The following is a 72,089-nucleotide window of genomic DNA, read 5'->3' on the forward strand; positions in this document are numbered from 1 at the left end:
ACAAAGTAGGAAAGTAAAGCAAACATTACAAACATTTTGAGAGTATGACCCAGCAAGATACAGAAAATGTAAAACAAACGTTGCCATACCTAAGGAACGTGGCCCAAGCAAGGAGCAAGAAAAGTAAAGGGTACATGGAGGAGAAACCCTAATACAATATTCTAGGGAAAAGGCTAGAAGAGAGGGAAAGAGAAAACCGCTTAAGGAGGCTAAGCTTCCCAATATACTGAACATTGCCCTTTTGTGGGCTTGCATCTTCTTGCTTGCACCCTTTCCCTTGCTGCTTGCCTTTTAGGAGGTTGCACGCTTGCTCCAAGTGTCCATATTCCAAGCATGTACATGCAATGACAAAGGAAGCAAATGAGTAGACAAGCAAAGAAACAACTAGAAGGAAAGCATGCTAAAAGACAAACTATCAAAAAGAGCCAAACAGGGACAAACAAACATGTTATCAAACAAAAGAGGGTGTCCTAGGAGGACAAATGTAGGTTTGGATTAGGTGTCCATAGTTCCATGAGATTGGAGTATAGATGACACACAGACTCATGCATGAACATGTAGGCAAGTGTGCAGAAATGCAAAGAAACAAGGAAAGTCAAACGGGTGGCATAAAGTAAGCAAGGCTAGCATAACATCATCGAACAAAGTGCAGAAAGGTGTGTACCGAGCACACGAATATCATAGAGATGTGTCTCACAAGTGGTCACATCCAAACAAGCCACAAGAGGGACGGATGCAACCACACAAGCAAGTGACCCCAAAGACTGACATGCACAAGCTCGAGGAGGGCACAAAGCATGACAAAGCCTAGATCTAGACAAGCAAATATGGAGATAAATCATAGAAGCAAGCAATCACATGCATGCATAAAAGAAATGATCTAAACTCTTTCATATAGGCCTAAGCGTATGGATGTAGGCCTAGACCACAATATCTAGATCTACACCCTACCTAAAGGGTCAAAACACAAGAAAAAAGGGGTAACAAGAGACAAAAAGACTATAGAAGCACATGGCATAGCTACCAACATGTAGATCTAGACGCATAAACATGGCATAGAGCACGCAAAGATATAAATCTAAGCATAAACATGGCAAGGAGCACATAAAGACATAGATCTAGGCATAAACAAGGCAAAAATCATGGAAACAAATAGATCTAAGCAAAAACATGGTAAAAAGCACCCAGACATCTAGATTTAAGCATAAACAAGGTCTTTAGACATATCATAGCTTAAGAAAACTAGGCCAACATAATCAAAGCAATAAAACATGCTAGAAAGCAAAGAGACATGCTAGGAAGTAAGATAAAGCAAGAGATATACTATAGAAAGCAATAAAACATATTACTAAGCAAGATAAAGCAAAGGGTGTAAATAGTAGCTAAAAAGCTACATCTACGCCTCAAAACCTCAAATCCAAGGTCCTAAGACCAGGGAGGAGAAAAAGAGTGCAAGAACATTACCTCTTGATTGTTGAGAGAAGACAGAAATCAAAAGTTTTTTTATGTATTTAAGAGAGGATTTAAAGAGGAAAAGAGAAAGAATCTGCCCAGAAAAGTGCTTCAAAATGCCCAAAATCCATCTCTTTTGAAATTTGGGGGATTGGGGGTTAAATAGATGTTTGGCATGCTTCCAGAGGCTTGGCGCACCTTTAAGGTGCATTGGGTCAGGCTGGCAGCCCTTTAGTGGCAGTCGGGTCAAAACTACTAAAGTTAGCAGTTTTGTCATTTTCTTATAGCTTTTCGATTATGATTTTGACTGCATATTTGAAAGTATTCCTAAACTCTGATTGAGCTGATCTTGGTTTCTCTAGAAATATCTAGATGTCTAGTTTTCATCCCATTAAAAAAAATTGAAAATCCAACGGTTGGATCAACAGTTATGGCCTCAGGAAGTAAGCTAACGCTCCCAACAAAATTTTCAAGATATCTCAACTGTTTTAACTCCGATTTCGACCCGTGAATGGTCATTGGAAAGGGAATTCAATAATCTTTGCAATGACGCTGGTGTCAACCCAGTTTGACAGTTGGATCAAAATTAGGGGTTTTGGTGCCTCTAAGAGTTAACCTTGTGTCAAACTTGGTTGAAGTTGACAAAAATCTCCGAATAGCTCAGGTTTAATATAGAAACATGAAAAATGCTGTTTTGGAATGATTTTGACTTTCAGTCAACCTAGGGTTGACTAGGGGCATTTTGGTTATTTTGACAAAAAATGGCACTTTAGGTGCTTCGATGCCAAAACGGGTTGTATCATATCAATCTAGATGTTTCCGTGGCACCATAGTGAAAAGTTAATATTTTTTGGGAGTTTCTGGGTATTCACATGCAAATGAAAGGCGGACAAAACACGATATCTACACATATCCTCTGGGAATTAAACATGCAGGCATATCATGCAAAACTTGTACATATATCCCGAGGGAATTGAATATGTAGGCACAATAGAAGAGGTAGAGATAGAGATAGAGACCAAGGTCACCCAGAAGTAAGAGCCTCACTAGAGGTAGAGATAGAGATAGAGAAGACAAGTTTTATCCAGATGTGCAAGCCATCTAGAGAAGTTTGATGCAAAAGCCCGAGACAGACACCATAAATATATATCCTTTTAAGCTCGTAAGAGCACCTTGTTTGTTTGGTTGATGGTTGCGGCCGTTGGCCTTGTTTGTTTTTGTTGTTAAGTGACTCTAGGATAGTGAGTCACTTGTCTTTTGCTTGCAATTAGCAAAACAGGTTAATATAAAAAACTCATTTTTCTCTCTTCTCCCATCTCTTTCTTTCCTCTCTTCTCTGTCTCTATCTTTCCAGCAACCACCACATCAGAAAGAGGAGCTCAGCCACCCACCACCCCACCACCATACACACCCTAGCAATCACCAAAAAAAAAAAAAAAAAAAAAATCAATAACCCCTCCAACACCATACACACACCACCACCACCTCCAACACATAAAAACCCACAAATCCACCACCACTAAACCCATAAATCCACCATGAACCACCACCAACAACCAAAGCAACCCCAAAACCCATTAAACCCACACCACCATCAACAAAACCAAACCAACACCATCAACCCACTACCATCAATCACCAAAACCATCTCAAAAATAGGGAAAAAAACCCACCGATGAACAAATCCACCATCACCATCGATCTACATGGACTCAGACCCAATCCATGGACCAAATCCACGGACCCAAGACACGAACCCAAACCATAGTACCTCAACGGACCCACCATGCTAAACCATCGCTGATCTACATATAGCAAGGTTTGAGAGAGCTGGTTTGAGAGAGGGAGAAAGGTTGAAAGTTATGAAAGTTCAAATCGTGTAAAACACCCTTGAACGTTGAAAGTTCAAATCGTGTAAAACACCCTTGAACGTTTAGACCCCCAATTTACAAATTAACCAATTCAAGCTTTATGTCAAACAACTAGTGTGCGGAAAATGAACAAAAGTTATAAAACAGAATTGGAAAACTATCTAAGCCAAATTAAAATCACAACCCACAGCAGATAATAAAAGGTAAAGATAAAAGGGAAGGAAGATACAAACACAAGGACAACACGCGATGTGTTATCGAAGAGGAAACCGAAACCCTCGGCGTAAAACCTCTCCACCACCCTCCAAGCGGTAAACAATCCACTAGAAAATGTAGTTGAGATATATGGATAGCAATAGACCCTCCAAGCCTAATCTACCCAGTGCACCTAAGTCCTCCAAGTTTCTTGCTCCAACGAGGTTGCGCCGAACCTTTTTCTTTTCTAGCTTCCCAGATTCCGCTACTTGACCATAGTATCAACCAATGTCGATTGGTTCCTTCCTAACTACTTCCCAGAACACTAAACAGCCCTCTCACAGTAATGAATATGGTGAGAACAAGGTTTTGGTAAAATGCCTCTCAAGGATTTGACAATGGAGAGGAAGAGAGTTGAGGAATTTGAAGAGATTCTTATGTAAAGATTGTAGATGAATCAATCTTATTTTACTCTAGGGTTTCTCTCTCAAAATTCTCTCTGGAAGCTCTCTTTCGATTGTGGGTATAAGAGGTATATTTATACTAGGGTGAGAGAGGAATGTGAAACGTCAGATTTTTCAAAACAGGGCTGGCTCGCGGCTTGGTCTCGCGACTTGACTGAGTCGCAAGACCCAGTCGCGAGATAACCGAATGGCCAGTTGTCATATTTTGTCCTGTAGTGCTCCAGCTAGCATGACAGTTCAACTTCTGGCATGCTTGGCACGTGTGCTGCATCTAGCGGCTTGCAGCCGCGAGTCTCTGTTTTCTTGCATACTCTTAAGCATTCAACACTCTATCTTACTCACTACCCTTACAACAAACCCACCTAAATACAGGGTTACTAAATGCTGAAATACAAACAAATTTGGCATGAAATAAAGCCAACAAAACAGTTGATTAAATTCAACCTTACAAGTTAAGACTAGTGGCTAAAGAGAAAGAGAGAGATGATAGAGACTGAGGAAATAGAATAAGGTTTATTTATTTATTTGGAGAGAGGGAGCGAGAATAAAATATTAATTTTTGTTTTGCATCCTCAGCTATAGTGGGTTCTATATTTAAGAACCCACTGTTCACAGTTGGTAAATTTTTTTAGAAATGCACATTGGGATGGAGCTGGCATTTGGCTTGTTGGTGGGTAAAATAGCAATTTGGGGGGTTTTTACACCCTCCAATGCTAATGCTCTCACAAAGTTTTGAGCCACACATAATATGATGATACAGTATATCATCCTTTTTTGTCCACTTTTGCTAGGTACAAATTGATGCTTTTAATACTTTTTTTTTAATATAAAAAATGGTTATTATTATTATTGAGTAAATATTTGGGCTTGAGATTGATATATAAGACATAGCTAAAATATGGATTTATAGTTTTTATTGGACTATTTTAATTAATTTTTCTATTTTGTAATAATTTAATATATTTGTTTATATTTTAAATAATTATGACGTTATTATGGTTTGACCTCAGTCAAACTTTAAAAACATTTAACCTCTTTCTTTTACGGTTTATTGAATAGTCTGGGTTTGAAAACCATGATCTTATATTCACTAATTTGTTCACAAGTACAATAATATATTTGAGCTCAACTTGTATAATATTGAAGGTTAAATAAGATTTAAGTTTGATTGCAAAGTATATTGTTATATAGATAAATTGTAAAATACACTCTTAAAATTTGAGGTTATTTGGATTTTATAATATGAAATTTGAGAAATTAAATTTTATACCCTAAAATTTGGTTTCATTAACAAAATCCTACACTTCATTAAATTTGGTCGTAAAGTGACATGTTGGCCTGCTAAGAGGCTGTTTGGACAAGAAAATTTCATCACTCAATTTCCGTCATTCAATTTCCATCATTCATCACTCATCACTCATAACTCATCACTCATCACTCATTACTCAATTTTTCACATCCGTTTGGCATCATCACCCAATTTCCATCACTCAATATTTTTCACACTGTTTGCGGGCCCCATACCTGTCACAATGCAGCTTTTTGTTTTTTTTTTTCAGTACCCAGATCACCGAACCAATGAAAGAAGGAAGAAAAAAAAAGTTTAGATCACCTGAACCCAGTGAAAGAAGAAAGGAAAAAAAAAAAAAAAAAGAAACCCAGATCACCAAACCTAATGAAAGAAGAAGAAGAAAAAAAAAGGGAAGAACAGGGAAGACCAAACCTAGGAGAAGGGGAAAAAAAAAAGGAAGAACAGGGGAGACTGAACCCAGGAGAAGAAAGGAAAAAAAAAAAAAAAGAACAGGTGAGACCGAACCTAGGAGAAGGAAAAAAAAAGGGAAGAACAGGGGAGACTGAACCTAGGAGAAGAAAGGGAAGAAAAAAAAGAAAAAAAAAGGAAAAGGTGTGACAGAGTTATGATTAGTGGATCCCTTATGTATGTTTAATTATAAAAATGCCATTGAATTATGAATTATAGAAACTGAAAACAGCCAAAATGTGTTTTCAGTTTTTATAACTCATAACTCAAAAATCAAAGAATTGAGTGATGGAAACAGAGTTATCGTTTGCCAAGCAACCTTTTTTTTATGGGTCTCACCATTTTTAAATTATGAGTTATGAAAATAGGCTTTCCAAACTGCCAGTAATATCACGACCTGACCAGCTAGACCCAGCCCAACAAAAAGCTCATAGATGGTGAAGTAGCAAATACCAAAACTGCCCTTATCCTGGTCAGCACACCGCTCAGGATCCTCTCATAATACACCAAACTATAAGGGCGTATAAGTAAAACGCCCCAAACCTCTCAACCCCGACACCTTTAGTCTGCTAAAAAAACACTCAAACCCTAAAAAATCTCACTCTCAGTGAGATAGAGTTTCAGAGCGAAAGAAAGAGAGAAAGAAAGAAAGTTTTTAGATTTCTAGAGAGAGAGAGAGAGAGAGAGATGGATGCGATAAGGAAGCAACTCGATGTGTTAATGGGAGCGAATCGAAACGGCGACGTTCGTGAGGTGAATCGCAAGTACTATGATCGCGACGTTTGTCGTCTCTATCTCGTCGGACTTTGCCCTCACGAGCTCTTTCAGTTAACGGTATTGATTAATTTTGTTAATCTAATTAGTTTGCTTTTGTCTATGGATTTAGAACCAAATTCAAAACCCTAATCGTTTAATAGTCTGTGAGCTTTAGGAGTTTGGATTTTATTTCTGTTATTTTTAGTTTCTTTATTAAATTAGAACAAGAATTGAAATGGTGAAATCCTAACTGTTGAAAATTGTGCGAGCTTAAGGTAGTTGTTGTGGATGGAATGATTGTTTTGATGCTGAGAAATTAGAGGAAAGGGGAATGAATTTGTTGTTTCTGGAGTACAATTGATCTGTTTGATTGCTGAGAATATTTAACATTTGATCTGTTGAGAAATCTGAGGAAAAAAGAAAAAAAAATGTGGTTCTTAAAAAGATTTACATAAGCTGTATTGTGAGCTAAAATGAACAGGCCTACATGTACGAGAAGAAACCAGTCAAACCACATGAATTGATCATTACATTTTTTGTTGTTGATAATTCGATGTGTGTTTTTTATTTTATTTTATTTTATTTTTTTATATTTTTATTTTTATAAAATTCGATAGTTGGGGAGGGGGGACTTGAACCCTGAATGTCTTCGATGGGAATACAAGGAAGCCCCAGTAGGGCTACAAGGCTCTTGGCATGAATAGATCATTATATGCATTATGGTACTAGAACTTTGAACTTGGCCAAATGAGTGAAAGCAAGAGTGGCTCTTGCCTCTTTATCTAGTGAATAGTAGCAACATAGGATGACTCAAACTTCCTGCCACCAAGGTAGTCAAAGGCGAAAGGTGCCCCTAAGGTGCCAAAGCCTTGTATTGCCTGAGGCGACGAGGCGCCAAAAAGGCACTAGCCTGAGTGAAGCAAGGCGCCAAATTTTAAATATAGGTTTTTTACATATAGGGTTCCAATCTAATGTATTTGATGTATAAGAATACTATATAAATAAATCTAAATCTATTCCTAGTGGATAGGAGCTGGTCTATAAAACCAGTTTTTGGGTTTGAATCCTAACAGAGCCTATGTTTGTGTCAAACGATTAATACATGCATTATGCATCATACTCATAAATCATGATTAAAAATTAGTCTCCATCCAAATATCAACTAAGTCTGAATGTCAAACCAAAATATTGTTCATAACTTCATATTAGAAAGATAGGGGAGTGTTGCTGTGAGATAGTGAGTCTGAGAGAGAAGGGTAAAGGAAAAAAAGAAGCAGAGAAAAAACAGAGAGGAGAGAGTTGCTGGAGACAGTCAGAGTCCGAGAGAGAAGGGTAAAGGGGAAAAAAAAGTAGAGAAAAAACAGAGAGGGAGAGTTGTTGGAGTTAGTGAGAGAGAACTTAGGAAAAAAAAAAAAAAGAGAAAAGGAAGAAAGAGAGTGTAAAAAAAAAATAAAAAAATAAAAGAATAAAAATATTACCTAAGAAGAAAGAGCAATGCTTTGCTTTGAAAATTGCTAAATAGGGTTGTTGAAGAGTGGGTCCTGAAGATTCTTTGGATCTTTTGTCTTATGCTTTTTTTTTTAATATTAATTTATTTGAACTAGTGGGTGATAGCTCATCCCCACTAAGGATAACAAGTTTAAAACCAACCTTGCAGCCCTTTAAATTTACAAAACATGCCATTAGTGGCTTTAAAAGCCAAAATTTACCGAGGGTCTCTCCTCTTGCCTAATAAAAAATATCTAGGTGAGTGCCTAGGCTCCAGAGGTGGCACCTTGCCTTAGTGCCTTTGAGGTGCTTTTATGGCGCTTCGCCTTGCCCAGGCGCCTAGGTGAGCGCCTAGAACGCCTTTGACTACACTATTGCCACATTGATCATGAATGAGATTGGCAAGAAAGCATCTTGACTCTGTAGCTGTAGCCTTATAAGAAGAATTTCCACCCCAATTTGAGCTTGTTTTCAATGAAGGCACCAAATAGAAGTAAGTTTTACTTTATTTTTTTTTTTTATAAAAATGGGGGGTGGGGTTGGTTTTGGCTGATTCATATTATTTCTTGTTGGTAGTGGATCTCATGGATTAGTTGGTTTCTTTTGTTTCAAGTAAGACAATTTTGAATTTGAAATTTTGCATACATTTTGGTAACTTTTAGATTGGATTTTAAAAAATAGGTAAATATTCATTTAATACAACTCTGTTGGAGATAGTTCTACTTATATGGTTGAGTTTTTATCATGGTGTTGCTTATCAAAATATATATACATATATATTCATTGTGTTAATGATTTAGGTTTTAATCTTGATTTATGATGACTGGGTATGGTTTTATTTGGGACTTGGTTTATTCATGAATTTATTTAGAGGGAATTCTTCTCCATTTCTATTTCCCTCTTTATCTTTATGGGAACATGGTTGGTTTATGGGTTCTTTCACCTGTTGTTTAAGTAAAATATCCCATGGTTATTAAGCTGTGAATGCATACACTCTTTTATCAAGGAGTATTTTGTTCTGGCTATCTATGCCATCATTGTCTATTTAGATAATTATTTTAAGGGCAAATTACAATTTACCTACCTGTGGTTTGGCCAAAATTTAAGTTGCACTTACCTGTGGTTTGAAATTTGATGCCTTACTTACTGAGGTTAGCTCAATTAGAGTTTCATAACCCACCTCTGTTAAAAACATGGTTAAATATGTATTTTTGCTCCACTTTTATGTCTCTCTCCATAAACACAAAAAACATAAAAATACAAGATCAAAAAGAATCCAGCGGAACACTTGCATCATGAGATTTTAAATCACAGGTAGGCAACTTAAATTTCAATCAAACCACAGGTGAGTGAGTTGTAATTTGCCCTTATTTAATCTCTTCTAATTCTCTAAATCTGTCATTTTCTTTTTGTTTTCAGAAAATGGATATGGGTCCTTGCCCAAAGGTTCACTCATTGCAGCTGAGAAAAGAGTATCCTTATTACTCATGGGAAATCTATTCATTTTTGTCTTTTTTCCCCAATTAAAATATCGGACATATAACTGGTGGCAAGATGCTGGAAATGGAAATCTATCATCCATTATGTAGTTTTAATCCACTAGCATGATCTTGGGTCAATATGGGTTTTCATCATTTTAATAAAAAAGAATTGTTTTCATCTTTGATTTATTTTATAGAAGAATCTGTTTATTCACCTTTTTTTTTTTTTCCTTTTCTGTCAATTACTTGTTATTGATTGCATTACGAGTGGGTGGGCATGCATAGTTATAGATGAGTTTGGGGGAGGAGTACGTATGTTGAAAATAAATAATTGAATATGAATATTCTTTTGTTTAATTTTCTTTTACACCCAAAATTTCCATGTCTTAACCCTGTAAATGGATGTGCTGGTATGAAATATCCTGTTGCCAATTAGCTGTTACTCAAATAGCACACATTTTGGATGCACGTGTAATTTACTGATAGTAAAAATGGAAAAAAAAGAAGTATCTAATAAAGTGTGAATGGGTTGATACTGAAACATCTAATCTTGCACATTTTGTTTTTATTTTTGATAGGTAAAAATAATTTTGTTGAAATGAGACTACGTCGTGAAAGTACACGAAGTAGCCTAAAGAGTTACAATTTGAAAAATATCTACGTATGGATCCGACTCTAAAGGAAAATCTTGCACATTGTTTGACTTTTTAACTGATTAAGTATTATGTTCGTAATGTAATGAACTATGGGTACATGGTTTGTGTTTATAAGCCTAACGCCAAAAAAATCTGTGAACTTTTTAATCCTAGTATACTGCCAAAATTGGATGGAGTGCTCAAACAAACATAGATTTTATAGAAATGTTTACAACACCCATTAGTTGTTTTTTTAGATCGATGGCAGAAAATTTGTAAGTGAGGGATTTTAATTTGATGACCTAGTTTATTTTTTCTTGACGCATCTCACAATTCTCAGGGTTGGAATCCCATTATTTCGTTTATGAACAGTAAAATTCAGCATGATAAAGAGTCATGTAACATTTTGGAGCTTTCAATTCCATACTGGACTTCCCATTCCCTTATATATATATTTTTTATTTTGTTTTTGATCAGTAAAGTTCAGCTGGTGAAGTCCCCCATATTTTCAATTTCAGCCCTTTCTTGAAGCAGGCTGGAATCCTCAACCTACATACTGCCACAATATGGATAATATTGAAAAAAAGATAAAAAAATATTGGGACATTAATAATTGTAACATATTAAAGAGTAGCTAATTGCAGAATGAGTCATCTAGTTCATGTTGAAGTCATAGAGTTTGCATATTTAAGGTTTTTAGCTATGGACCATTTTAAGTCTGCCAAGTAAATTACTTTCATGTGTCTAACTTCCCTTCATGTGGGATGAGCCCCTGGTGATTTGGCATTGTTGCATTTTTAGGGCTTAAGCCTCAAAAGTCTCATATTTTATGGTCAAACTTCATCTCTAGTTCTGCTTAACTCTTTGTAGATATGAAGAAGCAAAAGCAAAAGCGATTGATAACTATGAGAGAGACCTGGAGGATGTTATAGATAGGCTCATTCTTGAGTGTGACAGGAAAATTACTAGAGCTCTTAGACGCCTTGAAGCTGAAGATGCAAAGGCTGCTATTGCAATTTCTGTCTCTGAGGTTACACAGGTGATAGTTGACCCCTAATATATTGTTATTTATCTTTCGGTGAATTTAGATGTATGATTTTCTTTTGTGGGGTTTGCAGACACCTGAGGTACTTGAGCTATCTAAGCAGATCAAGGAGAAGTTGAAAGAAGCTGATCAATATGGTAATGTATATAATAGTTTGTCTAGGAATCTTGTCTTAGAGAGAGAGAGATATAGTAAATGCTATTATTGGATGCTTAATATCTTGGGTTTGCTAGGAATTAGGATTTTCTTTAAACGGTTCCTGAATGTTGATATTGCAAGTAGTACCTTCTGCCAGGCTGATCCAATGCTGATTATCAGGATAATTTAATCACTTAATGTGTATAAGTCTATAAGATTTAGTCAAATAAGATCAATGGTGGAGTGTGGGGTGATTGCAGTCCCATATAGGTCTTATAGAATTTGTAATGTTGGAGGGCTTGGGAAATATATAGCAACCATGGTAGTCAAAGGAGAGTTGGGTGCTCGCCTAGGCAACTGGGTGAGGAGAGGCACCACTAAGGAGCCTCTAAGGTGCGAGGCGCCTTTAGAGCCTAGGCGAGCAACTTAAATTGAGAGCCTCGGTAATTTTTATTTTTCTTTTTGTTTTTGTTTTTTAATCTAATTTTTTATATATTTCATTTATAGAAGCTTGTTGTAAAACCTATTGGTAGATTAATTATTTATAGAAGTTTGTTGTATAACCTATTGTTAGATTATTAATTTATAAAAGCTTGTTAAGAAATCTATCTTTAGATTAATTTATTAACAAAAAGCTTGTTGTAAAATTTATTTTTAGATGAATTAATTTATGAAAGCTTCTTATAAAACCTATTGTTAGAATAATTAATAGAGCCTAAAGCCCTAAACTGTGTTAAGTCTATTTTGAAATTAATTATTCGACCTAATTTCTTCACTCAACATATGTAAAAAACACGATAATAATATTTCAATACATGAGGTACATATGATTTAAGTTATCTATGTATAATAACTATTTTTATTATTTGGCGCCTTGCTTTAATCGGGCTAGCACTTTTTTGTCACCTCATGCCTTAAGCAATATAAGGCCTTAGCACCTCAAGGTTGCCTTTCACCTTTGGCTTACTTGATAACAGTAGGCCATAACATTGAGTTTTATGTACCAAATAAATGGTTTATATCAATAGGGTTAACATCCTATGGCAACAATTTAGATTTGGTTTATAAAAGCTTGTTAAAAAATCTATTTTTAGATTAATTAATTTCCAAAAAAGCACATTGAGTTTATTGGAAAAGCACAAAAAAAGCACACCTAAAGCACATTTCTTTGAGTGTGCCTTGCTGTAGAGGCAAAGAGGGCTAGAGCCTTGGTGCTTTTTACCAACACTGAGCACAGTAACTAAGGGTTAGAAGAAGTTGGAATCTTGTCAGTTGTTAAGTTGTGGAATGTACTAATTCATGTGGTCCTTTGTATAGAGTTAGTACACTTTGGCATAATTAACTTTTGCAGATTTCTCATTTTTCCATCTTGTATTTTTGTTTGTATATCAATTCTGATTCTATTAATTATTGACGTCGAGTTTGAGGTAGCTGGTTCGGTCCCTTATGGACACGTGAGTTATATATACTTGTTAAAAAGAAAAAGTTCCTGACACTTTACATTTTGATTGGGTCTACATATGTAGAGAGTTTGATTTGTAAGTTTCCTAAAGGTGGAAATGTTAGTTATATGCGCCAGAAGGTTGCTTAAATTTTAAGCAACTAATGAAAAACTTAATGTGACATTTGCAGATCTTGAAGGCAAAACAGATCTTAAGATTCGAGCTCTGGAGGTAGTAGAAGAACTGAGAACCAAAAGAGCAGACAAACAGGTGATGATTGCTCTGAGACAAATTTTGGCTTGTCAATGCTGATGCTATAATTGTATTGTTAGGTTCTTTTGGTGTATTGTTCTATGATGTTGACCTATAAGTAGAAGGTCCATGATTTTATTTTATTTTATTTAAAAAAAAGTTATTGACTTATATAGTTATATTCTGACTTTCATACATGTATCTTTCATCGGTTTTGGTGCAGTCCATGCTTCTCCTGGATGCCTTCAATAAGGATAGGGCATCTTTACCTCAACCCCTGCCAAACCCACCACCTTTGGCACCCTTGCCTGTAATTACTCCTGATCCTCGTACACAAGAAATGATAAATGAAAAGTTGAAGAAGGCTGAGGATCTTGGTAAGTTACTACTAAAATTTATTCGGTTATGTCCTTTCTAGATTTCTGTTGTTTGAATCTAAAGCGTTCCTTATAAGTGCTCTATACTACACAATTATTTGGGGAAACCCTTGAGTTGGTCTTGTCATGCTATAACAACATCTGATTTACATTTTTGTTCTTAGTAATTCCCCTTTCTTTGGTTAAATTTGTTGTATTCTATTTACTCCTAAGTTTTTGGTTGAAGTATCAGTGTGTGTTTCTACAAGATGTTTGATAACTGCCTCTACTGATCTCTCTGTCTCTCTCTTTCTTTTTTCTTTTTGTGTTGGGGATGGGATTTTCCTCTATTCAACCAGTGTTATGTTTGATCATTCATTATTATTTTTAATTAGATCCTTTTGTGTATTTGTGAATACATGTCAGTTCCAAGTGTTACTTGTGAAGGAATTCAAATTACCTATGTTAACTTCTTGTTGGAATTTTTTTGAAAATTTGAATTTATTTATGGTAAATGATCATGTGTTCCTTTGCTTTTCCATCTCTTTTAGATTTTATTGATCATTGTAATTTACAAATATGATGGCCTGATGGGTTGTCTCTAGTATACGCCCTTTATACATTGACTATATTTTTCAATAAGGTACGTTATTTATATTTATAAAAAAAAATTCTACTTGTTCTGACCAATTTCAAGTCAACAGAATCCCAACCCCAAATAGGCAAAGAATGTACCCTTTAAAGTGTAGCCTTTTGACGAATGACAAATTTCCCAATTTGTCGTACTTGTAATCTGGGTGGGTTTAGGGTTAGGAGACTTCTGGATCTAGGGTTTAGAAATTGTTAAGAATTCAACTTGTGGGGTGATTTTTGAAAAGTGAGTTGTCCCTCGCAAGAGTCACTTTGTAGGATGTTCAGTAGACTATGACTTGGTCTTCAAATTGCAAGCTTTAGCCTGTTCTTGGCTTGTCTCGCTCTTAGGTTGGTCCCAGCGCCTATGAAGACAGCCTTCCATATAAAGGAAATGAGATATGGACCCCAATTCAACAATCCATAGTAGTTTCCAACCTAAGTTACTAGTAGAAATGCTAGTTGGCAAAATGGCCGTGTAACTTTGGGATAAGATAACTGATGCTCTCCTCGCTTTTGATTATGAAAGTGGCACATGGTTGGGGGTAGCAACTGTTTATGAAAAACATAGGACTCTGCTTTACCCTTGACATGGAGTTGGCCAATAAGCAATGAAACTTCTTTTTTTTTATTTTTTATTTTTTATTTTTATTTATAAGGCTGTGTTTGAATCGACTGAAAATCATTTCTGGAAATGATTTTCCGTAAAACTCACGCGTTTGGCAGCGACGGAAAATAGATTTTCCGGAAAATCATTTCCGTTTGACCAAAATTTACACTTGTTGACCCGGAAATCATTTTACATACTTATTTTACCTTCAAACCATTTCCGTAGCACGCGCAAAAGAGAGAAACACACTCAGCCAAAACGCAACAAAACACAAGAGGCGAACAAACGCAGCGAGAGAGAGAGAGAACAATCCAGACCCAGAAAGAGAACGAACCCAGAGCCCGAGCCGTTCGACTTCGCCTTCACGCCAATCGCCGTTCGAATCGCACCCTTCGTCGTCCCCGATCGCCGTTCGAATCACACCCTTCGTCGTCCCCGATCGCGAACCCAGATTCGTCGTCCTCGATCGCCGCAGTCGCAGCACCGATTCTTCGTCCCCGATCGCGATGGTCGCACCCCAAAACCGATCGTCCTCGACCCCAAAACCGATCGTCCTCCCTCTCTTCCTTCTTCTCTCAATTTGACCGGAATATGATTTTTTTTTCTGGGTTTTATTTGTGTTTTGGTGTTCTGTGTGATTTTGATTTTTGGTGGTGTTGTGGTGGTGTGGTGGTGGTGTTTTGGTGGTTGTGGCTTTTGATTGCCGGAGTTTGCTGCCGTGAGTTGAATTACCGTGTGAAAAATTTGTAGGAAAATAGCATTTTCAACCATACAACCAAACACCAAAAAATATTTTTCACAACATTTTCTGAAATGCAACCAAACACTTAAAAATATTTTCCTTTCCGGAAAATAACATTTCCGGAAAATAAGTATTTTCTGGAAAATCACTTACATGAAACAAACACAGCCTAAGTAAGAAGAGAATATTATTAATAAAAGAAAAGCAAGAAAAATACAAGGAGTTCACGGTAGTGAACGAAGGAAAAAGGAACAAAAAGACAGAAGCAGCCCCTAATGTATTCTAATAGATGAAAGAAAATCCATAAGGGTAGAACAATCCGAGAAAACCCAACAACAAGACCAATCAAAGAGGGTCTGTTGGCAAAGCTCTAATAACTGAACCACAGTTTTCCCCTCATCTTCAAAAGACTGCCGATTCCGTTCGGTCCAAATGGTCCACAATAAACAGCCTGGAACCAAATTCTAAATATTAGAACTATGTTTCCCAAGCCAATTATACCAACAAAATAAATAAGTCCACAACTGAACCTGGCATGACCCAATCGATCCCAAATAGCCAAAGCATATACATCCACAAAGAATGAGCTATTGGACAAAGAAGTAACAGGTGATCCACATATTCCGCATTACAATAGCACATACAACAACAATTCGCCAAAGGGCGACCACGAAGCATAAGGTTATCCAAGGTAAGAATTTGACCATGAGCTACTGTCCACGTGAAAAAAGCCACCCTTTTAGGAACCTTAGCTTTCCAAATGCCCTTCCAAGGGAAAGTGGAAGGAGTTGCATTTTGAATCTTATGATAAAAATACCGAATATCGAACTTCCCACTTCCATTAAGATCCCAACAAAGCCTCTCACACCCTCCACCCCTAGGAATTTGAGTTTGGATGAAATGAAGTAGAGAGTAGGAAGCCGCTAACTTCCAATCTTTGAAATCCCTTTAAAAGCTTAAACTTCACACTTTGTCATTATCACCCACTGGAGGGCTTAACACTTCAGAAATACAAGCCTCCTTATTAGTTGAGCACAAAAATAACTGAGGATAAAGAATTTTAAGAGGAACATCCCTAGTCCACTTATCATGCCAAAAAAGAATACGAGAACCATCCCCCACTACAAAAGAGAAATGCTTAACGAAATTATCCCACCCTTCACTAATACTCCGCCATAACCCACAACCATGAGCCCTTCTACTAGCTCTAGTGCACCAACCCCCTTTTCCCTCCCCATATTTCATGGCTATGACCCTTCGCCACAGATGAGTGGTTTCATGGCCATACCTCCAGAACCATTTCCCAAGTAGGGCCTGATTAAAAGACGCCAAATTCTGAATTCCCAACCCACCCAACTCGCGCGGTAGGCAAACCTTTTCCCAAGCCACCAAAGGATATTTGAAACACTCAACTGACGAACCCCACAAGAAGTTCCTCTGAATGCGTTCCAATCTAGTAGCCACAACTTTAGGGATAGTAAAAAGGGAAAGGTAATAAGTTGGAAGGCTTGAAAGGGTACTTTTCAGCAAAGTGAGTCTACCATCCTTTGACAAATAAAGCCGCTTCCAGCTTGAAAGCTTCTTTTCCATCCTCTCAAGGATCGGATTCCATATAGAGGCTGTTTTATACGAGGTTCCTAATAGCATACCCAAGTAAAGCATAGGCAAATTGCCCATCTTGCATTGAAGAATATTAGCCAAACTTTGAATGTTGCTCACCTCCCCAATAGGGACAATTTCACTTTTCCCCACATTCACCTTCAAACCAATAAAAGCTTGAAAACAAGTCAAAACCAGCCTAATAGAAAGAATCTGCTCTCTAGAGGCATCACAGAAAAGAATGGTATCATCAGCAAATAGAAGGTGAGAAATATAGATATCGGTAGAAATACTAGGACCCGCATGAAAACCCTGAATGAAACCTCCTTCCTCAGTTTTCTTCAAGATACAACTTAAAACCTCCATGATCAAAAGAAAGAGGAGGGGAGACAAAGGATCACCTTGTCTAAGACCTCTAGAGCTACCAAAGAAACCAACAGGTTATCCATTAACTAAACTGAGAAGTGAATGTCAGTGACACAAGTCTTGAGCCAACTCGTCCATCTACTCCCAAAGCCCATCCTCTCCAATAGATAAAACAAAGTGTCCCAATTTACATGATCATATGCTTTCTCAATGTCTAACTTACACACCACCCCCAGAGTACGACATTTCAGTCTACTGTTTAAGCATTCATTCGCAATAAGCATTGAATCCAAAATCTATTTGCCACCAACAAAAGAGTTCTGTGACTCAGAAATAAGTTTATCCACCACCCGCCTCAATCTATTTGCCAAAACCTTAGACAAAAGCTTATACACACTGCCCACTAAGCTGATAGGCCTAAAATCTTTGATATTCAAAGCATTATTTTTCTTGGGAATCAAAGGTAGAAAAGAAGCATTCAGAGACCGTTCAAACTCTGAGCTTCTATGGAAATGATCAAAAAAGGCCATGACGTCTTTTTCCACCACACTCTAGCATTTTTGAAAAAATGCCATAGTGAAACCATCAGGACCTGGGGCTTTATCACCTTCCATCTCTTGGAGAACCTTGACCACTTCCTCCTTAGAAAAATCATTCTCTAAATCAAGCCGCTCATCCTCCTTAATACTAGCAAACTCTAAACCATCCATAGATGGGTGCCAAATATCTGACTCAACATACAAACTCTGATAAAAATGGACCACCTTAGCCCGCACCTCTTCCTCATCCTCATAGAGGACACCATCCACCTCTATACCCCGAATATGATTAGTTCTTCTATGGGTGTTAGCTACTCGATGGAAGAAGCGAGTATTATTGTCCCCCTCCACAAATAAGGTTCGGGCTTTTTGTCTCCAAGAAATCTCCTCCAAAGAGGCAAGATGTGTAATCTCACCTTTAATCTGAATACGACGAGTTTGATCCTCCTTTGAAAGACCTAACAAGTCCTCCCTAGAATCCAAAACCAACAATTCAAATAAAAGGCATTTCTTCCTAAAGGCCAGATCCCCAAATTCCTCCTTATTCCACTTTTTCAAGTCATCTTTTAGAGCTTTAAGTTTACGAGCCAGAATAAAGCTTGGGGAACTTGAAAAGCAATACCCATTCCACCATTGCTGAACCCTCTCTACAAAACCCTCTTCTTTCAACCACTTATTCTCAAACTTAAAGGTGCTCTGACCTTTATTAATACTACCTGCCACCACCAGAAGAGGGCAATGATCAGAAACAACCCGAGGGAGTACGCTTTGAGACATGTTTCCAAAGTGATCAACCCAATCCACCGATGCCGAGGTTTTATCTATTCTTGACATACAATCCCTCCTCGAAGCTCTAAACCAAGTAAACGAAGCCCCTTCAAGAGGTAAGTCCACAAGAAAATTAGCCTCAATGAAGTCTGAAAAAGCAAACATAACCGGACTAAAAGCCTCACAACCAAATCTCTCACTTGGAAACCGAATAGTATTGAAATCCCCAAACACACACCAAGCCGTATTCCACCTGGAGTGCATCCTTGAAAGCTCCTCCCATAGAGCACCCTGTTGACTATCATCATTAGGCCCATACACTCTTGAACAAGCCCAAACAAAATCATTTACAACCCCCTTTAGTAAAACATTAACAGAAAAAAGACCCCTAGCACAATCAACTTTTTCAAAAACTCTCATCCCAAACCAATAGCAACCTCCTTGCAGTATTAACTACATCTAGAGCCACCCAATCTAGGTACGGACTACCCCAAAGGCTTCGAACAACTAGAGAGTCTAAAGAAGACAGCTTAGTTTCTTGAAAGCAAACTATATCACACTTCCACTCCTTGAGAAGATTTCTACAAACCTCTTGCTTCTGAGGATTTTTTAATCCCCTAACGTTCCAAGATAGCAGTCGTAAACTCATTTAAAACTGGTAATCACCCCTGAACCTACGAAGAAATCTCTGTTCCTCCCCTTAGAAACTACCCCATCATAATTAATTAAAGAAAACAAACCTTTAAGTTCCCTAAGCCCTTTTTGCTTTGAGTTCACAATTTCTTTAGAAGTCCCAACACTCACGACATCAATACAGTCTTGTTCAAGAAGACAAAACAAAGCCAAACATTAAGCTTTGTCCTTGACAATAGGAAAACCCACAATACGACATAAATTTTTCATCTGGCTACATACCCATTTCGAATTTTTCACCACTGATCCCCGAACCTCACCCTCAACAGCTTCCTGGATCACCTCCAACTCCTTTTGTTCATTAGGATCCCATTTAGATAGAGGTGAGCACTCCAAAAAACCACTTTCTTCCTCTCTGTGAATAAAACCACTAGGATTTTCTTCACTATGCTTCCACAGAAGCATGAGTTGCTCAAACCCTTCCTGTAATAGCTCAACCCCATCCAAGTAGCTTGGGGATACTGGCTCAGCACTAGGATTGCTCCATTTTTCTCCCTTCTCACCTGGAACCACCGTGGAGTTATCATTCTCTCCAATGTGAAGGTGAGGTGGATGAGGGTGGACTGGTTGAGGGAGGGGTGGGGGAGGGGGGTGGGGAAGGGAGGGGGGAAGAGGAGGCTGCATACTACCCTGGCATATCATGTCCCTAGTTGTATTACAATGAAACTTCATTTAGTAACTGGGGCCTATGGTTAACTAATATTGCACTCCATCATTTATCTATTACAATTCTTTTCATGATAGTCAGTCAAAAAGGGTTTTAGGATTGTTATTGGAATTATAGGGTTGATTAGATAAGTTATCTGATGTTAATTTGGTAGAAGAAATTATGTGGGGTTTTTGGGTGGCTTGATTTGAGGTTGTAAGGAAGGAGGAAAAGAGATAGTTTTAAGGTGTTTAGCGGTTGTATGAACATCAGTGAATGTTATCACAAGAAACAACAACAAAGAGAGCAGATAAAGGGAGAAAAGAATAATTTGTCCAACTTGACTAAATCCTCAAAACATTTAATATTTTATTGATCAATTCTAACTTGTTTGAGAACAATAGCACACTTATATAGGCCAATTAATTTTAGCTTAATTGGTTTTCCATAATAACAGGAAGGCTAATGAGGTCGTGTGTTCAACATCCATTGAGTGTGTGTGTAGCTTACCATTCCCCCCCAAAAAAATAATAATAACGCACATATATAGACCTTAAATCTTAACTTCTAATAGAAGGCCTTGACAAGAGTTGTGTTCTTCCTATGGACTGCAGCTTTGGGAAGAATCTTAACTATAGACAACTTGAAAGATGTATATCTATGGTAGTTTGTGATGCACGAGCAAGAGAAATGGAGAAACAATTGATTATTTACCTTTTCATTTCTATTGTCAAAGTGGTGTTTAGCCTTTTTGGGGTTTAGTGGGTTATACCTAAATGAGTAATAGAGCCGTTAGTTTGTTGGCAGTGTGGTTTTGGTTGACATTGGCACATAGAAATTGGTAAGGCAATTCCTCATTATTTAATGTGGTGCATTTGGGTGAAAGGAATTCTAGAAGCTTTGAGGGATGTGAACGGACTCTTTTGGCTATGAAATTTATGCTTTTTAGATCTTTTTTTTGAATGGATGGTTGCGTCAGGATTATTTCTTCTTCTAACCTATTAGATTTGGTTGATCATTGCAATGTTAGAATTTAATTGGGGTGTACGTATTGTATACTTTGTACTTCGGTTGTGCCTTTATTTTGATTTAAGAAAATTTGTTACTTATCAAAAATAAATAAATAAAAGGAAGCACTCCTACTTGACTGAAAAACCAAAACCTAATTGAATTGAACCAAAGCCCACATGTAGACCCATAATATAAATAAGGCTTACTTATTAATAAAAGAAAGCCCAAGGCACACAACTATGGCCAGACTTGACCATTTCAAATGATTGAAATACCCTTGACTTTAAAATAACTAAATAGAACTCAAAATAAAACATAAAAAACTAATGACTACCATTGCCTTTTATTTTGGGCTTTGCCTTAGCCTTAGACTTCAAAAAAGAGGATATTGTTTATCTAACATTGCTATTATTGCACCGTCACCTTTCATATAGTATTGCCACCCTAAAGGGTGGCTCACCTTTTGTTTTTCCATTTGTTAATTTCCTTTCCCTTTTTCTCTATTTTTCTTTTCCTTGTTTCAAAGGGGGTCGTTTGAAACCATCAAAACCTTTTGTACATTTCTAAGTCTCTACCGTCCCTCTTAACGGCCATTGAAAGCTGTCTGCAATTATAAAAATAAATTTTGGTTTAAGCAAAGTTTTCTTGATGGTTAATGCTGGTTTTATCCACCAATGAATTGCAGCACCAATCATTCTTTTAAGAATGGAGTGTACGGTGGAGTCTTTATGTTTAAGACCTAGTAGTTACTTGTGTAACTTTTCAATAAATGAAATGTAGTTTTTGCTCACAATTTATTGTCACATGTGAAGTTCGGCATTTTACGCATTTTACAGTCTTTCAACATTAACATCAACATTTTTTGGAAAATGAATCATTTTCCAAAAAGCATTTTCTAGAAAACTATCTCATTTTCCTATATTTGGTAGCAACCTTAAAATAAGCTAAAAAACTATCTTTTGACTTCCCTTATTTATCTTGGCAGTAAGATAGGGTTGTTTTCTAGAAAATTTTAGTGGAAAACAACTCCATCCTAGGCCAATCTAAATAATGGAAGTCTTTTATTTTATTTTATTTATTTATTTTATGAGTAACATAAGAAATTTTATTAAAAAAAAAAAAAACCAAGTGCACTGGAAGTGTACTATAGTGGCACAACTCAAGAACCTAGATTACAATGATCAGATTGGGGAGAGAAACAAGAATAAGAAGGCAAAACTAAACTCCAATCAAGGAGAGTACGGAAAAAGAAAGACTTAATGTCAAGGATAGACTGTTCACAATCCTCAAAACATCTAGCATTCCGCTCCCGCCATAAGCACCAAAACAAACAATGCGGCACAAACCTCCATAAATCTATATTTTGATGTTTACCAAACTTGCCTTGCCAAGAAGCTAACAACTCACTAACTTTATACGGCATAATCCAATGTATACCAAACAAAATTCATATGCTATAGGACAATGAAGAAGAAAGTGATCCACTGATTCCCCACACCTTTGACACATAAAGCACCACTCTACACAACAATATGCCTCTTCCAAAGATTATCCTTAGTTAAGATCTTGCCTAAGGCAGCAGTCCAAGAAAAGAACGCTACTCTAGGAGGAACCTTCAATTGTCACACCATTTTCCAAGGAAAACTAGTGACGGAAGGAGGAGATAAAGAGTGATAGAAACCTTGAACCTCAAAACATCTACTTATTGCTGGCTTCCAGCAAAGTTTGTCAACACCGATGCCCCGCACATTTGTGGAAGAAAACACATCCCAAAACAGATCCAATGATTCTGGCTCCCAATCTTGCGATGGACGATGAAACAAAATGTCCCAATGTAGCCTCCCATCAAAGAAGCGCATAACCTCCGACACAGAATACTCCCTTGTCCAACTAATACTATACAATTCTGGAAAAGCTTCCTTAAGAGAACAATCCCTACACCATACATCCTCCCAGAACTTTACCCTAGTATCATCACCCACATCACATCGAAGAAATTTAGAAAAGTCCAACCAACCACTTCTAATGGATTTCCACACACTAACACCGTTAGTCCTTGACACTAGTTTGGTACACCAACCACCCCCTTTATCCTCATATTTTGCCTCAATGACCTTCCTCCAAAGGGCATCTCTCTTCGTTCCATAGCTCCATAACCATTTGCCTAACGAAGCAGAATTAAATCTTCTTGGCTGCTGAATCCCTAAACCTCCATTCTGCACCGGCATACAAACCTTTAGACCATTCCACTAGAGGTACCTTAGGAGCATCAATACCACTCCAAAGGAAGTCTCTTTGTATTTTCTCCATACGGTTAGCCACTTTGGAATAGGAAGGAGAGAAAGGAAATAAGTAGGTGAACTGGAGAGAGTACGCCTAATAACAGTTACTTTGCCCCCCTTAGATAAATACCTCTTCCACCTAGCTAGACGCTGCTCCATCTTCTCCAAAATTGTCTCCTCTTTATGGGTAGCATCCATCAGAAGGCCCAAGTATTTCAAAGGAAGTGAAGACTATCTACAACCTAAAATCTCCACTAATTCCTTCATATTATGCATGTTACCAATTGGTACCGATTTTGACTTCAACAAGTTTTTTTTTTTTTTATTGCGGACACCACTTCAAATATGGTGAAAATCCCACACAAAGCAGCTAAATGGTGAGTCACCGTCCCAAAAAATAAGTGTATCATTTGCAAGTAAGAGATGAAACATTGTTAGCAACGTACCAACTAAACTCTACCTATTGAGAAGCTCGAAAACTGTCCCAAATAGCAGCGGCATCCAACATACGACTCAAAGCCTCTAAGACAATATCAAAAATGAGAGGAGATAATGGGTTCCCTTGATGAATACCCCTAGTGCTACCAAAAAAATCAACCGGAGTACCATTAATCATAATAGAAAATTTGACAGCTGATATATACCACATAATCCACCTTCTCTATTTTTCTGAGAAGCCACACTGCCTAAGCAGATACATAAGAAAATTCCAATTCACATGATTATAAGCTTTCTCAACATCCAACTTGCAAATAACCCTTAACACCCCTGTCTTCATCCTACTGTCAATACCTTCAGAAGCAATTAAAAACAGAGTTCAAAATCTGTCTACCTTTAACAAAAACGTTTTGAGAACCTGAGTTAACCATTCGCAAACGATTGGCCAAAACCTTAGAAATAATCTTATACATCACTCTCAAGTCCCACCAAAATAATAGGATGAAAGTACTTTACTTCCACGATATTAGATTTCTTGGGAATGAGGGAAAGGAAAGAAACATTAAGACTTCTTTCAAACATAGCTTGCTCATGGAAATTATGAAGGAAAGCCATAATATCCGATTTCAAAATGCTCCAGCAAGATTGAAAAAAAACCATGGAGAAACCATCTAGACCTGGTGACTTATCCCTGTTGAACCCACTAACCACCCCTAACACCTCATCTTCCTCAAAAGGTCTATCCAACCACATAGCATCTTCCTTAGAAATTCTTCCAAGCTCCACATCATCTAGAACAAGGTGATGAATCTCATTTTCAGAGTAAAGTTTTCTATAAAAACGAGTAATACACTCTGCAATGGATCCTTGGTTGGAAGACATCACCCCATCCACCATAAGCATATCAATGGAATTAAATCGTTTTGAGAGTTGAATTGGCCATACAATGGAATAATTTTGTGTTTCTATCTCCTTCTTTAATGCAAAAAACTCTTGATTTCTGCTTCCAAAAAATTTCTTCCAACTGTCCGCTAATTCTTTCCTTATCTAGTTTTTCCTCTATTGCAAGAACACGAATTTCCTCAACAGTCCCCAATACCTGAAGATCACTCCACACTCCACGACTTCTTCCCTTTCACTTCTATATTACCAAAATCCTCCACATTCTATCTCTTGAGATCAACCTTCAACCTTCAGAGCCTTCAATTTACTTGCTAAAATAAAACTGGGAGCTCCATGAAAATGATAAGACTCCCACTAGGAGCATGTCCTTTCTATGAAACTCTCATCCGTAAGCCACATATTTTCAAACCTAAAAGGCCTTCTTCCTCTATGAAAAATACCTCCCTCTAAAAGAATTGGAAAATGGTTTGATAACAACCTAGACAACTGCTTTTGTCAAATAGTAGGAAACTTATCCTCCTAATTTGTTGTCGCAAGAAATCTATCCAACCTCGACCTTGAAACAACCTCACAAGAATTTGACCAAGTGAAAATCCCCACTTCTAAAGGTAGATCAATCAAACCGTGTTCAGAGATAAAATGTGAAAACTGATGCATAGCTTGAGTAGAAAAGACAGCCTGAGCATTCAGAGAGAAATCACACAAAATTAAAATCTCCTCCCACAGACCAAGGTACATTCCACCAATTGCACAAACCAGATAGCTCCTCCCATAACAACCTTCTGTCCTTGTCAGAATTAGGCCCATAAACTCTAGTAAATGCCCATTCAAATTGATCAACCACATTTTTAAACATACAGGAAACTGAAAAACAACCCCTCTGCTTCCTCCAAAATCTCCACAACCCTTCTGTCCCACAATACAAGCACCCTTACAAATGATATCTGCCCTCCAATTCCTAATCAAATTTCAAACCTGAAGCCTTTTTTCTTGTTTATTCAATCTTCTAACATTCCATGAAATAATTTTCAAATTCATTGATATTACACAACAGCTTGATCCCTATTGACACTTCTTCCCCTAGTTGACTCATTTTCAGCACTCCATGTACTCACCAAACTTATTAATTCCCGGTGACCTTTCTGGCCCACCTTGACCATTTTCTTCCGTGAGCCTTCTACATGCAACTTATATATATATTTTTTCAAGCTTCTAAAGCTAAAAACAAACCCATAACCTTCTCTTCAAAACCTTCCAATGAAGTCCCCATAGATTTCCTGAAGGCTTTGATCCTGTTGATTACCCACAATGTAACTAACCACTAGCAACTTTTTCCGAACCCCCAACCTCCACTAGTTCCTCTCAGCCACCTCCATATGGTTACTATCAGATACCACCGGATTTTCCATTGCCAACAATGCCACAACCAATGGTTCACCATTACATTCAGAAGACAAAATACCTTCATTAGATTCAAAACTCACACTCCGAACCCATACCGGCAATAGCAAAATCCACCACACCATTACACTCATCAGCCCAACTAATAATTGGCCCATCACCAAGAAAAGAATCCATACTTGGGAGAACTTCACTCTCTGAGATTGAATCTGAGACCAATTTCGGGGACTGAGTAATCACAATTTGCCTCCCATCACGAAGCTCTAAGTACCTAATCTTTAGAATTGCCAGTGTTGTTAAAAGCGAGGGGCGGAGCCTATGCGCAAAGCGCAAAGTGCAAGCGCGTGCCTGATTGAAGTGAAGCGCACATTTTTAAAAAATAATTTAAAAAATTTAAAAATTATTATTAATGAGAAATGCAACAATCAAATTATCATATAAATTGAAATAAATTTTTTTATATAATTCATATAACATTTAGATATGCCCTACTTTTGCAATTTTAACACAAAAATTGCTAGTCAAGTCATTTTATTTTTTTGGATAAACTAGATATCAGTACTTCCATGTAATATCCTTTCTTAAATCTCCTATATTTATAATGCCCCTATGACTAATTAGTAATATTAGTTAAGAATTTAATCACTTAATGACTATAACTCTGGAAGAATTAGTATGCTATGTTCAAAATCAACCACTAAAGTAACTAAACAATTACCACATATATTATATCATACGTTTTTTTTTTTTTTCCATGAATGAGCTAAGAATATGAGGACATTGCAACATGGTAATTGGTACCAAGGATCTAGTTGGGTTACTGTTTCAAGGAGAAAAAATAACAATAGAGAAGATCTGGGAGGTTGTGGGTTGGGTTTTAGGACAAGTTATACTCAAAATATTTTTTTTTGATAAGTAATTTACACTAAAAATATACAAAATCAATGGTTTATATCAATAATGTCAAGATCTTATAGCTTTAATTCAGTTTTGGTTTTTCTTTTTTGAAAAATATAAAAAAGCTCCAAAAAGCGCGCTAAAGCGTGCTTCTTTGAATGAGCTTAGCTTTTGAGGCAAAAAGCGTTGGAGCCTTGGGGCTTCGAGCTTTGAGCTTAAGCGCGCTTTTAACAACACTTAGAATTGCCCCATACTTTTCCCATATCACCAACAAAATCCCTAAGTGATAGATGCTGATTTTGTAACCCATCATCGGAAGCATGTACTATAGGCTCCGAACTTTGAGATGACACTATTGAAGCAACCTTAATCTCCTCTAAATCTGACCCCGATGCTATCACATGGTGCGAAGGATGGCTGGGAGCCACCTCCTTCACAATCGGACCAACGGAGGGCTGGAATGACTTGCTAGAACTCGCCTGATGGAGACCCGAAGTAGGAACACCAGCAATTGGAGAGACTGAAGTTGAAGATTCGCTTTCTAGCTGCGTCAAAATGAGGCACGACACACTTGGTTGAGTTGGAATATGTTGGGGACACGCTTCTGGTCTTTTAACAGAGTCTAGATGCTGGGTTTTGGGCTTAGAATCCAGCCCAGCCTATTTCACACCAATAGGTTTCCAAACAGACAATTTAGGCTTCGGCCCAATGCCTTTAGGCAGTTTGGGTTTTGGCCCATTTTCTTTAGGCAGTACCGAATGATTAATCCCAGTAGGCTTTGTCCTCGTAGGTTTAAAAGAGTTTAGACTCACCTCACTTTGCAGACTCACCTCACTTACATTAGATGATATCACACTCTACCTACCTTCCTTCCCACACTCGACACACAAAAAATATCCAAGGTCAGTGTATATTTGATACCGCTACTTGCAAGGCTATTAATGACAGACGTAATGTCTGCCCCAAATTGAACCTTTATATTCTCAGACTTTCCTTTTAAGTGGCACACGATTTCCACCGGAAATTCTATTGTTTGAAATTTGAATTTCTGAGATTTTCTCCTTTCCTTTTTTCCCTAACTCACCATTGTGTTTCCGTGGTTCTACCACCGCCACCATGACTGTCTTGGAGACACCTTTTTGGTTACTGAGGAAGCCCTGTTGAACTGGAGCAATCGTCTTCATCATCTGACTACCAAATTCTCTCCAACCACTACCCAACTTCCCCTCTAGAACTACTATGGACCCTTTATGTCTGCCTTTATGTAATTCAGATAGCATCAAAGAACCATGGGTGTTGGACCCCAGTTACAAAATAAAAATTTTGTCACCCTCCCTACCTGTTCTCGCAAATTGGCCCATAGATTGCTTAAATCCTCAACGTGTGTCAATATTCTCATAGCACTCTCCTTCCCCATACATACAGAACGTAATGAAATCTGGCCTCGTTCATAAATAAGTAACAAGAAGAAAGATCCCCCCCTCCTCGACAACAAACTCAAAAGATTTAGATTCAATGAAAACAAATGTAGAACCACCCATAACGAAATAAAAAAAGGAAAACAAAGAGCAACAAAACCTCTAAAAAAAGATGGACAGAAAAATCTATGGCTTATTTGAGGTAGCCAGGCCTCATATGTGATTAATCTGAGGTAGCCAGGCCTCACTGCTTCCTCTTTGCTAAGGGAAGTCTTTGAGATAGCTTTCCTTTGACCCTTTTTTTCTTTTCTTTCCTGATACTACCAAACACTGGAAAACGCAAAAAAACTATCTTTACATAAGGTTTTCCATCAAAACAAGTTGTTTATTTTTGTATAGCTGCAGGGATTTGGCATGAGACTTTTGTTTGTTCAAATTACTTTAAGAATCTTACTTATGAGTCTGATTTTACTGTGTAAGAATTGTTGTGGAATTAAACTTTTTTATATGAGTTTAAGACATTCTGTTGGCTAGTTAAACTGTTCTTAATTATTTTTGAAACCTTTTCAGGTGAGCAGGGTTTGGTTGAAGAGGCACAGAAGGCATTGGAGGAGGCTGAAGCGCTTAAGAAGGTTCTTTTATGCTTATCTAGCTTGTTTTATGGAGTTATTTGTTTCACTTTGTTGTGGTTTATTTTTATCTCTTTTCTGTTATGAATTCATTCTATCTTCCTTTATCTTCCTTCTTTCTGTTTTGTATTTTAATCATTTATTATTACTATTTTAGTTACCTGCCCGACAGGAGCCTGCTCTGGATTCCTCCAAGTACACTGCTGCTGATGTGCGGATTGTAAGCCCATTATTCCCATGCCAATTTATTCATTTGTTAATATAAATGACCTTTTTTGTGGTATAGAAAAAGCTAAAGCTGAACTTCACATAAGTGTGAATCAAAATTTAAGTGAATGTATTTTTTATTTTTGGATGACCGCTGCTTTGGGTAAAATTGTGACACTGGATAACCTTACCGAATGAATTATCTTTGTAAATGTTGGCTGTGTAAGTGTAGTAGTGAATCCATTGCTCATCTGCTGCTGCACTGCTCATCTGCGAGCAAATTGTGGTCTTTTGTATTTTCTGCCTTTGGAATTTATTGGATAATGACAAAAAAGGTGGTAGATGTGTACTTCAGTTGGCAAGGGTTGTCCAGTTGGCATAAAAATAGCTCTTCTAGAATGAGACTCTTTTGCTTACGTGGAAAGTTTGGAGAGTGTAATAATTAAACTTTTGAAAGTGTTGAGAGAGTGTAATAACTAACAGTACTTATTAGTAATAAGTACTGTTAGTGTTGGGGCTGCTTATACTTAGTTGATTTTGTGGATATTTTAAACTCTTTAGAAGATCCTTGTATTCTTCAAAGTGAAGTACCCATATGCATTTTAAAATGTAAATGTGCCCTTGGTTGACAAGTCTCTTTGATTCCATGTTTCAAAGTCAAATTATATGCTTGTTTATTTAATTTGATAAGCTAACATAACTCTTCTGTTTTTATTTTCAGACTGATCAGAAGTTACGTGTTTGTGACATTTGTGGAGCATTTTTGAGTGTTTATGACAGGTAATGTTTTATCTTGTGTCCTCAATTCTTGCTACATTTTCTTAGCTCTTCTTAGGGAAACATAGAGTTAGTACTTGGGGATTCAAGTCTTCAGCTTTTGACCCGACAATTATACCTCCTTGTCACCAGCAGGCTTTTGGGCCCAGTTTTACGAGGATTACTTTTGCAGCTAAAGAATGTGCGTCTTTTTTTTTTTTTTTTTTTTGACTTTTTTTTATGCTTGTAGATCATGCTATTATCAGCTAGAAAATTATTGGGCAACTGTGCTGTACATGTATATATTCTGTCAGATCTTTTGGACATTTTAAGTATGAGCAAAACATTTTGATTTTTGTTGTTATTTTCAGTGACCGCCGTTTAGCTGATCATTTTGGGGGGAAGCTTCATTTAGGTTATATGCAGATCCGCGAGAAGTTAGCAGAGCTTCAGGTATGTAAGATGTTCTGATTATTTTTATTGTCTATTTATTTGATCTATTTTGACTTAAGTTGGTTCCACATAACTGTTAACAGTAGTCCATAGGGCAAATGAGCAGGAACAAAAGTTTCATTGGCTACCAAGTCTGCTTACTTCTTCCAGTAACCTATGGGCTATTGTTTTTACCTAAATACTCAAGTACATATGCTATTGTTTTTACATTGGCAAAAGAAATGTCAAAACATATAATCAAACTGATGCTGCAGTGTTTAATGTGATATATCTATTTTTTTACCTATCATATTTTTTGAAATGTCCTTAAGTTGGTATTCTGAATATGTTGGTTCAGGTGCTGGTCTAATGTTTGACATTCTTCTATAGAGATTCTCAGTTAGTATTCGATCTGTGAGTTTTTCTTACCTCGGAGAAGGATGTTTTATGCATTTTTCTGGTGTCCTTTTCATTATCATTTAGATTGTTAGACTCTTGAGCATGACTCCTCAAGGAAGAAGTATATAGAGTCCAAAACATGTTTGACGTTGATATACATGGGATCTGTCCTTAAGTGTGGAAAATGTGCTTCCCTCATATTCCTGCATTTAGAGTTGGTTTTGAAGGCAGGGACAGATTGGATGTGGCCTGTCCCTGTGCACATTGGTGTGCTTGAATGCAAACATACATACATGCATACATACAAATATATATAAGAGAACATGTATTCTAACAGTGAGATTTTTCAGATTTTAAGTCAATCTAAAGTTGTTAAGTGGTGCAACATTAACAAATAGCTACACCAAGTGTAAGTTGAATGTATGTACATTTATATTATATTAGAAAACGAATCTTTTCAAGATGTGTAAGCCATTAAAAAATTCACTGGCATGAAGTCCTCAAAACATTGGAGAAAGGTGATATTAGCCTTGCCCCAAAAGAACGGCTGTAGGAGGTATCTTTTGCAACGGGTATATGCAACATCACTGGCATGTGGGGTTGCATATATGGGTCCCACATACGCGGGGGAGGAGTTTTGCATACACCTATTGCATAAGATACATTTTGCTCCTGTAACATTTTCAAATAAAGACCCGTGTCAGTTATTTGTATCCCAATATTTGCTGCCTAAGGATTTTAGGCTTTTGAATAATGTTTACATAAATTGTGCAAACAGCGTTGAAGGTGAGCATGATTGTCAACTATAGAGAAGATGACAATCAGTTTGTGGATTATTGTCGTCAATGGTGTCATCTATATATGTTGATGTACTTAGGTGCTGCTGTAGCCTTTTACTTTCTGTGCCTCCCTCTTCCTCCCTGCCCCCCACTCTACCCCCACCCTCTTTCTTGTTCTCCTGAAGGGTTGAATGCACTTACTTTAAGGGGGGCACTGTACTTTAAGGGGGGGGGGAATGTTTTCACTAGAGGCTGTTGGTTGGTACAGTGGTGCTGCATTATCATGGTAATACATTGTTCAAAGTGTAACTTTCTATTGGTTTCTGGCATAAAACTATACAAAAAGATGAGTTGGAGCTGACAGGAAGTTAGCACCGCCTATTTGGGGAGTTGTGGATAGAGGATATGGTTGGGCATTGGTGAACTGATTTGGGTTAATTGATTATTGGTTATATGTCATTTGATGTGCTGCTTGCTTTAGGGTTTGTCATTTTACCAAATAAAAAAGCAGATGTACATAAGATTTGGAGAATTAGCTTTCTCAAAGGAGTTGTTTTTGGTCTAATCTGCATCTTTGCTTGCGATGAGCATACATACCTGGGATCAAGTTTTGGTGTAGCGCTGACTTCTAGAGTTTTTGACTGAAAGGAAATTGAATTTTACAGTTCTTGACTGAGGGGGAGTGTGGTGATATCTGTTGGGATTTATCTTTTCCTTACCATAAGTTATCCTTTTTCAGCAATCTATTTCCATGTCGAGAACTAGTTGCCTCCATCAGTGTACACTCAGTTTGCTATTGTGACAACTTTGGCGAATGATCTGCTTAATAATGGTCTAAATATCTGTGTTGTGGCTGTCGCAATTTTGTTTTTCATTTCCTATACTCTGGAAACATTCTGCCATTTATTTGTAAAGCTTAAAGATTTTGCCAATCAATAAAAGGTATATTTTTAATTTCTTTGTTGCCTCATGATAATATCCAACTTGAAGTAGTTCTGCTTTTCCTTGTGATATACTGTGTCTGTTGATGTTCTTCCTTTTTCGGTTAAAATCTCTGATTTAATTTTTAGTTTGTGTTATCCAAATTGGGGGTTTCAATGGTTACATTTTTTGGTAATTAATTTGTCAGGAAGAGAAAGAAAAGAGCCGAAAGGTTGATCGGCATGATGACAGAAGGTAACTTATATTGTGTGTGTTTGTATATATATATATATATATATATATATATATTCTGTACCTGAATTTTATATAAATGTTATTCTTTTCACCCTTTTTCATTTTATTATTAATGATATAGATCAAAAGAGCGAAGTAGGGACAGAGACAGGGAACCTAGCAGGGATCAGGAACGTGGAGATAGTCGTGATCAGGGAAGGGATTATGATCGTAGGAGCAGAGATCGTGATAGATATCATGATCGTGAACGTGGATATGATCGGGATCGTGACAGAGATTCCGATTGGTCCCGCAGTTATGATTCAAGAAGCCGCCGCAGGTCACGCTCACGGTCAAGGGAACGTTCCAGGGATTATGATCGCCACAGGTATTTTCTCTCTTGTTTTATTTTGCAAGTATTTCTAGTCTATTATTGTCTGTGTCTTATCAAGAGTGGAGCTAGGGATTTTAGCTCATTCTTGTTGTTATTGATGTATTTTGGGAGTGATCTTCATGCATGAGTGTCATTATTAGATAGTGTTATTGGATGATTGCAATTTGTGGGTGTTTTTTGATCTGAAGTTTTTACATACAATGATATGATCATATGATTAAAAATGATCGTAATTTTTTTCAGCAGGTGGGAACTACAAATTATAACTAGTTCTTTCAGATCCACACTAAAAGGATGTTTTTTCGTGTGACAGTCTAAAGTGGAAACTTCTTTGTCTCTTCCGGACAATTACTTTTCTAGTCTAAACATAAGTATCCTGCCTGAAATTTTACAAATTTGTATTGCTTGTATGTCTTGGCCCATACACCATGCTGTGGGCCTATCTATCCTGCTAGATGCCAACCCAATAATCTAATCATTTTATTATGGTCACTGAACGGTCCATAGGACACTCTGACCATATGAGAGATCAAATAATTCCTGTAGATATGTCCTAGATGTATTGAATTTATAAAAAAAAATAATGACCTTGGTGTATTTCATATATCCACTCTCGTTTATATGCACGTGGAAGCCTTTGGTGGTTCTTATCTAATTAGTTACTCTCTTTTTTTCAGGCGTTACGATCGGTACTAGACGGTCCTCACTGTGGAGCATGCGATTGAAAATGTCTGTCTAGGTCAGTGTTAAAACTCATGTAGGGGAAAGATAATTTTTTTGTGTTTCTCTCTAAATTTTTAGGAGAGTTGAGCTGTGAATTCTCCTGTGATGGACATAATGACATTATGCTTAGGTTTTTTCAACTTTGCGTTTGAGAGGTATGCTCAACACTTATTTGACTTGAATTGAATTTCTACTCATATTTGGCTGTAAGTTAAGTAGTTACTGCTGCTGTAGTGAGATATGGTTTGTTGTGTACACTTTTTTAAGTCGGTCATTTTACTTGAATAGTCAGGTGAAATGTGATGTGAATCATGTTGGGTACCAATCCATATTAAATAGCAACTCAGGACTAAGATCTTTTTGGGACAAATTGTCAATAAAAAAAATTTGATTTCCTCGTTCAGTTTTTGTGCTGTTTCATTGTGGTCCGATAGATGTATATGTAACTCAAAACTCCGCAATGTTTCTTGGAGTAAAGGTATCTGTAATTTGGCATCTGTAATGTTATTTTCTTTCTTGATCTCAAACATACATCTGATGTGGTGGGTTACCTAATCGCAACATACATCTGATGTGGGTTACCCAATCGCACGCCCTTGAAGCCATGGAGGATGACTCATGGCAAATGGGTAAAGATCTTTTTGGGACAATTGTTAATAAAAAAAATTGATTTCCTCGTCCAATTTTTGTGCTGTTTCATTGTGTTCCGATGGTCTGATAGATGTATATGTAACTCAAAACTCCCCAATGTTTCTTTTAGTTGAGGTATCTGTAATTTGGCATCTGTAATCGCAACATACATCTGATGTGGGTTACCCAATCACACGCCTTTGAAGCCATGGAGGGATGACTCACGTGAAAATGGGTAAAGATTTACCGCAAGGTTTGCCTACAATAAACAAACTATGAATGGATTAATAGGAATTCGAATGAGCTTAAAGGTTGGCAAGTGGTATTTTTAAAAGCCTTAAAATGATCATTGAAGCATGAGAAGTTGTTAACATAGGAATATTGTTGAAAGGGTAGTTTGTAGTCTATTAACTAACCAATTAGCTCTTTAGTTATGCTGCGAGAAATTCGTAAGCTCTTTTAGAATATTGTAATAAATTGCAGTGTGAACTTTGAACTATATTGGCAAATTTCAAAGAGCTCTTTGCTTGCTTAGTTCTCATGCATATCTAATGAGGCAACTTTTAAGTGTATGTTTGGTATACTAAATTTAGATTACATTAGGAATAATAATATTTATTATTGGGATTAGAAGACATTCTAATGGAATAATTATTATTATCTAAAAGTTTGGTTGTTACATATAGAAAGTTTGTAAAAGATGATGTATAAGGAAATTTTATATTTTTGAAAATATATTAATTTTAAAAGTTATTATGTGCACTAAGGAATAACTATTACATTCATTTTAAAAGAGGAGTAACTATTTTTCAATTTAAAAAATAGTTATTCTAATGTAATAATTAATCAATGTAATAAAAATACAACCAAATAATCGAATTGCTATTATACATGAATAGTTATTCTATTATAGAAGTTATTATAGCATACCAAACGTACCTTAGATTCCTTCGAATAATGTGGAATGCATAAGACCTTTTAATGTTGACTTCTAGTATCTTTCTTAATGGTTTGTGTCCTCTCTCATACACTAATATTGGATGTTCAAAGTTTTTGAGGGATAAGAGTTAACAATAATGATCTAAGCCTTCTGTAATTATGGCACTTGGTCATGTCCTTCGAAATTCACTCGTCATAATAAGTAAGTTTGCTACTTCCACAACGAACAATGTCCCTAGAACTCTGGGAACTTGTATGACGCCAACCATGAAGAATGGGAAGATTATATCCAATGAAGACAATCCAACCTTGAACATTTTACCTGGAACTGCATTAGTATGCATGTAGAGTTAGGTTGGACTTTATGGGAGTGTATATACTTTTTTTAGAGTAATACCGAGTGTTCACATGCATATAGAGTTAGGTTCGACATTCGGGGAGAGTATGATTTTTTAGGTTAGTACCGACTCAATAGTGTTCACGTCCTTATCAAAAGGATTCTGCCCATATTGGGATCTTGGAGTTAGATCCTGAAACCAAACTCAGAAGGAGCCAAACATAATAATACGTCAGTTCAGTTGTTTCACGAAAAAACATCTAAACAATGGCTGTTACTCATCCTCATAATTGAAAATCTCTAGTTAATGGATGGATGTAAGCATGGGACTTGGGACATTTTATATATATATATATATATATATATTAAAAAACATCTGATGATACAATAAACTTCACAATATTTTCACAATTGTTAGCAATTTGTAAATTTGTGATTGTCTTGTTGTAAATGCAATGCAATTGGTTTCAACAAAAGTAATGTTGCACCAATCACAATATATTATCTTAACAATTTATGGAATGAAATAAACCTTCAATAATTGAATAGCCAAGGAAACAACATCTAACAACTTGCTTGAGCCTCAAATTTATGGTCCATTTGGATTGAGGGAAAGGGAAGGGGAGTAGAGTAGAGTAAAGTAGATTTAGCACAAAATTAGCTTATTTTTATCTAACTCTACTCCACTCCCCCTCCTTTCCTCCTACATCCAAACAGGCCATTAAGTGGATTAAACACATAACTGATATTTTTATATTTTCATAGTGCAATCATATTCCTAATTTCAAAATTTTCTCAATTTAAAAAAGAAAAAGAAGAATTATTGTTTTTTTTTTCCTCATTGAAATCGAATCCAATATTACTTTGATTGAATCATGCAGGTTTAACTAAAGATTTAGCCTATATCCTTCATGAAACAAGCACTTGGGCAAATCTTGGGCGAGCTACAGTAATGTCTTGTATGTAAGACGTTACTATCAAGGGAGTCAATACCGTACTGGAGTTTGTACTGGTTTGGCTAACGGTATGATATATTTCGGATACCGGTCAATACTGGTGTACTGTTTCGGGTTTACCGCAAAATAATATATATATATATATATATTTTCATAACATTTAAAATAAATAAATTTAGTATTCTTTTAATAATTTTTTTACTAGTATATTTTTTTGTAATTACTAATAGACTAATTAAGCTTATAAGTTGTAAGTAGTAGATATGAAAAAAAAAAAAAAAGGTACAAAATGAAGCTATGGTGACGTCATTGACGTGTTTGGGTAGGGAAGTTGTTAGTGAGGAAATATTTTCTTTTTTGTCAAAGGTGAAAAAAATTAAATAACATAAAAACTATGGCTTCAAATGAAAGAATCAAGAAACAATAAATACATCACCTGTTTTCTTATCTGTTCACTCATTGGTACTACTGGATTTTTTTACCTTTTCCTCTCCACACTTTCCTCTCTCTCACAGTCATTGGTATTCACATCTTTCAATAAGAAAACTATTGATATATTCTTTTACAATTTCTTCTCCACTTTCAAATTTCAAACGATTTTAGCTCTCTCTTCTTAGCTTTGTATTTTAAGCTTTCAGTTTTGTCTCGTTTCTCTCAGTTTTGCAGTTTTGGTTCTGAGTTCATATTGTTGCTTGTGTCACCGTCCATCATCACTCAAGATTCAGTGAGAGGCCGTTGGCTTTAGTGAAAAAAGAGACAGTGAGTGCATGAGGTGATTCTAACTTAATTTTGCAAAGCTATTGTGCATTTTTCTTTCATTCTTCTCTTTCTTTTTGCTGGGTTTTCTTAGCTTACTTAGATTTGCACCATTTTGCCCTTAAAAACTGCTAAAATTACCACAAAAAAGAAAGAAAAAAGAAAGAAAGAAAGAAAGAAAGAAAGAATTTCGTGTTTCGGCTTGGTATCCATTTACCAGCAGAAACAGTCGAATTTCACCCGTACGGCTGATATATTTTTTGGTATGAAACAAAGGGGTTATCTGTACCGGTTTACAGGCCGGTACGGTAAATACCGGTCGTACCGGCTGGTACGGTACGGAATTGACTTCCTTGGTTACTATAGCAAGTTTCTACTTTATTTAAATTATATTTTATTCTCCCTCTCTTCTCTCTCTCTCTCTCTCTCTCCTCTTCTCTTCAAATCCACCATGGCCAGACCCACCATCACCAAGCCACCACCACCGCTCTTTTCTCTCTTCTTTCTCTTTCTCCATCACTACCACCACCACTCTTCTCTCTCTTTATTTCTCTTCTATTTCCTTTTCTCTCTCGTTGCTCTCTTTGTTGCCACCACCACTCATGGTGGCGGCTTGCTTGCTCTATCCAACCCTTAAACTCTCTACCTCACTCTTCAATCTGGTAGCAAAAGGCGTCTAGGTGGTGCGATGCTCATGGACCAAGGTGGAGGTCGATCTCACCATGGCTGTGGTAGTGGGTATTTTTTGTGTTTGTGGGTGTTTGGTGGTGGTGGGTATTTGCTGGGTTTGGGGTGGGTTTGCTAGGTTTTATTATTATTATTTTAAAAAATTTGGGTTTTTGGTTTTGGTGGGATTTTGAGTTTGTGGCTGGGTTTTTGGTGAAGATGTGGAGATTGTAGGTTGTAGTCAAGGTGGCATTTGTGGCGGAAGTTAAGGTTGCGGTTGTGGCTGGGCCACGGTGGTTTTGTTCTTGGGTCACGGTGGGTTTGTTGCTTTGTTCTTAGGTCACAATGGTTGTTGTGTGGTGGGTTTGCTGCTTTGTTCTTGGCTGAGTTTTAATTTATTTTTTTGAGAAAAATCTTGACTGGTTTGGTGGTGTTAAATAATGGGTTTTGGTGTGGTGATGTCTCCTGTCGTTGGTGGTGGTGTGGTTGAGGGAGTGACAAAAAGGCAGTGACCGAAGTTAGAGAGAGAAGAGAGATAGATAATTTTATATTATTTTATTGTATAATTTTATATTATTTTAATGTGTTGTTTGTTAAAATAAAATTTGGGATGTTGGGTGTTGATGGGGAATATTTTGGCCACTGCAAAATTTGGCTAAGACATCTGCATCTTTAGAACTTCACAGGTTAGTCAGGAGCATAGGAGTCACCAGGTAGACACAAACTCTTCAGGACCCCATACATCAGACAACCTCTAAAGGAAGTTCAGCCTATGCCCACTTTTCACGTGTACCAGGGTGACAGAGGATGCACTTGGCCTCAGTGGCCATCTTGCATATTCTTCACTCAAGTATCTCCATATGGAAAGAATTTGCACACCATGACCAAAGATCCTTCTACATGGTTATACCTCCAAACATGGGAAAGTTAAGCCTGAATATCACGAAGCATTAACTCCATATCTCCCTTATAAGGAAAGAACTTGCACCCACTAGATCTTGGTCAGCTTTACATAACTATATAAAGCACCAAGCCCCCTCCTCTCCAAGGTACAAGAAACTCTCTAGTTCTCATACTCTTGAGTTATTAGAGATCATTCATTCACTGACTTAGCCTTTGGAGGGTCTTTGGCTGGCACCCCATCGGTGCTCTCTGTAGATCTTCACCTTTTGTTCTTGAGGTACCCCTATCGTGGAGCATCTGGACGATCGACTCATTGACAATTTTGTGCATCATCAGTTGGCACCTTCTATGGAGCCGAGTGACTAGCCATAGCACCGCTCCTAAGACAAAGATTTGTATTGTCCAAACGTGATCAATAACTACCACCAATCTCGAAACTGGAAATCCCTTCAACGCCTTGGAAAGGCAAGTGCGAACCCTTCCCACGATTGTCGAGCGGCTCACCTAGTGAAACCAAGAGCTTGAAAAACAAATGAACCTAATTCATGAGCACCACGCTTAAATTGATGACCAACATGACGATAGTAAACTCTTGACGGGTGGCTAGAGGGAAGACCAAGAGGAAAGTTATGTCGTTAGTAGGTGCAATGGAAGGGAAGATATTGATCGTCAGTTAGAACTGGAGAGCGGTGTGATCCACATGGCGTAGGACATGCAGATGATGAAAGACAAAATAGACATGATGATGAGCACCATGAGAGGATGGGTGGCCACTAGTCTAGATGACCTAGTCCATCGCACTGACTCCCCTTTCATAGTAGAAATCACATCTTGTCCCCTACCACCTCAGCTAGAGACCTATGACTGGTCAAAAGATCCACTCGATCACCTTGAGTCCTTTAAGACCCTTATGCATCTTTAGGACATCCCTGACGAGATCATATGTAGAGCCTTCCTGATCACTCTTAAGGGACCAACCCATGTTTGGTCCAACAAGATCTCCCCTAACTATTTTTCGTCCTTCAAAGGATTAAGTAGCCTCTTCTTCACACACTTCATCGGGGGACAGAGGCATAAATGATCATCGGCCAGCTTGAAAGCTTGAGATCATACGTGGCTCGATTTAATAGAGAAGCACTCCTAATCTACGAAGCGGACGACAAGGTCTTAGTCATAGCCTTCACCAATGGGCTTTGCTTCGGAGAATTCCTCTTCTCAATTTACAAAAATGACCCAAAGACTATGGCAGATATGCTATATAAAGCCACCAAGTATATGAACGCTGAAGATGCCATGATAGCTCAGGAAGGTAAGGGGAAGAAGAGGGATAGTCAGGACGCTGGCAGACCTTATGAAAGAAGGAAGTCTGCTTGGACAAATGAGAAGAGGGAAGATAAGAGGTCAAGATCCCCTGTCGGGTGAACTATGAGTCTCGCCCTGTTGAATACCTTACTCGAGCATATTCTCATGCAGATTAGAGACAACCTGAAACTCAAATGGCTGGATAACCTGAAGGGTGATCCTAACAAGCGGCCGAGGAACAAGTATTGTCGATTCCATCATGACCACAGGCATGATACCTTGTAATGCTATGATTTGAAACAACAAATTGAGACCCTTATTAAACAAGGAAAGCTAAAATGATTCATTGGGTGGGAGAAGGCCAATGGGACCCCCTTAAGGGGCCAGAATGTTATGGTAGGGTGGAAGAACGCCTTAGAGCACCATTTAGAGGGATTAGAGTAATTGTAGGGGGCATAATGGTTGCTGGATCTTCCAAATCATCAAGGAAGACCTATCTTCGCATGGTGTAGAGCATACAGATCACGGGTCAACCACTAGAGCACTCAAGGATAGGCGACCTGGCCATTGCATTCAACGAGGAAGATGCCTGATGACTTTATTACCCCTATGACTATGCCCTTGTGATAACCCTGTCCGTGGCCGACTATACCACCAGACAGGTACTAATAGACAATGGAAGCTTAGCCAACAAACTATTTTACCCGGCTTTCCAAAAAATGAGGATTGGCAAAGAGAGACTCCTTTAGTTAAACACCCCACTCATCGGCTTTGGAGGAACCAGGGTGTTCTCGGTAGGAACCATCACCCTACCAATTACCATTGGGACTTATGCCATGCATCTCACTAGAGGAGTGAACTTCTTAGTCGTTGATTGCTCCACGGCATACAATGCGATCATAGGGCGACCAACCCTCAAACTTGGAGGGGTGTCACCTCCATTGATCAAGACGTCACCTGAGAATGCTATGTGGCGATGCTTGAAATGGACGGCCATTTGCCAGTAATGAATATTGAAGATCGACGGGAAGTAGTAGAACCAAAAGAAAAGTTGGAAGATATTCCTCTGGATGACCAACACCCTGACCAAGCCACCCATGTCAGTACCCAGATGAATGCTTTGACACGTTAGGACCTTGTCCTCTTCTTGAAGGACAACCTAGATGTGTTTGCCTAGAGCCATGAGGACATGACAAGTATAGATCCTACCACCATGGTGCATCAACTCCTAAACTTCATGGATTCATTCTCAAGATAAAACCAGATCAAGATGGATGAATTGGACCAAGAGAAAACTTCATTCGTCACCAGCCAAGGTCTATTTTGCTATACCGTCATGCCATTTGGGCTGAAGTATCAAAGGTTAGTAAAAAAAATGTTTAAGCAACAAATTGGCCGAAACATTGAAGTATATGTAGATGGCATGATAGTGTAAAGTACCATGGAAAATCGTCACCTACAGGACCTTCAAGAGACGTTCGAGACATTTCGGCGCTACGAGATGAAGCTTAACCCTAGCAAATGTGTGTTTGAGGTGTCATTAGGTAAATTCCTCGAGTTCATGGCCTTACAAAGAGGGCTTGAATGGACGAGTTGTGGCCCTCAACCAGTTCGTATCAAGGGCCACAGACAAGTGTTTGCCATTCTTCAGGACCTTGATGATGGCCTTTGAGTGGATTAATGACTGTTAGAAACCTTTTAAATATTTGAAAAAAAAAACCTTGCATCTCCACCCCTCCTTAGCCTTTCCAAGCCAAACAAGGAACTCTACTTCTACCTCATAGCATCACCAACTGCCGTTAGCTCTACTCTGATATGGAAGGAAGCAAAGGTACAAATGCCAGTATACTATACAAGCAGGGCCTAAATGGGAGCTGAAGATAGTTACCCACCTATGGAAAAACTAGCATTCGCTTTAGTCATAGCTGCCCACATGCTAAGACTATACTTCCAAACCCATAAAATAGTGGCCTCGACAGATAAGCCCTTGAAGAAGGCAACAAACAACCCAGAAGCAGTACTATGATTGGTCCTCTAGGCGATTGAGATAAATGAATCCGACATTATTGCCCAAGAACTGCCATCAAGGCTAAAGCCTTGGCTAACTCTGTTGTGGAGTTTATATTGATGGAAGATGTGACTAAGGGGGCAACCCCATGGATAGTCCAAACCAACGGTTCATCCAACTGACATGCTGGAGGAATGGGGATCATCCTACAATCCCTTGAAGGAGACATAATAGAATGTGCTGTATGACTTCAGTTCCTAGCGACCAATAATGAGACAGAGTACGAAGCCCTCGTTGTAGGCATTGACTTAGCCAAAGCTGTGGGTGCCACTTCCATGATACTCTATAGTATCTCCCAAGTGATCGTTTGTCAAGTCAATAGGGAATATGAGACAAAGGGAGAATGGATTAAAAAAATACCTAAGCTTGGTAAAACGTTATGTGGGACAAAACCTGAATGACAAGTTCATGCAAGTCTCAGGGGAATAAAACATTGATGCTAATCGACTAGCTAAAATCTCATCGTTAGACACCCTGACGATGGAAGAGCAGGGGCTATCATTCATACAATACAGACCCTTAACTGACGAAGAAGAAGTCTTGACAATTACTTTAAGTGACAATTGGACTACTCCCATTATCTTCCACCGAAAAGAAGGAAACAATTCAACAATTATGCATTTCCAAACTTCTGCCAAGAATTGGGGGTGAAGAACCACAACTCTTCCCCAACACACCCACAAGCCAATGGTAAAGTTGAAGTAGCAAACCAATCTTTGCTCAAAATGATCAAGACCCAGCTTAAGGGAGCAAAGGGGATATGGCAAAATGAGCTCCCTAGTATCCTTTGGGCATACCAGATTATAGCACGCACCCCATTACAAAAATCTAAGTCTTCCTACCTATGGGGTGGATGGATGAACCAAGCCACCAATAAGTGTCTTGGTCAAAAAATATAAGTCATTCTACCTACAGGGTGGATGGACGAACCAAGCCACCGACAAGTGCACTGGTTAAAAAATATAAGCCTTCTTAACTATAGGATGGACAGACAAACCAAGCAACCAACAAGTGCATTACTCAAAAATCTAAGTCATCCTACCTACATGGTGGACAGATGAACCAAGCCACCGATGGGTGCCTTGTTCAAACAATACAAGTCTTCCTAACAACGGGGTGGATGGAAAAATGAAGCCACTAATTGGTGCCTTGGTAAAAAATTGAAGTCTTCCTACCTACAAGGGGGACAAATGAACCAAACCACCAACGAGTGCCTTGGTAAAAAGCCTATTTCATCCTACCTACATTGGGGACAAACAAACCAAGCCATTGTTGAGTGCTTTGGTAAAAAATCTAAGTCTTCCTACCTATGGGACAGATAGACAAACCAAGCCATCGACAAGTACCTTGGTTAATAAATATAAGTATTCTAACCTATGGGTTGGACGGACAAACCAAGCCACTAACAATTGCCTTGGTCAAATTTAAGTCACTCTACCTATGGGATGGACGGACAAAATTAGCCATCGATGAGTGCCTTGGTAAAAAATCTAAGTCATCCTGCATATAGAAAGGACAGATGAACCAACCCACCAATGAGTGTCTTGATAGAAAAGCCAAAGTCATCCTACCTACTGGGAGATTGACGAACCAAGTCACTGACGAGTGCCATGATAGAAATTTAAGTCATTTTTCCTACAGGATGGACAAATGAATTTAAACAACGATGAGTGCCATGGTAAAAAATATAAGTCATCCTACCTACAAGGGGGAGGGTCGAACCTAGCCACCAATGGCTGCCTTGGTAAAAAAGCCTGAGTCATCCTACCTATAGAGGGATGGATGAACCAAGCCATTAACGAGTGCCTTGGTCAAAAATCTAAGTCATCCTACCTATAGGGGGGATGGACGAACAAAGCCACCAACGATTGCCTTGGTAAAAAAACCTAAGTCATCCTACCAGCAGGGGGACGAACAAACCAAGCCACTAACGAGTGCCTTGGTCAAAAATCTAAGTCATCCTACCTACAAGGGGGATGGACTAACCAAGCCACCAATGTGTGCCTTGGTAAAAAAACCCTATGTAATCCTACCTACAGTGGGGATAGACAAACCAAGCATTAACGAGTACTTTGATCAAAATTAAGTCATCCTTCCTACAGGGTGGATAGACGAATGAAGCCACTAACGAGTGCCTTGGTAAAAAATATAAGTCATCTTGCCTACAAGGGGGACGGATGAACTAAGGTACCAATGAATGCCTTGGTTAAAAAGCCTAAGTCATCCTATCTATTGGGGGGACGGATGAATCAAGCCACTAACGAGTGCCTTGATCAAAATTTAAGTCATCCTACCTACAGAGATGGACAGACAAACCAAGTCACAGATGAGTGCCTTGGTAAAAAAATCTAAGTCTTCCTACCTACGGGGCCAGCGAACAAACTAAGCCACCAACGAGTGCCTTGGTAAAAAAGCCTAAGTCACCCTATCTATAGGGGGGATGGATGAATCAAGCCACTGGTGAGTGTCTTGATAAAAATTTAAGTCATCGTACCTACAGGGATGGATGGACGAACCAAGCCACAAACAAGTGTCTTGGTAAAAAATCTAAGTCTTCCTACCTATGGGATGGATGGATGAATCAAGCCATCGACGAGTGTCTAGGTCAATAAATATAATTCTTCCAACCTACGGGGTGGATGGACAAACCAAGCCATTGATGAGTACCTTGGTTAGAATTTAATTCATCCTACCTTCAAGATGGACGGACAAACTAAACCATCGACGAGTGTCATTGTTAAAAATTTGAATCATCCAATGTACAGGGAGGATGGATGAGCCAAGCCACCAACGAGTGCCTTGGTAAAAAAGCCTAAGTCATCCTACCTACAGTGGGGATGGACGAACCAAGCCACTAATGAGTGCCTTAATCAAAATTTAAGTCATCCATCCTACGGGGTGGACGGATGAACCAAGCCAACGTCGAGTGCCTTTGAAAAAAAATCTAAGTCATCCTACCTATAGGGGGACAGACGATCCAAGCCACCAATGAATGCCTTGTTTAAAAATCCTAAGTCATCCTACCTATAGGGGGACGGATGATCCAAGCCATCAACGAGTGCCTTGTTTAAAATGCCTAAGTCATCCTACAGGGGGGATGGACGAACCAAGCCACCAACGAGTGCCTTGGTAAAAATGCCTAAGTTATCGTATCTATTGGGGGGATGGATGAACCAAGCCACTGACGAGTGTCTTGAACAAAATTTAAGTCATCCAACCTACGGGGATGGACGGACAAACCAAGCCACAGACAAGTGCCTTGGTCAAAATTTAAGTCATCCTACCTATGGGATGGATGGATGAATTAAGCCACCGATGAGTGCTTTGGTAAAAAATCTAAGTCATCCTACATATAGAGGGGATAGACAAATCATGCCACCAACGAGTGCCTTGGTAAAAAAGCCTAAGTCATCCTACCTAAAGTAAGAATGGACGAACTAAGCCACTAATGAGTGTGTTAATAAAAATTCAAGTCATCCTTCCTACGGAATGGACGGATGAACCAAGCCAATGACGAGTGCCTTGTTAAAAAATTTAAGTCATCCAACCTACAGGGGGACTGGTGAACTAAGACACCAACGAGTTCCTTGGTAGAAAAAAGCCTAATTCATCCTACCTATCGAAGGGATGGACAAACCAAGCCACTAACAAGTGCCTTGGTCAAAAATCTAAGTCATCCTACCTACAGGGGGGACGGATGAACCAAGCCACCAATGAGTGCCTTGGTAAAAAAAACCTAAATCATCCTATCTACAGGGGGGACGGACGAACCAAGCCACTGACGAGTGCCTTGGCCAAAATTTAAGTCATCCTATGTATGGGGATGGATGGACAAACCAAGCCACTGACGAGTGCCTTGGCCAAAATTTAAGTCATCCTATGTATGGGGATGGATGGACGAACCAAGCCACTGACGAGTGCCTTGGCCAAAAATATAAGTCATCCTACATATGGGGATGGATGGACGAACCAAGCCACTGCCGAGTGCCTTGGTTAAAAAATATAAGTCTTCCTATGTAATGGGTGGATGGACAAACCAAGCAACTGATGAGTGCTTGGTCAATATTTAAATCATCCTACCTATGGGATGGATGGATGAACCAAGCCACCGATGGCTACCTTGGTCAAAAAATTTAAGTCATCCTACTAACGGAATGGACAGAAAAACCAAGCCACCGGCCAATGCCTTGGTAAAAAAATATAATTCTTCCTACCTTTGGGGTGGACGGATAAACAAAGCAAGTGATGAGTGCCTTGATCAAAATTTAAGTCATCTCACCTAAGGGATGGATGGACGAACTACACCACTAACGAGTGCCTTGGTTAAAAAATATAAGCCATCCTACCTATGGGGTGGACGGATGAACCAAGCCACTTGAGTACTCTGGTTAAAAATCTAAGAAATCATGCCTACTGGGAGACGAGTGAACCAGGCCACCAACAAGTGACTTGGTAAAATTCCTAGAGTCATCCTACCTATAGGGGGGACGAATGAACCAAGCTACTGACTAGTGTCTTGGTAAAAAATCTAAGTCATCCTACTTATAAGGGGGCGGATAAACCAAGCCACCAACGAGTGCCTTGGTAAAAAAGGTTAAGTCATCCTATCTATAAGTGGGACGAATGAACCAAGCCATTGATGATTTCCTTGATCAAAATTTATGTCATCTTACGCATAGGGATGGATGGACAAACCAAGCCACAAATGAGTGCCTTGGTAAGAAATCTAAGTCTTCCTACCTACGGGGGGGATGGACGAACCAAGTCTCCAATGAGTGCCTTGGTAAAAAAGCCTAAGTCATCCTACCTGTTAGGGGGATGGATGAACCAAGCTACTGACGAGTGCCTTAGTAAAAAATCTAAGTCGTGGTACCTATAAAAGGGATAGATGAACCAAGCTACTAACGAGTGCCTTGGTAAAAAGCCTATGTCATCCTACCTATAGTGGGGACAGACGAACCAAGCCACTAACGGGTACCTTTATCAAAATTTAAGTCATTCTTCCTATAGGATGGATGGACAAACGAAGCCATCGATGAGTGCCTTGGTAAAAAATCTAAGTTGTCTTGCCTATAGAGGGATAGACGAACCAAGCCGCCAATGAGTGCCTTGGTAAAAAAGCCTAAGTCATCCTACCTATAAGGGGACAGACGAATTAAGCCACTGACGAGTGCATTGGTAAAAAATCTGAGTCATCCTACCTATAGGGGGGACGAATGAACCAAGCCACCAACAAGTGCCTTGGTAAAAAAGCCTATGTCGTCCTATCTATTGGGGGGGGGGGGGGGGATGAACCAAGCCACTGACGAGTGCCTTGATCAAAATTTAAGTCATCCTACCTACGTCGATGGATTGACGAACCAAGCCACAGATGAATGCCTTGGTAAAAAGTCTTAAGTGTCAAGGACCGGGACTTTTGGTGCACTAAATCAATAGAGAAAGTATCGGCACCTCTCTTTTGGGGTTTTGATTATTGTGGATCCGCCACTTATTTTTATATTACAAAAAAAAAAAAAAAACTACAATATAAAAACTACAATATACATATCTGAAATACTTCAAGTTTCATTAATTGAATATATGAATACAATTGGCAAAAGATCATTAAAAGGATTTGGTCCTAAATACAATCTATGTAAAAAATAAAAAGGTTTGGTCCTAAATACAATCCACCCAGACCAAGATAAGGCACTATTCTACGAACCAAAACTTATGGTTTGGGGTCTAGGTTATAGAATGGGAAGGTCTTAGGCACTCATTCTATATGGACAAAATCCAGTCTTCTAGACTCTAATGATCATTTAAGTACACTTGGCCAATGATATGCAACAGACTATGAAATGCAACGTGTTATATAAGTATTCTTAGATCTATCGTTAAATGTTATGCAAAGACCTCAGATCTGCATACTTCTCTGTGTAATGAATCAAATCTAATGTTTAACAATGTTTTGAATAAAAATATATAGATTTGATACCAATTTTATAAAAAGAGTTTTGATGACACATTGGATTAAGAGCACTCATCTTCCCACTCATCACCAACCGAGGTGAAAGGGACAAAAAAACCATGTGAAGTGTGTGCAAACTAATATTGAATAAGCCTTTATAAATATTAAGAAATAAGACACATTGGAATCAAACTCTCTATCCCTAGCAGATTTGCCACTGTGGGTGATAAGGCACCTATCCCCACCCGACCCGTGGGTCGGATTCCACTCATTGTGTCTTACGTCTTAATCTCATTAAAGACACATTCAATATTGTCATTTTAGGCTCACACACACACTAACATACATCTAGCAATCAACATGTCATCATATCATCCCAAACCCTAGCATACACTATCATTCATATCATCACATCTCAAACCCTAGCATGCACCTATCATACATCTCATCAGATCATATCCAAGGCAGCAAAGTAGAAACATAGGCATATTTAGATAAAACGAATAAGTTATCATATCTATGGCAAAGCATTTACAAGTATCATTCTCATTCATCAAAGTAGGATCAAGATCCTATCTCAAGCAAAAGCATGTTTATATGAATGCATGACTTACCTTACTGCACCATAGCATCTATGCATCAATGCATGGTCATATCCTATGCATGGTCATGGCATATCAAAGCAAGAAATAGAAAAAAACCCTAATCTAACATATAAAGGACAAACACCAAACAAAACATGGAGGTAGGGACTCATCTGCATATGATAAATTGAAGCAAAGGCATGTTATAATAGGAATAAAGAAGCAGAAGCAAAAAAGGGTCAAATTAGGGTTTCTAGGCATGAGTATGTAGGCAAGTACATGAGGCTGCACATGCGAACACATACTTTGAGTATGCGTGTGCATGCAGAAAGCATGCGTATGCATGCACACCCTAAAACCCTAACCCAGAAAACACAAAATGTAGTAGAATAGAAACTTAATCTAACAACCTAACATGCATGAGACAATAGAGCAAAGAAAACCTAAGCTAAGTAGACATGTTATAGCATAAACAAACAAACATAACAAAAGAAATGAAGATTAAAACAAAGAAAAGGAAAGAAAAGAGACTAGAACTTATACCTCAAAACACAAAGCTCCTTAGCTTGATTTTGACCATTCCCCTTTGTCAATCTATTCACAATCAAACAAAAGAAGTGATTAGTAAGCTTGAACTCGAAGATTAAGGCCAAAAAAGGCCTCAAAAAAAAAAAATTGACTTGAGGATGTTTTCTGAAAAAACTTCCTCTTTGATTCATTATTTCTAGTGAATCTTGTGTTTTCCCTTAGGATTATCTACGTGTCTTGAAAAGGTACCATGTATGGCTTTTTATAGTTCGAAAATAAGGGTTTGGAACAGCTTTTAGACGATGTGGGATTCATTCCAAAACCAAGCTTTAATGCAGAAAACTTGCCTTTTATAATTTCTAGAACCCTAACATGTGTATGCATGCCCGTGTATGCGTACGCATGCATGGAGCATGTGTATGCAGAGCTTGAGCATGTGTGCACATATGCATGTATGCCTACGCATGCCCTAGGGTTTTCGTGGTATTTTTTTCCAAAAATAGCTTATTTAATTCATAAAAAGAGTTATATTTTCCAAAAATACTTTCCTTAAGTCAATTTCAATATGATTGGACCCTAAACTAACCCTAGACTTTAAAATTCCAACATCATTGGGGAATGATTTCAACACTTGCATTCTAAACTCACACACACACACACACACACACACACTAACATGCATCTAACATACAATCATGGCATCTTTATCCCAAAACAACATATATATAACCCTAAAGCAAAAGAAAGCCTAATCCAAACACGCCTAAGAACCCTAACATACATCTAACATGTGAACACCCTATTGTACATCTCAAGGCAAGGCAGCAAACCAAACATGACATCAAGCATATCATGGCAATCATAAGGTCATGTAAAGCATATAATTGGCAATGAAAGACACAAAGCAAGGCATTCAACAAAATATACCATCACATGCATGCTCATACCTATGCATGGCTTATCTTCACTTACCATTTAGCAACACAACACCTATGGCATCATGAATGGGCATGCGAATCCATGTTCATGTCATTAAACAAACATAAAACCCTAATCTAAGCAAGTTGAAGACAAACAAGCAAATAAGACAGAGACCCAGATATGTACGGACATAAGAAAAGGATTTAAAATGGGGCAAAATATGTGAAACAAACAAACCAAACAAATAAAAGATCCGAATTAGGGTTTTTGGGCAAGTACCTGCGTACATAGCCAGAGACCTACGTACATAGGATTTAACCATTGTGCGCATGCTTATGACATGCGTGCGTGAGACTTGTTCAAGAACCCAAACCCAAAAACATGAAGCTAAAAACAGAGCATGAACAAAAAGCTCTAATTCTAACAACCAAACATGCTCAAAACATAAAAAGAACTATAAAACTAACCTAAGCAAACATGTATAAATATAAACTAAGCAAAGAAGCAAAATTAAAACAGAAAAGAAAGACATAAAATAATAAAGAAAGGATTGAAGCTTGATACCTCAAAAGGAGTTCCCAAGCTTTGATTTTGACTGTTCCCCTCAGTCAAATCTATCATAGTCAATAAACATGTGATTAGTAATCTTAAACTCAAAGGAATGGGTCCAGAAAATGTCTCAATAAATGAAATTGACTTGAGGGTGTTTTGTGAAAAACTCTTTTTTGATTCACTATTTTCTAGTGAATCTTAGGTTTTTCCCATGAGATTTCTGTGTTTATTTTGAAAAATGTACCATGTAAGGTTTTATATAGTGGAAAAAATGGGGTTTGGAATGGCTCCCAGATGATGTGGAATTCATTCCAAACCTCAGCCATTATTGCAAAAAACTTCACTTTTCCATACTTCTGAAACCCTAACTGCATACGTAGGAATGTGCCTGCGTATGCATGATTTGGCCCATGTACGCAGGCCGCTACTCACGTACATGGGTCAAGGGCCACTTTGGTCATTTATTTCCAAAAATAGATTTTTGCTCATTTAAAAAGTTATATTTTCCATTTTAACACTTCTTAAGTCAATTTGATATTTGATTGGGCTCTAAACTGGTCCTGGGCCTTAGAGTTTGAGCATCGTTGAGGAATGGGGACCCGAGTCGTAAGGGGTACAAAATGTGGTGTCTATATGGGTACAAAATGTGGTGTCTATATGGGTTTAAGGTAACAAATATGCTATGGACCTAGCATCCAAGATGCTACAAAGTCAATATGAATCTCCCTAATCTTGGGCCTTTTTATTGCATGCCAAGGCTCAAAATGATGAGAGATTTATGGGCTTTGAGAGGAAGGCCACAATATATTCTAGCTAAAAGGCTACTTCAAATAGAATTATGATAATGAATATAAGAAAAGAAGAGCCCGAAGGTCATGAATACATTATTGGCCCATATTTGAGATAAAGGGTTGAAAATCCATAAGCACGTTCTAATGAAAACCCAGGAGAGTAAGTTGAAAGCTTTACTGTAAATGGAACAAGGCCATATGAAACAAAGGGCAAGATTCATGAGAGGAAAATGAGTGATTTGGTAATTGGGCCTAAATTAAAATGAACTTAAAGACTTTCTAAGAACATCTAAATAAAAGAAGCTTTTGTTAGGTGACATTCCTTCATACTTTTGGTGACTTCTTCCAGATTTCCCATGTGTCACGATGTCTGACCACACGACTCAAGAAGAGGTTAACCATATGATGATTGAAGGAATGGCCCGCTTTCTTTTCCCTATACTAAAGCATATCCCTGGGCCATGGACCTTCACAAGGGCTCATGTCAATGACTTTTCAAAAATGGGAAGTGCGGATCTTGGGAAATCATGATTGGCCAAATTGGACCTCGACGGTTGGAACAACCAAAGTTGTCCCTGCTCGCATTTTGATTGAACAAGACACTGCCCCACCTCCCAATGCTAAATGGTACTTCGTCTTGGCCCAAGATGAAGATGAGGATGATGAGGAAGAAGATGACAACAAGTTTAGCCACATAAACTACTACACCGATATTGAGCTTGATTGGTCGTGTGAAGAAGAAGATTGCACCTTTTCCAATCAAGAAGAGGGCCTTGATGAGTTATCCGAGCAACTGCATGCATGGAAGCCATGGGAAGAAAAGGATTGGTCCATAGAGCTAAAGACTCTGTTCGAAGGAGAAAGTGAAGAAGATGCCAAGGGCGCCTAAAGGAAGGAAAGACAGAATTCATCATGCCTACCAATGGGCAACTTAGCGGTTGGACTTGGGTTGGGTTTTCTAATAGCATGGGAAAGATGTCTTGTAATGCAAGTTCCAATGTACTTCTTAACATTTTTAATAAGATGAATTCTGATTTGGCTTATTTTGATGTATCCCATAATATTGAAATTCTGCACTTAAATGATTTTAATGAATTTGAAAATGAAATTAATGAAAATTGAACCTATGGAACCAACTTTTGAAACTCTTAATTTGGACAATGATGAGAATCCACGCTTAATTGAAATTGGCTTAGCTCTAAATGAACAAGAAAAAAAAGATCTCAAAGAACTTCTCACTAAATTCCAAGAAGTGTTTGCGTGGTCTTACTAAGATATGGCCGACATTGATCCCGAGATAGCATAGCATCACATTGATTCACATTCTCACATGGTGCCCATCAAGTAGAAATTGAGACACATGAGAACTGAATGGCTTCTCATGAGCAGTTGAAGGTAGGGTTCATCAGACTCGTACACCAAGCCAAATGGATAGCCAATGTTGTGCCTATACCCAAGAAGAATGGGAAAGTGAGGATGTGTGTGGACTTTAGGGTCCTAAACAAGGCCTACCCTAAGGATGACTTCCCTTTACCTCACATAAATGTCTTGGTACATAATACCGCTAGTAATGCCTTGATGTCTTTCATGGATGGTTTCTCAAGATATAACCAAATCAAAATGGCTCCTAAGGACATGACCAAGACTACTTTCACCACTAAATAGGGGATCTATTATTACACGGCGATGCCATTTGGGCTCAAGAATGCGGGAGCAACCTACCAAAGGATGGCCACAACCCTATTGCGTGACATGATACATAACGAGGTAGAAATATACGTTGATGATATGATTGTGAAATCCAAGGATAGAGCAGGTCACATAATTCCAAGTCATGCTTTGCTCTTCTGTGGAGTGTGTAGAAATTAAGACATATCATCCTACCATTCCAAATATGGATGGTTGATTGGATGGACCAGTTGAAATACTTATTCGAGAAGCCTACCTTGAGTGGTAGGCTATTAAGATGGTTAATCTTATTGGCAGAATTTGATTTGAAGAATATGGCTAGAAGACCATCAAGGGAAGTGTCATGTCAGACTTTTGCACTGAGAATCCCATAGAAGGAGAAAGGGGTAGAGAAGATTTCCTAGATGAGGACATTTTGGATATCGAACTAGGGGCATGGAAGATGTATTTTGATGGAGCCGTAAACCAATATGGAAATGGGATAGGAGTGCTCTTGATTACCCCCGATGGATCTCATGTGCCTTTGGCCGTCAAGTTGAACTTCAAAGCAACCAACAATATGGCAGAATATGAGGCTTATATTGTCGGAATGGAAGCCCTATGAGAGCTAAGTATAAAGGAAGCTAAAGTCTTTGCAGACTCGACTTTGGTTATAGCACAAGCACAAAAGTTGTAGAAGGTAAAGGAAGAATAGCTAAAACCTTACCAACAATACTTGGAGGAGTTGGCAAAAACTTTCGATAGAACCAAATACACCATCATCCCTAGAGCTCAGAATTAGTATGTAGATGCTTTGGCCACCTTGGCTTCTATGGTTGAAATACCTGAAGGAGTATGGACAAGACCCATAGAAAATTGAGCAAAGTTATCAGTTGGTACACAAAGAGAAAAGAGAGTTGACAATCTTGGCTATAGAAGAGAAAGGATTCCATTGGAATTATGATATCATAAAGTTTCTAGAATTAGGAATTTATCCTGATAGAGCCAATAAGAAGGAGCGTCGTTCAGTTAGGATGATGGCAATGCAGTACATTCTATGTGGAGGCCAACTCTATAGGAGATCTTGTGATGGGATACACCTTTGTTGTTAAAGAAAAAAGAAACCAAAAGGGTCATGGAAGAAGTCCAATACGGAATTTGTGGTCCTCACATGAATGGGAGGATGTTGGCAAAAAAGATCTTGAGGATAGGCTACTACTGGAATATGATAGAAATCGATTGCATTGACTTTGTGAAGAGTTTCCATGATTGCCAAACCCATGCTTACTTGTACCATATGCCACCTAATGAGCTATATAGCATAACTACTCCATGGCTTTTCTTAGCATGGGAAATAGATGTGATTGGAAGAATAGATCCTAAAGCCTAGAATAAGCATGAGTACATCCTAGTTGCAATTGATTACTTCACCAAATGGGTAGAGACAGCTTCCTATTCCATATTGAAGGCCAAACTTGTGGCCCGATTCATAGAGAACAACATCATTTGCTAGTTGGAGTATCGCAAGAGATCATCTCTGACAATGGTTCCCACTTTGAGGGGGAGGTCCAAAGGATTATGGAGTTGAACAAATTGAGCATCACAAGTCTTCACCATATTGACCACAAACTAATAGGGCCGTAGAAGCAGCCAAGAAGAGTATCAAGAACATTCTATCCAAGATGGTAGTGACATACAAGGATTGGGCCAAGAAGCTTCCTTTCGCTTTATGGGGTTATAGAACTTCTATCCGTGCATCAACTAGGGCAATCCCTTACTCTTTGGTTTACGGGAATGAAGCGGTGCTTCCCATTGAAGTGGAGATACAATCTGTTAAAGTATTGGTGGAGACCAAGGTCCTAGAAGAGGATTGGATGAGAGAAATATATGAACAGTTAGCCTTGATAGATGAAAAGAGGATGAAGGCCCAATACCTTACACAAGGTTACCAAAAATTTTTTTTTTAGAGCATTTAACAAGAAGGTGAAACCTAGAAACCTTAAAGAAGGAGATCTAGTCTTAAAAGTGCTTATAGATGAAACTTTTGATCCAAGAGGAAAGATGAAGCCTAGATGGTATGGGCTTCTTATTATCAAGAAGATCATATCAGAAATGCTACAAGAATTACGGATTTAGATGGAGAAGAGATGCTTCGTCCAATCAACGCGATAGGCTTTGGAAATATAACATTTGAAAAAGACAAAGGAAAGGAAAAGCCTGCTAAGTTGAAAACCCGAAAGGGAGGCCTAGGAAAAATTTAGGGCAAAGAAACCCCACTAGGTTAAAAACCCGAAAGAGCGATCTAGGCAAAATATAGGGGAAAAGACCATGGGCATGGCAAAAATTCCCACAAGGATGTTGTAATACCCGAGGAAAAAAAAAATTTTAAAAGGAGGGGTATTTAAGTAAATTTTTGTGGAGCCAATTTTATAATTTATAATTATAAGGGAGTTTTTAGAAAATGAGGTTGAAACCCTAGTTATATATAAGCTTATTAACTCAATGTATATGGGGAGATATTTTGAGAGAGGAGACTACCCAAAGGACTAAAGTAGAAAATGATTGACTACACCCTTGAGGTAAGAGCCTAAGAATTTCTTTTTTTGTCAAATCTAATCTTTATTTGGAATCAAAGTATTTTTTTTTATGTGGGTATTTTGGCCGAGAAGTGAAATTATTTAAATCTCTAATGAATTTTACGATCTGAACTATGAAGGGATTAAATCATATTCTTGGTACCTGTACTGTTCTCGATAATAGTTGCGTATTCTTTTTCTTTTCTATGCCTCTATTGCGTTAAGTGTAGATGGGTTTGCAGAAGGTTAGGCATGGCCATAGTGGGTCTGATTCTACACAGTTCTACTTTAAGGAATTGTACCCAAAAATTGATGGAGTTGGAAAAATACAAAAGTCTAGTAGTATAGGTTTGGGGTCTGACAAGCTAAAAATAATAAATAATAAATAAATAAAAATAAGAAGAAGAAAAGGTGTACACAACAGTGTATTTATTGAAGGGGGGGTCGGCTACCAAATTAAAAAAAGAAAAAAGAAAAAGAAAAAGAAAACACATGTACCTGTAGATGAGTTCACCTGTTACTCTTCTTTTACAAGTGACTTTTACCCTATTGCATTCTATAGGTCTTATCCTAGGGGATTATTTTTTTTTTTGATGAAATCCTAGGGGATTATTAGTGGCAGGAAGTAAGGAATATATATATATATATATATGGTGAATAAGTGGATTTTTGCTTTGAGATGAAAAATTATGAGATATTTTTAACAGTCTCTCTTTTGGCCGGATACCGTTATAAGTCTTTCTTAAATTATTTGATTATCGAGTAAAAATATTTGAAAATTGTTCTAGGTGATATCTAAAGATTTTAGAGAAATTGTTAAGGAAAAGTTTCTTTTGGAATAGCTTTTGGAGGTAAGTAACCTTATCCTAATTGGTTTTATTTTGCTTATACTATTGTATTTTATCTATTGAAATTTGTTTATAATTGTTTCTATTTTATTTAATTATTTTATCTACATTGATTTAAAGTAAAGAATAAAGAATTATCACAAATATATTGAGTACTGAGTATATAGTTATATATATATATATATATATGTATTTGAATGAGATATGTTTTGTTCGAACTATGATTTGATATATATGATTTTAGACAATTTGACTATGTTTGACTTTGATACATAGAATTTTTATTTCTATTGTATTACTGATTTCAAGTAAAAGATTATTACAAATATATTTTAATACTGAGTATATGATTTTTATATAAATGCTTGAATAAGATATATTTTTGTTAGAAACTATGATTTCATTTATATGATTATGAACAATTTGACTATGAATTGATTCTGATACCCAACCAATGGGGGTTATTCATTGGTACTTTGAGACCCAAACCAATGGGGGTTATTCATTGGTACTCTGATACCCAAACCAATGGAGGTTATTCATTGGTATTCTGATACCCAGCTAGTGGGGGTTATTCATTGGTACTTTGATGCCCATCACGGGAATATAGCGTGATCATAGTCATAAGATTGTTAAGAATATGAATTGCGTTTAAGTATTTGAACCATTTTGAGTCTTTAAAACTACATATGTGATTTTGGAAATGTTTGAGTATTTAACTATTTTGAGTCACTTAAACTGGTTATGTATTTTTGGAACCTATTGTAAGTTATAGTTTTTGATATATGGAAAACTGACTGCTTTCTAAACCATCTATGATATATATTTGTAAGGTTAAAGTATGTGATCTATTTGCAACTTACTATTTTAAGACTATGAAACTTTAGTTTTTTTTGAAAACCCATAGTATATTATAACTTTTGAAAACTCATATTACATCTTATTACTTTACAGATCTATTGCTTGATAGAACTTATTAGGATTTTGGTTACTTATTGAGTTGTCAACTCACTCCCTTTTTCCCCTCCAGTTTTAGATTGTGAAGAATAGTAAGTTTTGGGAGTTTTTATGTGGTGTTGTGATCAGGAAAAGAAGCGTAATGATTTTGAGATTGGAAGGTCTTCTAATAGTTTTATATTTATTGGCCAATTGGTGTTATGTACATGAGGTTTGCATTTTATTCCTTTTAAATTATTGAAGTTCTATTCATAAAGAAATTGTTGAGGCATTTTGGATTTATTTGATTTAATTTTTGAGGATAAATTTTTGTTGCTAAGAAGGCCTTGCATACTTATAGGGTGCTTACTTTATAAGCGCGTGGTGCATACTTTATAAGCGTGCGGCGGTTGTCATGTGCCTATCTTTATAGTTGGGTTCGGGGCGTGACAGATGTCATGGGCAAAAATTGCATGGCACAGAAAAAAGAAAAGAAAAAGAAAGAAAAGAAAAATAAGGACAATAAGCAAAGATAATAAAATGATAGATTCTCTCATTGCTCAAATTAAAAGATGATAAATTATTTTCATAGGGGATTTGAAACATTCCAATCCTTTATTAATTCAAATGAAAAGGCACAGAATCATAAACTGTAGAAAAGTAAAATTTGGGACATATCAATGTAGTCACTCAGTCCTCTTCCTGTTGTTGGATTTCTTGTGATCATTCTCTTCCTTATGGACTACTTTCATATTAGTGGATAACCAATCCTTGTATCCCAAAGTTGGATGGAGAAATTGTGGAAAATTGATGTCCCTATTCATCACCCTTTGCGGCCAAGTCTTATGAATTCCACCTAAGATTCTCTCAGTGAATGCTAAGGTACGAAAAGAACCGTTGCCACAAGGTACCCCTTGACGGTCACCAAATTGTCGTGTGATGCGACAAGTAGGATAATATGAATAGCAGCAAAGCCCAACCAATGGTACATAGTTTTCCTTGAAGCTATAGCTAGACATACCCTCGATGCGCCACCATTCTACCACCTATTAGACATCTAAGGAAGTAAGACACTTCAAGAGTTCAGTAAGCTTGGTGGGATCCATCTCTTTGTCTTTGAGCTTGCGATCACGATAGTGCTTTGGTTGATACCGACTAAGAGAAACAATGGGAGGATAAAGCAATTTAAGCTTCTCTTATAGCCATATTTGAGGGAGAGAAAAAGAAAACGTAAGTGTTGAGTGGAAAAAGAAGAGATAAAAAGAAAAAGAGAGAAATATTCAAAGATGATATAAGGAGCCTTGATGGGTTGAAAATCAAAAGGCAATCCATGCAAAAATTAGAGGAATCTTGCTAGGTTGAGGACCTAGGCAAAAATTAGGGTCATACCTAAAGAAGAAAGGGACTCCCTACAAATAATGTTGCTTCCTCCCTACGAATAGCATCCAAACCATTGAGGGTTTCAGCCAAGAAGATGGCTATTGGACTCCTACTCCCTATATTCTGGACCACATGAAGAATTCCAGGATCTAGACAAGGTGTTTCATGCATCAAGAAGAACCTTGCAAGAATACAAAGGCAAAAAATGTTGAGATGATGAGAACACTTTGCTTTGGCCAAAGGGACATCCATCTAGAGAAATACTTGAAAACCATGAAGGCATTCAATTTGTTGGATTTGCATCATCTCTTGGCCATGGCTATAGGAACCCTTAAGAGTTGATGAGATAAGTTAGAATGATCTTCTTTGAGAGTAGGAAGAATGATAGCACCGAAGTCGTGCTCACCCATGATTGTACCAAATTCTTCAAGAGTGGGGCATAATTCCACACCATTGAATTGAAAGAAATGCTCGGTAGGGATCCAAAATTCAGTGGCAGCACACATACGAGGCTCATTCACTTTGATTTGATGGAAGATAGAAATACAAGAAAAATCGAGAAGGATGAAAGTGTCTTTGAAGTTGAGATTAAGCTTGTTAATCCACATCAAGACATCCAAAGGGGTGAATTCTACCTTTGGGAGTCTTACAGAATGTTTCCTAGAATTAAACCACATTTTATGAAGGTTTGGAAGCCTCCCACGACTGTTTTATAGTGAAAGAAGTTGGCTAAGGTTTTTTTGTTTGGTGGCATGCATGCCATTGGTCTTAGATGCATACGCATGGTCAACGCCTACATACTTATGCATGCGTATGCATGTGTAGGCTCATTAGGGTTTCAGATTACCTTTCCTATTTGGAGTGTGATTTCCTTACCAAGGCTTCTCTGATGACTCCTATGGCCTAAGGGATTACTCAAGGTAGATTCATGCTTAGATTTTCACGCATCAAAGAGAAAAAGAAAAGGAATAGCAAGATGGAATAAAATACATACATATCCATAGTTCCCATGAGTTGTAAAATAAGTAAATGACCTAAAATAAAAGTAGGAAACATAAAGGTGTTCTTAAAATATAACCCAATGTCTCAAATAAAATCAAAAGTGTGGAAGATATATATGCTAAAAAGAAAAAAAGAAAAGAAAAGAAAAGAAAACTAGAAATATGCTATGTTGTGTATGTCTGTGTCTATACGTATGAAATGCAAAGTCATCATCGGTAGTGCCTCTTCCTCAGTCGATAGCTCAGAGTCATCTTAGGGACATCACCATCACCATCATCATCACCCAAGTGGGTATACCCTCTAGGCCCATAGATCTGCCTAGAATACTTGGTCACCTCCAACTTGAGATTCCCAGTAAGCCAAATGAGCTCCTCATGCTTCGGCATAGTGGGCTAGATTTGAAAAGAAGACAGTGTTAAGACAAGCCTGAAGGATGCAAAAAAAGGGGGAGAGAGAGAGAGAGAGAGAGAAGGAAAGAAAGAATGGGATGGAGGACAATGATAAAGAGAATTCACTGCTCGTGTACTTGGAGGGAAGGGATAACCCATGACATTCGAGTTACGTCCCACAGGACACTCCCGAGTAAATCCATTTGGACCATAAGTGTAGACTGACTCGTAGCAAGCCAACCATACCCCGGCATAATCACCACATTTGAGCAACATCATATGCAACATATGCAAGATAATGAGAAAAGAAAGATGAAAGAGAGAGGATACATGCTAAGATAGAAAAGAAGGGCATGAGGCGAGTCTCATTGAACTCCTCATAGTCAAGATCACTCACGAGCTGCTCAGCATAGGGGATGCTATTCCTCCATAGTTGATACTCGGCTTTAGTCATCGAGAGTGGGGCTAGCATGAATGGAGGAGGATCCGTCAGAACCTAAGGCGTGTCCACACCTACCAGTAAACAAGAAGCTCTCTCAGCCAAGTAAAGAACCCTTGGACCAGCACTTTCCAAGAGATAATGGTAGTCTTCTCCAAACCAGGGTCAATAATGGGAGGAACACCCACCTAAGAAAAGCATTCATGGTTAGAGAGAAAACCTTTGAAACATTCAAAGACAGCTAGGAAAGAAGAATTTTACTCACATCTTCAGAGGAAAGGTTGTTGAGATAAGCTCAGACTAAGGGGAAGTTCTTTAGGTCCACAACTGCACCACGGGCAATGAGGCCATAGTTCAAGGCCCAATGCTGCAAAGAAAAGAGCAAGATGACAATTTGCAAAATGAAAGTTTGCAAGATGATAGTTTGCGAGATAGAGATATAGTTTGCAAGATAAATATTATAGTTTGCAAGATGATAGTTTACAAGATAGAGCATGGATACAATTTGCAAAGAGCAAGAAATGCAACTTTGTAAACCTAAATGACATATGAACAAATACAGTTTGCAAGAGTATGAAGACAATTTGTGGAACTACATGAGGAAAAGAAAAGGGTCTAACCTTAAGGAGCTTCCAAAGTCTCGCCAGCTGAAGTAGGGTACCTCGACTTAAGGTATCTAGGATCGAATAGAGGTAGGCAAGGCAAGCTTGGCCCTAGTTTGCCTCTTGAGCATGCTCAAAGTCACAGAAGAGAGCTGGCCACCTCAAGGATACTGTCTGCCCTCCATTGACGAAGAGATACACCCTTAGCAGATACAACAACAATGCCCTAGCCATCCAGGCACAATCGTCAAGCATCACCTGAGAACAAGGCCTGTAGTTCACCTTTGGATAAAAATAGCGAATGTTATCACTCAAGTACCTTTCCCCAGTAGGTCTATGCCTAGCTAAATGCCTAACTCACCCTTCAGATCAATGAAAGGCCCATCGAATCTTAGACTCATCATTCGATGAAAGTCATGGGGAGTCATCATCAACTCCCACTCAATGATGTGAAAGGTATGGGTGGTATCCCACCACCTCTCAGCTAGTGTCTACACCAGAATGCCACTAGCAAAACCCTCCAGAAGCAGAAGAATGACAAGTTTGAAGCCGGCTGTGTGTATGAAGGCCTTTATATCCTTGGTCAAGGCCCTGTACCATGAAGTAATACGTCTAGTACAGCCCCTACCCGTGAAAGGCTGTAAGACCTACAAAAGAGGATGAAAAGGAGTATAAGAATCATGATTGGATAAAGAAAATAAGTGGGAAAAAAAATCAAACTAGGCAAAAAATGAGGTTTTTGAGTACCAACATGCGTATGTAGGGACCTGCATGCATCCGTAATGAATTGATGAACATGGATGCATACACATGAAGACTACCTGCGCATGCGTGCATAATGCATGCAAATGCATAAACATATGCAAAATGGTTCCCTCGACAGTTTCAGAATGCTTTAAATCAAAATCATCCTAAACATGTTCCTACCCTTCCTAGGACATTAGGATTTCATCTAGACCGATCCCACAACAAAACCCAAGCATTCATAAGTCAAAAATGGATTAAAACAGAAGACCAGAAGCAAAACTTGAAAATGAGAAAAGTTAAAAAACTTACCGATCTGGTTCGTGCACCTTCTAAAAGGTGGTTTTGTGGCCTAAACGTTAGTGGAGGAGACTCTATTTGCCATAAAGCTCCATCCTTGTGAGTGAGATTGAAGACTTCACCGGAAATCTCGTAGGAGGTTTTCTTGGTCATGGTCTTGTGTGCCATTGTAGAAGAGAGAGAGTTTGGGAGAAAATGAGAGTTTTAGATTGTGAGAGATGAAGAAATGAAGAAAGGGCAGAGAAAATGGAAGTTGAAGAGTTAGAGAGAATGTGAAGAGATGAGGAAGATGAAGAAAAATAAGAATAAAAGAAACGTTTGGTAACCTTTGGAGTAAAATGAAGAGGTGGGAAGGCATCTGATGACTAAACCACATGTCTTTAGGCCTCCCACTAAACTACAGGTGTGGACACAAGGGAGTCGCCACCTAGTTTTTGCAATGGTCTAGGAACTATGTATATAGCATCCTCTCAAGGAAGGATTATTGATCTTACTACCAGAGATATGGGTTCGGAGTTTAGGTACGTTCTTAGAAAGGTGTTAAGCACCCAAGACCACCTAACCCTAAGGTTGGCCTCCCATCATTGTGTCTTACGTCTTAACCCAATTAAGGAGACATTCAACATTGCATCTATATTCACACACACACGCTAGCATACATCTAACAATCAACATGACATCAGTCATCCTAAATCCTAATCATTCATCTATCATGAAATATCATAACCTAAGCATACATCTATCTCATCTTATCCAAGGCAGCAAGTGTATTATAATACAGTAGCATCAACAGGGCATTAACATCAAGCATATCCCAAAAATCCAAGCATAGCATCATGGTATTAGCCAAACATATTCATTATGTCCATAAACCATATCATGCTCATCACAATCAAATGCACGTTCATGTAATTATGCATGACTTACTTCACTTACCTCATAACACCATAGCACCTATGCATCAATGCATGTTCATGTTCATATGCACGTTCATGTGATTCAACCAAAATATAAACCCTAACTATCAATTCAACAATCAAAGCATGTGAAACATGTTATTCTCCTAACCCTAGGCCTAAACATGTGAAAATTAGACTCAACGAGACTTAAACAAAGGATTTAGAACTAAGTAAAATAATCAAAATTGAAGAACCTTAAATTTGCATTTCTGGGCATGAGTATGCATACGTATGTCTCTAGTATGTTTATGCATATATGCCTAGAAACACAGTTTTAAAACAAGCAACAAAATAACAATCAAACCAAACCTAACATGCTTCTAATATAAAACTAAACAACCTAAGCTAACAACAAAGATATCAAAGATAAACAAAACAAAATCTATTCCCAAGCACGCATTGGATCTAACAACAAACAAGAGCAACACTTAACAAATCAAAACATATTCATCAATATCTCAAATCATATCAACTTTCCAATCAAAACATGATGAGACAAAACAAAATAAAATCAAACAAAACAAAACATATTTCTAAGCATGAATAACATATAAATTAATTAAGAACAACAAAAACACAAATTGGAAAAGAACCAAATCAAGGAAAAGCCATGAAGAGAGACTCTAATTATTATGGACTACAAACTTGATTGATATTTAATCCGCCCCTTAATGCCTACACAACAAGATTCAATGAGATATCAAGGTAAAAGAAGATTTCAATAGTTTATAGGTAATCACAACTCAAAAACAAAATTGGTTTTGAGAAATCAAATTGGGAAAATAGTTTCTGCCTTAGAACTAACTGAAGAGAGGTTTTTAATTTGTAAAAAACGTGCAAAGGTGTTATGTGTGTGTTTTAGAAAAGAGAATTAGTGTTTTAGAGAAGATGGAGGCTAAAAAATGGCTCCCTCTGGCTAGGGTTTTGATTGGAGGCATAAGATGAGTATTTATAAGTTAAAATTAGGGTTTTCAAAATTTTTAATTAACTTTGGACGTTCTCAAGGGTCCATGGGCTGGCCTACATCAAAGCATTATGTTTTCAGCCTTTAAAATGAAGTTTTAAAACCCAGAAAATCGGACTGCCCAGTTGGCCCAACTTCAAATAGTCATAACTCACTCAATTTAAGCCCAAATTAGGCAAAATTTGTATTCAAATTGAAGCCCAAGTTGTCTACTTTCTATGAGACAAGTCTTACTCAAAATTTCTTTGTGGATCAACAGTTATGGCCAAAACAATGAGTAAAGGTCATTTTTTAGCATCATTTTGAAAGCGATTTGAGCACTTTTGAGTTGTGATTACTTCCAAACTATCAAAATAACTTCAATTACTTTTTGTAGACATGTCTAGATCATCATTGGGATCGAGAGTAAAGTTTATTAACCGGGTACAAAATAAGGTGTCTATAGATGCCCCTTTTTTGGCTAGACTTACTCTGTAAGTGTAGTCAATAGCCTGAAGAGATGAACCATTTTGTAGGTTAATAAACTTTTAGTCCACACACACACACAACACAAACACGCAAACATGCAAGCAAACAAGCAAACATGGAGTGTGAGTACAAAATCGAATCGCTAGATTCTGCGGGTCCCTATTCTCCTTGGTTCATTATCTAGAACCTTAGGTAAAGGGGAAAACAAACAAAAGCGGCTACTATCTCAAGCCAAAATGAAAACTCATCACATCATCATAACATGTTATCATTACATCAATAACATATCATGTTCACAACAAGAATGACCACTATCCTAAGCCAAAAACATATCAACATAACACCAACACGACATCATGAACACAACAAGAATGACCATTATCCTAAGCCAAAAAACACATCAACACACCATCAACACAACATCAATGACTACTATCCTAAGCCAAAGAACACACATCACAAATCATGTTATCATCACAACATCATAAACATATCAACACAACATTATAAGCACACCAATGCAACATCATATCATCATAAAAAGCTCAAAAGACTCATCATCACACATCAAGGAAATCATCATACAAGACACGCATCATTTATCTCCAGAAAAATTCATTATTTAAGGAAATCAAAATCATTTAAGAAATCCATCATTCAAATCCATTCATCTTTGTAAACTTCCTTCCATCTTTGAAATCTTTCTTGGATTTTTGAAACTTGAAATCTTTCTTTTGAAATTCTTCTTAAACTTAAGAAATTCATGATTTTCTTCTTAAGTGCCAATCTCTCACTTGAATTTTTTTGAAAGTCTCTTTCGAACTATGAATTTTTTTCTTAAGTGACATCCTTCTTGAAGTTTTGAACTCCTCTTTGGAACTTTGAGAGTTTTTGAATCTTTTAGATTTTTCACAACTATTAGGTCACATCAGGTTTAGTCCAAACACATCAGGATAGAACCAAGGCACAACGGGTTACACCAGGTTTGATCTAAACGCATCAGGACAAAACCAATCACAACACTTCACATCAAATTTGATCCAAACACATCAGGATAGAACCAATCACAATGAGTTACATCAGGTTTGGTCCAAACACATTAGGACAGAGCCAATCACAATAAGTTACATCATTCCTGTTAATCTTCTTTTCATTTTTTTCATCGTTTTTTTCTTTGAATCATTTATTTTTCTCTTCTCATCTTTTCTTTCTTGCTACTCATCTTTTTTTTTCCTTTGTTTTTCTCTCTCTTCCAACTTCTTTTCTTTTATTCTCTCTCTTCTCATCTTCATCTCCATCCTTTCTTTTTCTTCTCTCATTTTCCAATTCCTCATTTTCTTTGTGAATCTTCATCTTTCATTCTTTTCTTTTTTTCTTTATTTTCAACATCTCACATTTTTTTTTTTTTTATAAATTTTCTTTCTCTTTTTTTTTGGATTTCTAAGAAAATAATTTTCTCTTTAGAGCATTAGCAAAAAAGAGTAAATTAGGTCATGGGTTTATTGCATTCTTTTCTTTTTATAGGGGCACATATTTACTCAACACATCATTCATTCACTTCATTGTTATTTTTATGCACCTTTTGCCCTTGGATGACCATCAATTCCCTAAAATTCCTAACACTTCTAGACAAAGATCAAAGATAGTTAAAAGAGACTCTAGATCAAAGAAGTTCTAAACACGATACAAGTTTTGAGACCAATGAATATTTATGAACACAACAAGTTGGAAGAGACTCTAGACCAAATATGTTTTGAATACAGCAAGAGTTTAGAGATAGTAAAGCACAACATGATTTGAATACAGAGAGGACCTTGAAGGAAATTTGGAGGAATTGAAGAAAGGAGGTAAAAACAAGGGATCATATATCCAAATGACTTTGCACACCAATATGTATTCTCTTTGAACTAGTTTTGCATGAATCACCTACCATCTTCATTGATTAGTCCCAATACGAATTTAAAATTTGATCATCTCTAGTCAACTCGATCATTGTCCTTATTTTAACATGCACACCTCATTTCTCTCACATCTTTCTTCTTGCATTCTCCTAAATCAACTCATCTTTCATGTATGGTTACTTTTCCCTTCATCATGGTTATTTTTAGCTTGGGGCTAGTTTCATCTTCCCTTGTATGTTCATTCCTTTGTCATTCCCATTCATGATTTACCCCTAGCTTGGAGTATGTTCACCGTTTTCCTTGTTGCTCCTCTTCACTTCTTTTCAAGGTGTCCTAACTTTTGCCTAAACTGCCTTTTTAGGTTCTCAACCTAGCAGACCTTTCTTCTTCTTCTTTTTTTTTTTTTTTTTTTTTTTTCTTTTCACAATTAAGGCTAGGCTTTCCAAATTTTGTAGGGCTAAACAATCTTAATTGATCAGAGATGACTTGTTTATGAACCATAATGAAGCTAGGATTCTAAGGATTAAGAAAGGAATGGTATTCGAGGCTTAAATTCAATTTTATTCTTTGGGTATCCTAATTGCCAATGATTACTACTCATCTCGTGCTTGCATTGTTTTATTCTTTTTCATCAATTTTTCCTTGTCCATTTTGATTCTTACTTTCATTTCCATTTCTTCTCTTGTTTTCTTCTATCTCTTCCTTTCCTTTTCTTTTTTCTTTTCTTTGCTTTTCTCTTTTTTCTTTTTCCAAGCCCCTTGTTAGGAAAAGGGGTATCTTTTCACTTATAAATCATCCTTACATGCCTCCATCATTTATCCATAAAATTTTCCCCTAGTATAGGGTTGATCCTTTCCAATATTAGAGTATGCCCCTAGTGTTTAGGGTAAGCCTTTCAAATCACCATCTCTTAAGAATATGCCCCTAGTGTAGGGGGTAATTTGTTGGCATGGGTATAAAGGAGGATTAGCAAGTGGAAATAATCTCTCATTGCAAAAAGGGTAGTAGAAAAATGGCCTCTCATCCCTTCAACCTTGATTGCTTAGCCTTTCCAAACCTGGGTTATCCTTTTCATCTCATTAAGCTCTCATCATTGTAGTGTCATCCATGTGAAACAACAAGTCATTCATTCAATTTCTCTTTCCCATCTTTGAACTCACTAATGTCTTGTGCTTCAAGGAATCTCTTATCATCATCCTTATCATTCTTATGTACTCTCACCTGATCGAAGTCTTTTTTTTTTCTCTATTTCTCACCCTCTTTCTCATTTTCATGCTTACTCTTTATGATTGAATGAACTAAGACAATCTTTTGATTCCTTATTTGGATTAACCAATGTGTTAGGTTTAAGGGTTCATTCATTTCAAAGATAGCAAAAAGAGATCACATGATACACATCATATTTGAATGGCCATCTTTATTGAAAGAGAAACAACATTCACTTGAAAATTCAAAAGAATACGACTCAACATGATAAGAGGAAAGCCTTAACAACACAACAAGGGAAAGACTTAAATAAACTCAACAAATTGGAGACACGATAATTGAAATAGTCTCAACAAAATTGAAATGGCTCATCCTTTAGCAAAGGTGTTCGCATATATCAAATCTTTTAGGCCCTTCCCTTCATTTGACCTTGCTTCATCTCTAGCGTCTTGGCTTGGCACTCACTCCCTCATCAATCAAATCTTGAATCTCATGCTTCAACCTAAAGCAATAATCTATCTTGTGTCCTAGCTTTTGGTGAAAAGCATAATACTCATTCATGTTCCAAGTGTTTGGGATTGGAATTGGAAGAAGAGTAGGTTCAAGTGGCTTAAGGTAACCCTTCTTAGATAGGATTTCAAGGGCCTTTGACAATGATATGTGAATGTCATCAAATTCCTTTTTCATTTTGTGGGTATCATTGGCAATAGCTTTCTTTCTTTCTTTCGGCTTGCCAAAAACATCCTTGACTTGTGGGCCATGTAGTTGAGTGCTTACATCGTTCATTAGCTTCTCTATGCAAACAAGTGTCTTGTTCATGATGTCGATACTTTCATTCGTGCTCTTCATTGCTTCTTGGTATCTTCCTTAGCGAGTAGATCTTGACAAGATTAGGGATGTGCTTTTTGATTATCTTAAGTATCCTTAAAAATGAATTTGATTAAATAAACATTTGCTCCCAATGTCTTAAAGTTTTGGACCCAACATCTTAATTAACTTTTCTTGCTTGCGTCAACTTGAGGACTATATGTATGCCTCATTTGTATTCTAAGTCTTGCATCATTTCATTAGCTTGGATTTAAAAATAGAATGAGCTACATCAATCTTTCAAAATTCATGCTTTCCCCCATGCTTAAAGCCCAATTACATCATTTACACATCTCACTCTCTTATCTTTCCTCATTTGAATTCAAGCCCAACATTCTTTCTTTCTTTTTCTTTTTCTTTGTTTTTTTCTTTGGGCTTTGAATCCAATTACAAGTCACTCATCTCGCCCTCCCATCCTAATTTGGGCTTAAGCATAGATTGTTCATGAATTTTGCAAGGTTAGTCCACATCTTGTGCTCTATTTGACCTTATAAAAATGGTCTCATCAATGAATTCAAACACAAAAATATATGCCCCATTTATAATGCAAGCCCATCATGCATTAGAAAATTTCTTTTCTTATGAAAATCTTGTTTGAACTTGTATTTAAAATGAGCCATGACATTTAGAAGTCCACACCTTTTCTTTTCTTTTTCTTTTTTTGTTTTTAGAGAAAAAAAGTGACCAAGCTTTATCTTAACACATCAAAATCTTTTACTTGTCCCATTACAAAAGCCAATCTTGAATGTTCACTCTCTCCCCTCATGAGGGCCTTGCCCTTATTTTCAAAAGTTTGATCTACTTTTATCTTTCATTCTCAAATGGGCCTTGCCCCTAGTTTGAAGAGTTTGGTCAATTGGTTCAAAAAGATTTCCCTTTTTAATCCTTACTGGCCTCTTGGTGAGCCTACACATGTCTTTGGGCTTTAGGGTTTCAAAACTTTCCCAAAGCATGGATTGGTTCGCAACTTTTCAATAAAGTCAATAACATACTCATGATTTTGGGCTCTCTTGCTTTGGAAAAAGATTTTTGGATTTTGACCCAAAAGCTAGGGTATGTTATAACTTTATGGCCCAATGCCTTCCTCCAAAGTCTATGGTATACTCATGATCTTCGGCCTAAAACTTTGGATATATCATGGCTTTATGGATCATACTTCATCTTCTTTTTGAATTTTTCTTTTCAAATTTTTTTTTTTTTATTTTCTTTCAAAAAGTTTTCCCTCTTTTTTCTTGAAAATTTCACTTCTTAAAAAATTATTTACAAAAGATTTTTTTCTTTAAAACTTTTCTTCTTTGCAAAAAACTTTCTTTTTTTTTTTTTTTTTTTTTTGAATTTTTTTAAGTAGTCCTCTAGCTGGGATATATTGTAGCCTTCCTCTCAAAGTCCATGAAATTCTCATCATTTTGGGCCTAGGCATGCAACAAAGAGACCCAAGATTAGGGAGTTTCATAGCATACTTGTTACCTTAGGCCCAATGTCCTCTTTTTCAAAAGGCCTTTGATTTGGGCTTATGATACCAATTAGGCTATGGTATTATGAACCATTCAAGTTAAGATATACCTTTGGACTTTGGGATAAGCCTTTTATGTGTGAGAACTCCTTTTTTTTCATTCCAACATTCTTAGGGTATACCATAACTCTTGGGTCATCCTTTCGCCTTTACATCTTTTATTTGTCCTTTGGAATTATGTAATCACAAGATATATGGTTGAACAAACAAGAGCTGTAAAAAGGTACCCTCTTTTGATAGGATCTAGTATCTCCTTAAGTGTGGGTAGGCTCCTTAAAGCTAAAAGGATAGAGAAGTAGGTTACTCACAACTAGGTGGGCCATAATTCCAACCGAGGGCCTAAGTGGACCCCATAGTGGATTGGTGCAAACCTTTAATGTACTCAAAACTCATTATAGGCGATGGCACCAATTGTGAGTTGGTGGGGTGAACTCCGGAAGATTTGGGCCCCAATGGAGCCTTCCATCTTCTAGCTTATCACTAACCGAGGTAAAGGGACAATAGAACCAAGTGAATGTGTGTGCAAACAAGTATTGAATAAGTCTCTATTAAGGTTAAGACATAGGACACATAAGAATTAAACTCACAATCCCTAGCAGAGTCACTACTGTGGACACAAGGGGGAGTGCCACCTAGTTTTTGCAATGGTCTAGGAACCATGTATATAGCATCCTCTCGAGGAAGAAACATTGATCTTACTACTAGAGATATTGGTTCAGAGTTTAGGTACGTTCTTGGGAAGGTGTTAGGCACCCAAGACCGCCTAACCCTAAGGTTGGCCTTCCATCATTGTGTCTTACGTCTTAACCCTATTAAGGGCACATTCAACATTGTATCTATATTCACACACACGCTTGCATACATTTAACAATCAGCATGGCATCAATCATCGCAAAACCTAATCACTCATCTATCATGGCATATCACAACCAAAGTATACATCTATCTCATCTAATCCAAGGCAGCAAGCATATCACAAAACGGTAGCATCAACAAGGCATTAACATCAAGCATATCCCAAACATCCAAGCATAGCATCATGGTATTAGCCAGGTGTATTCATCATGTTCATAAACCATATCATGCTCATCATCACAATCAAATGCATGTTCATGTAATTATGCATGACTTACCTCACTTACCTTATAGCACCACAGCATCTATGCATCAATGCATGTTTATGTGATTTAACCAAGATATAAACCCTAGTTATCAATTTAACAATCAAAGCATGTGAAACATGTTATTCTACTAACCCTAGGCCTAAACATGTGAAAATTAGACTTAACGAGACTTAAACAGAGGATTTAGAACTTAGCAAAACAATCAAAATTGCAAGAACCCTAAATCTGCATTTCTAGGCACAAGTATGCGTACGCATGCCTCTAGTATGCGTACACATACATAAGTATGCGGATGCATACATACCCAGAAACACAGTTTTAAAGCAAGCAATAAAATAACAATCAAACCAAACCTAACATGCTTCTAATATAAAACTAAACAACCTAAACTAACAACAAAGATATCAAAGATAAACAAAACAAAATCTATTCCCAAACATGCATTGGATCTAACAACAAACAAGAGCAACACTTAACACATCAAAACATATTCATCAATATATCAAATCATATCAACTTTCTAATCAAAACACGATGAGACAAAACAAAATAAAATCAAACAAAACAAA

At 37.6% G+C, this 72,089-nt stretch overlaps 1 protein-coding gene across 1 annotated transcript; it reads left to right on the top strand.

Annotated features, from left to right (window-relative positions):
* The first annotated feature begins 6,289 nt into the window (after nucleotides 1–6,289).
* On the top strand, nucleotides 6,290–34,154 carry LOC115991419 (putative RNA-binding protein Luc7-like 2). Its single transcript, XM_031115114.1, has 13 exons — nucleotides 6,290–6,575; nucleotides 9,405–9,457; nucleotides 10,972–11,140; nucleotides 11,220–11,283; nucleotides 12,917–12,996; nucleotides 13,202–13,355; nucleotides 28,848–28,909; nucleotides 29,064–29,126; nucleotides 29,835–29,893; nucleotides 30,241–30,322; nucleotides 32,609–32,655; nucleotides 32,777–33,022; nucleotides 33,706–34,154. The coding sequence occupies exons 1-13, from the start codon at nucleotides 6,429–6,431 to the stop codon at nucleotides 33,722–33,724; spliced, it is 1,245 nt and encodes a 414-aa protein (XP_030970974.1). The 5' UTR covers nucleotides 6,290–6,428; the 3' UTR covers nucleotides 33,725–34,154.
* Nucleotides 34,155–72,089: the final 37,935 nt, after the last annotated feature.

Source organism: Quercus lobata, chromosome 1 (genome assembly GCF_001633185.2).
Source record: "Quercus lobata isolate SW786 chromosome 1, ValleyOak3.0 Primary Assembly, whole genome shotgun sequence".
NCBI classification, from domain to species: domain Eukaryota; kingdom Viridiplantae; phylum Streptophyta; class Magnoliopsida; order Fagales; family Fagaceae; genus Quercus; species Quercus lobata.

Coding starts and splice junctions, on each gene's coding strand:
- LOC115991419 (XM_031115114.1), top strand. CDS start 6,429: ATGGATGCGATAAGGAAGCAACTCGATGTGTTAATGGGAGCGAATCGA. Junction 13,356..28,847: donor GAAGAAGGCTGAGGATCTTG/GTAAGTTACTAC, acceptor AAACCTTTTCAG/GTGAGCAGGGTTTGGTTGAA. Junction 28,910..29,063: donor AGGCTGAAGCGCTTAAGAAG/GTTCTTTTATGC, acceptor TTACTATTTTAG/TTACCTGCCCGACAGGAGCC.